This window comes from Vicia villosa, linkage group LG4 (genome assembly GCF_029867415.1).
Source record: "Vicia villosa cultivar HV-30 ecotype Madison, WI linkage group LG4, Vvil1.0, whole genome shotgun sequence".
Classification (NCBI taxonomy): Eukaryota; Viridiplantae; Streptophyta; class Magnoliopsida; order Fabales; family Fabaceae; genus Vicia; species Vicia villosa.
Window position 1 is genome coordinate 130,141,267 of NC_081183.1, and position 72,089 is coordinate 130,213,355.

The 72,089-nt window shown below is 36.4% G+C and overlaps 2 protein-coding genes across 2 annotated transcripts; one reads left to right on the top strand and one right to left on the bottom strand.

The window, feature by feature from the left end:
• Positions 1-8,547: 8,547 nt before the first annotated feature.
• LOC131599670 (RING-H2 finger protein ATL2-like) lies at positions 8,548-9,883 on the top strand. Its single transcript, XM_058871952.1, has one exon. It carries the CDS (start codon positions 8,753-8,755, stop codon positions 9,644-9,646), a length of 894 nt encoding a protein of 297 aa, XP_058727935.1. The 5' UTR covers positions 8,548-8,752; the 3' UTR covers positions 9,647-9,883.
• Positions 9,884-16,581: 6,698 nt separating this feature from the next.
• LOC131595217 (condensin-2 complex subunit H2) lies at positions 16,582-22,781 on the bottom strand. The gene is made up of 11 exons (XM_058867515.1): positions 22,252-22,781; positions 22,047-22,146; positions 19,634-19,746; positions 19,143-19,285; positions 18,640-19,063; positions 18,375-18,553; positions 18,137-18,295; positions 17,951-18,049; positions 17,606-17,707; positions 17,362-17,520; positions 16,582-17,246 (listed from the first exon to the last, which is right to left on the bottom strand). The coding sequence occupies exons 1-11, from the start codon at positions 22,430-22,432 to the stop codon at positions 16,860-16,862; spliced, it is 2,046 nt and encodes a 681-aa protein (XP_058723498.1). The 5' UTR covers positions 22,433-22,781; the 3' UTR covers positions 16,582-16,859.
• Positions 22,782-72,089: the final 49,308 nt, after the last annotated feature.

Below are 72,089 nucleotides of genomic sequence, written 5' to 3' on the forward strand. Positions count from 1 at the left end.
TGCAAAATAAACAACTGCTCATCAGGAAAGTCATCCTTAATAGGAAAAGGATCTTCATCTCTCTCTATCCTGCTCAAGTGGTCAGCCACTAAGTTCTCAGCTCCACTTTTGTCTTTAATCTCAACATTAAACTCTTGGAGCAGCAACATCCACCGAATCAATCTCGGTTTTGCATCCGGCTTCTTCAGCAAGTACTTTAAAGCTGCATGGTCAGTAAAAACAACAACCTTGGAACCTAGCAAATAAGATCTGAATTTGTCAAGAGCAAAAACAATAGCTAGCAGTTCTTTTTCAGTGGTAGTGTAATTAGACTGTGCAGAATCTAAAGTCCTAGAAGCATAGTAAATAACATGGGCAGCCTTGTCAACTCTTTGTGCAAGGACAGCCCCAACTGCATAATTGGAAGCATCACACATAAGCTCAAAAGGAAGTGTCCAATCAGGGGGCTGAATGATGGGAGCGGAGGTCAATGCTTTCTTCAAGAAGTCAAACGCTTGTTTGCATTTGTCATCAAAATCAAAAGTGACGTCATTCTTCAACAAGTTCGACAGCGGAAGAGCTATCTTGCTGAAATCCTTGATGAAACGCCTGTAAAAACCTGCATGACCAAGAAAAGAACGAATCTCGCGAATGCAAGAAGGGTAAGGCAATGTAGAAATCACATCAATCTTAGCAGGGTCAACAGAAATTCCTTTTTCAGAAATAATATGACCAAGAACAATTCCCTGCTCAACCATAAAATGACACTTTTCATAATTCAACACAAGGTTAGTCTCGATGCATCTTTCTAAAATCAAGCTTAAACTGTTCAAGCATGCATCAAAAGAAGAACCATAAACAGTAAAGTCATCCATAAACACTTCCATGCAATTTTCAATAAAATCAGAGAAAATACTCATCATGCATCGTTGGAAAGTGCCAGGAGCATTGCAAAGGCCAAAAGGCATCTTCCTGTAAGCAAATGTACCGAATGGACACGTGAAAGTGGTCTTTTCTTGATCTTCAGGTGTAATATGAATCTGAAAGTAACCTGAAAAACCATCAAGAAAACAATAATGTGATTTACCAGCTAGCCGTTCAAGCATCTGGTCAATGAACGGCAAAGGAAAGTGATCCTTTCTAGTAGCCTGGTTCAGTCTCCTGTAATCAATACAAACTCTCCAGCTGTTCTGGACTCTAGTGGGAACAAGTTCATTCTTTTCATTTTTTACCACTGTGAGTCCAGATTTCTTAGGAACAACCTGCACTGGACTTACCCACTTACTGTCAGAGATAGGATAAATGATACCTGCTTGCAAGAGTTTGGTTACCTCTTTCTTTACAACATCAAGAATCAAAGGATTAAGCCTCCTTTGGGGCTGCCTTACTGTTTTCGCTCCATCCTCAAGTAAAATCCTGTGCATGCACATCGAAGGACTAATACCTGGAAGGTCGGCTAATGTCCACCCGATTGCTTTCTTGTGCTTCTTCAATACCTGCAAAAGTCTGTCCTCTTGATTGAAATCAAGGTTAGAAGAGATAATAACAGGAAGTTTTTCATTATGCTCCAAGTAAGCATATTTCAGGTTCCCAGGGAGCTCTTTTAGCTCTAAGGACGGGGGCTGAATGATGGATGGAAGGCTTGGGGCAGCCGGGATGTCAAGAGCATCGACGGCAAAAACAGCCTCATCGATAACAACTTCACCTGTAGGAAATGTATCAGGCTGCAAGGAAGCATCAATCTCAGCACAAAGGACACAAACGTTAGTGTCAGTGCAGTCAGGACATGAATAATCATCATCAAAATCAGAGAGAGATGGAAAATCAAGTGCAAATAATTCAGAATAACTCTCATCAACTAGTTCAGAAATCAACTCAATGTTAAAAACCGAATGCTCCTCCACAGGGTGTTTCATGGCATCGAAGATATTAAATTTTGCGACGATGTCACCAAATTCCATGGACATGGTTCCATCATCAACATCAACTTTTGTCTTCGCCGTTTTCATGAACGGTCTGCCTAAGATGATGGGAGCTCTGCTTGTCTTAGTTTCTCCTTCCATGTCCAGAATATAAAAATCTGCAGGAAAAATTAAATCGTTAACTTGAACGAGGACGTCTTCCACTATGCCGGTGGGACGTGCATTGCTCCTGTTCGCCAGTTGAACGATTAAACCTGTATGCTGCATGGGACCAAGGCAAAGGTTATTATAAATAGAAGTAGGCATAACATTAATGCCCGCTCCTAAATCAAGCAAACAATTATCAAATTTCTTATCCCCGATGGTACAAGGAATAGTAAAAGTTCCCGGGTCCTTGCACTTTTGTGGCAAGACCTGAGAGATGGCCGAAACACTTTGTTCGGGCTGAATAAAAGCAGAGATGCTTCTTCCCAAGTTGACTCTGTCACTTCCTTTTACTTTTCTCTTGTTTGTACACAGATCCTTCAGAAACTTTGCATACCTTGGAACTTGCTTAATCACATCATCAAGAAGCGGAATGTTTACCGCTACTTTCCTAAACATATCCAGAATTTCTTTTTCTTTGTCTCCCTCCTCAATTCTTTTATTTTTCAGAACTCTATGTGGGAAAGGAACTGGTGGCACATACTCCTTTTCTTTAATTTTTTCAGATTCGACCATAACAGAAGAATGAGAAGAAAGCTCAGCTGGAGAAGGTTCAGATGGAGAAAGTTCAGAAGTTACCTCAATGAATTTTTTATTCTTTTCAGGGGCTGTTTCTATAACTTTTCTGGATCGCAAAGAAATAGCGCTCACATTAGCATTACCATTCGGATTGACAACAGTTTGTGCTGGAAGTTGGTTCGAAACTTGAGCTTGCATATTATTTATTTGAGTAGCAAGTTGTCCCATCTGTGTGGTCAAGGTCTGAATGCTAGTGTCGGTTCTTTGTTGAAACTGAAGGTTGTTCACGGCCATTTGCTTAACAAGATCTTCCAAGGATGGTCCGAAAGTAGTAGCTGGAGGGGTGTGATGTGGCTGGGGTAATGGAACGGTGAGCTGTTGTTGGGAAGGCTGCTGATTTCCATATCGGAGGTTGGGATGATTCCTCCAATTGGGGTGATATTTGTTGGTAGACAAGGCAGGGGTGTTGTTGTACCTGTTCTGGTTGTAAAGGTTGGCTGCATAAGCTTGAGGCAACTCGTAACAGTATCATCTTTCAGAAGAGGACAAGTATCAGTGGGGTGATCATGAGCTGTACAAATGCCACATACAGTTGCTGTTTGAGGTTTCGCTACTGCAAGTTGTTTAACTAAAGCGGTCAGCTCATCAAGTCTGGTTTCTAAAGCTCTGTTCGAGGAACCTTGAATTTGATGTACACCCTTGGTTTGGACAAAATTGGTTCGAGTGGTGAACTGCTGGGAATTTAAGGACATATTTTCAATGAGGGCCCTGGCAGCAGCTGGAGTTTTGTCAACAAGTGCTCCACCACTAGCAGCATCAAGAATGTTTCTATCCAGAGGTAACAACCCCTCATAAAAGTACTGAATGAGAAGTTGTTCGGTAATCTGATGTTGAGGACAGCTTGAAACTAACTTCTTGAACCTATCCCAGTACTCAGCCAATGACTCGTTATCTTGTCTAATACCACAAATCTCTTTTCGGATTGAAGCAGCTCTAGATGCAGGAAAATATCGCTCCAAGAACACTCTCTTCAGAGCATTCCAGCTTGTGATTGAATTCGGTTCGAGATCATATATCCAGTCCTTCGCTGCACCCTGCAAAGAAAAAGGAAAAGCACGAAGTTTGATATGATCTTCAGTGATACCTTAGGGCTTCAATGGTGTAGAGCACACCACCTGGAATTCCTTCAAATGTTTGTGTGGATCCTCACCTGCAAGACCATTAAACTTTGGCAACAAGTGTATTAAACCCGATTTTAATTCAAAAGGAACAGCAACAGCATCATATTCAATACACAAGCCATTATAATTAACATCAGGGGTTGCAAGTTGCCTTAGAGTTCTATTTTCAGCCATTTCAAAAGCAAATTCAGAATCAGAATCAAACAAGTTATGCAAATAGTCAGACTCAGAATCAGACTCAGCTATGGTCGGTGAAGGTGAACTATTGCTAGCCTGGCCTGCTCTACGAAGTGTGTGCAAGGTTCTCTCTACCTCAGGATCAAAAACAACAAGTTCAGGACAGGAAGACCTAGTAGCCAGGACTAGTGCACAGCAATGCAGCAACAATCGTGAAAATGCCAACTATGTCCCTAAAACAACACAATGAAGCAAATCGATTAAAAATAATTCAAAAAAATAAACTGACACCGAAAATAATCTAATGACGTAAAAATAAAATTTTGATATTTTTTTCGGAATTTTTCGACTCTATGAAAACAGAAAATAAATCATTAAAAATAGTAAAAAGGCTTTTTTCGCGATTTGAAAAGTTTGTCACACCTAACTGTCGGGACAGATTTTCGAAACGGTGAAATTTTCCCAAAAACCGATTTTTTCGACTCTAGAGGCGTTATGGCCGAAACCGCGAGGAACCTATGGCCAAAACGCACAAACACTACACCTAAGACTCTAATATCAGTTAATATTCACAAGAATCCCCGGCAACGGCGCCAATTTGATCCGCTGTCGCGCGCGGGTCAAATTCGAGTATTTTCAAAAACGTAGTATAGCGACAATGGCTCGAGTCGTATCGCAAGGATTCTTGATTTTATTAACTAAAAGCAAAGTAGAATTTGGGGGGGGGGGGTTGGTTCGATTTTAAGAAAAGTGCTTAAACTAAGTGATTCTGAAATAAGCTGTTTTGAAAATAAGTGATTGTGGAGTTAAGCTAATCTGCTGTTTCGGTTCCTATCTATCATCGATTACTACAATATCACTGTCCTAAGCGGAATCTATTCATATTTGATCATAACAACAATCCACAAGCGAGATAGAAATTATAAGAATTATGTTTCTCTTTTCACCGAATTAAGCAAACGGTTAATAAAATCAGCGGATTAACGGATTAAGCAAACGATAATACGCATTCGATTGTAGGAAAACATAAATCAATCAAATTAACAAAACTATATATGATGATTTGAATTAAGCAAACAAACAACATAAACAGAATTGATATGAATAGAAAATGAATTGCGAAATTGTATAAACCTCAAGTTTGGAATCCGAATTACAGCAGATTAACTCAGCAGGGATTAGTTCGCCATGGATCAATTCGTACAACCTTGATTTTTCTTGAAATAGTAGATTGAATGAACAGTGTCGCGGCTGCTACCCTAAGGGGAGAGAGAACGACCCGTTTTACAATCCAACTGGGTCAAAAATACGACCCAGGCCCAAAACTAATTGACCCGAAACTTAACTAAAACTAGTGCTGCAACTTCAACAAATATTTTGGCCCTTCTACAGTCCGATTCTGACTTCGACTCCAACATAAGAATTATAGCTCTTTCTCTTAGCTTTCCGGCGATTATTAGAACGCCTCAATCGGACTCCTGGAACTCCAGATATGATCGTTTCCGTGCAGACTGTTAACGCTGAAAAATTAATACGAAAAACAAATAAGTGCAAAAATAAAATAAAATATAAAAACATATTAAAACATAAAAATAAATAAAACAAACCGAAGAAATGCTTGAGTACAAACATGGAAGAACGTGCATTAAAATGCACTGATCAGTTTACATGGTATTCCTTCGAGTATCGTGTCGGATAGAGATCCAAGGTTTACATCGAGATTCTGGGAAGGTTTGCAGAAGGAGTTGGGTACTAAGTTGAGATTGAGTTCTGCTTATCATTTGCAGACTGATGGTCAGACGGAGAGAACGATTCAATCATTGGAAGATTTGTTGCGTCCTTGTGTGTTGGAAAAAGGTGGTGCGTGGGATAGTTATTTACTGTTGATCGAATTTACCTACAATAATAGTTATCATTCCAACATTGGTATGGCTCTGTTTGAAGCTTTGTATGGTAGAAGATATAGGACACCATTAGGTTGGTATGAATCCGGTGAGAGTGCGGTAATTGGACCCGAGATTGTTCAAGTGAAGATAGAAAATATTAAAATGATTCAAGAGAAGATGAAAGCTTTTCAGATTCGTCAGAAGAGCTATCACGATAAGAGGCGGAGAACACTGGAATTTCAAGAAGGATATCATGTGTTTTTGAGAGTGACTCCTACGACGGGTGTTGGTCGAGCACTGAAGTCAAAGAAGTTGACATCGTGTTTTATTGGTCCGTTTCAGATTACGGAAAGAGTAAGAGAAGTGGCCTATCGTATTGCTTTACCACCGACGCTTGCAAATTTGCATGATGTATTTCATGTGTCTCAGTTGAGGAAATACATTGCAGATCTGTCTCATGTGATCCAAGTGGATGATGTGCAAGTGAAGGATAATTTGACAATTGAGGCATTTCCTATGAGAATCAAAGGCCGGAAGTTAAAGCAGTTGTGTGGTAAAGAAATAGCATTGGTCAGAGTAGCTTGGGGAGGAAGAGCAGATGGGAATGTTACATGGGAGTTGGAGAGTCAGATGAATGACTTTTATCCTGAGCTGTTCACTTGAGGTATGTTTTCGAGGACGAAAACTCTTTTAGTGGGGAAGAGTTGTAACACTACATAATTTTATAAATTAATTTAATTGGAATTTAAATTAATTTGGAATTAATTAATTAAATTGAATTATTGAAAAATGGTGACAGAATGTTAATGGGTCAAGCGTCGTGTCTAAAGGGGTGTTATACGTTACGCCTTTTACTAAATTTATTCTCTATTTTTCATAAAACAAGGAATTTTGGGAAATAGAGTAAAAAGAGCTAAAGTGGAAAAAAGCTGAATACGTGAAAGAACAAAGAAAGGAGAAGAAGAGGAAGAGAGATTTCAAGACATTGAATCAAGGTAAGGGGACTTTTCCTGTTAGTATCTCTTATGTGATCATAGGTGATAGATTGATTGATATATGGATTGATTCAATTAGATATATTGGGATTGTTAGGTTTAGGAATGTCATAGTTTATGGTAATTGATGAAATTGCATGAACTATTGATTGAAGACCTGTTTTTGTGGATGTTTGATGATGTGTGATGAAGTATTTGATGATTATATACCTTAAATTGATGTTTAGAAGTGATTTTGGATGAAGGATGTGTGAAATCGCATGTCTGTCACAGAGGTGAGAATCTGCAGAATCGCGCGTCCGCTAAGCGGCCCTTGGCTCGCTAAGCGGATGTTGTTCGTTTTTCAAAAAAATAAAAGGACTCACTAAGCGGACCTAGCCCGCTAAGCGGAGGTCCCAACGTGGTTCGCTTCTGCCATACGCTGCTTGAAGCAGGGTTATTGAATTTCAGATGCAGAAGCGCGCTTAGTGTTTACATCATATAGACGTTTATATTAACTGACTTCTTAGTCGTTAAATCTTAAATTTGTCACATGGATACACTCATCAGATCCTTCCTTTTTCTTAAAATCAACATCCATTTTTAAAGATAACATGTGAGCTAATGTATTAACAACTTAATAATTATGCATGTCATACAATTGTTTTTTATTTCAAACTTTTCCAATAACACATGTATTAAATAGTTATATAAAGAACGTTACAATTATAATTCAATTTGTACATATAATAATTTAGAATACAATTCAATCAACATAGTCCTAAGAGAATAGTGTTGTTTTAATAGTTAAAGTTATTTTAATTCTAAGTAAAAAATAAAAAGTTTTAACAAAAAGCCCACGACCAAAATCCGTCCCACCCCATTTTTTTAAGCGGGTTAGGCGAGGCGGACCAACATAAGGTATCGAGTCGAAAACCTCAGCCCAGTCCCCCCAAAATGGCAGGTCAAACGGGTCGATCCGACGGACCTGACCCATTTTGCCACCCCTAATACTGATGCATCTCCAAATTAAATTTTGACATAATTAGGGTGTCTCTTCAATTTGGTTTGAGGAATGTCTAAAATAAGTGTGTGAATGTCTAAGTTTAGGAAAAATATAATACTTCTAAGTGTATTGTTGTGTGTGAATTTGTATGTCTAGGAAGAACATAATACTTTTATATGTTTGGTTCCACTTCTATAAACTCATAATTAATTCTAGAGAATATAATTGATTCTCATTGATTTTGAAGTGGTTGGTTTTTTAAAAGTATAATTGATTCTGCGTTTATAATTGATTTCGATTCTAATTGATTTTGAGGTGTTTGATTTTTTAAAAGTAGAATTAATTCTGTCTCTATAAATGATTCTACTTTAAAGTTATAATTTGTAGCTTCTACCTTTAAAATTGATTCTAAATTATTTTTATATTGAAATTTTTTTATTAATTTATTTTTACATATATTTATTAAAATTAATTGCTAACCAAAAATAATTTTCATATTAGGAAATTGTGGACCAATATGATTTTTCTTTTATTACATATGCATGGCTAACAATTAAATTAATATAAGATGTACAATTATTTTTTCTTTTTAAAAGAACACATAGAAAGAAACCGCGTCAACATTAGTGTTCTTTTGTTCCACCTCAGACAAGAGTGCAGGTGTGAAGAAGAGTAAGAAATTAAAAATACACATTTCCCCATAATAGAAAACCCTTCATCATTCCTATCTTATGAATGTGTCAGCTAAGAAACCCTCAAGAACCTTCCTCACTCTTTCTTCCACATTTCATTCTCTTACTTAAACCTCTCTTTCTCTCCCTCCATAATTATTCTTCATTTTCCTTTCTTCTTTTTCCTCACACCTCTCTTTTACTCACTCACCCTCTCCCTCTCTCTTTCACAAATGGATAAAAACGATGATCCCACCATACCCAACTTCAACAATGAAAGTCCCAACATTCCCAACAACTTCGATTCAAAAAGCTACAACCTCAGTGGCAAAATCATGCTCTGCGCCATAGTTCTTCTCTTCTTCGTCATCGTTCTAATGCTATGTCTCCATCTCTACGCTCGCTGGTACCTTGTCCAGTCTCGCCGCCGCCGCAACCGTCTCCGTCGCCGCAGTCAGCTAGTTTTCTTCACCGACAATCCAACAACGACCATCTCCGTCACCACATCCCGCGGCCTCGACGGCTCTGTCATCGCGAAACTACCCTTATTCTTATACGATCCGGAGACTCACCCTCACCCGGAAAACGCCATGGAATGTGCGGTTTGTTTGTCGGAGTTTGAACCCGGTGAAACGGGTCGGGTTTTACCGAAATGTAACCATAGTTTTCACACGGAATGTATTGACATGTGGTTTCATTCTCACTCCACGTGTCCACTTTGTCGCGCACCGGTTGAGACAACATTCGAACCGCAACCCGAGGTTGTTATAACGGTTAGTGAAGCAGAATCCGGTTCGGGTTCTGGTTCGAGTCACGGTTCGGTTTTGGAAGACGAGAATTTGAACCGGACCGGGAAAGAGATTTGTTCGAGTTCGGTTGGGTTAAGAAGAAAACCGTCTTTTACGGGAGTGACTATTGAGGTGCCTACGAGGAATGAAGAGTCGTGTGACTCGCCGTCGTCGTTTCGGTCGCCGATGAGTCGCATGTTGTCGTTTAAGAGGATGCTTAGTAGGGAATGGAAAGGGAGCGTTGTTTCTCCGTCGTCTTGTGGTGGTGGTGGTGGTTGTAGCTCGGTGGGTGAGGTGAACTCGAAGGTGGAACACGGTGGACAAGGTGAGACTCAGTGAGTTGAGTTGAGTTGACTCGAGGGTGCTGACGTGGCGCATTTTTTTGAAAACAAGAAACGTGTTTAAAGCGGTGGGTGGCGCGTGAGTGTGAATATGAGAAGTAGTTGAAATTTCAAAGAATGTATGTTGTATGTAACAGTCAACGTAGATATTAGAAAATTAGTTCATTTAATATTTGTTTATTGTTTATGTTTCAATTTTCAAAGATGGAATAATGGGACAACACGAGAAAATGAACTGTCGTTGTTATTGTTGGACTAGGTGGTGTGAATAATTGAGATAAGTCAAGGAGGAAGACAAGATGATGTTTTAAAACTTGAGAGTTAAGACTTTTCTCAACAAAAAAACTTAAGAGTTAAGAGACTTGTTCAGCAAATCTCATTTTGTGAATGAAAAAAAACCAATATTTTTGTAACTGTTTTAGTCTGCATCTAAAAGAAAATGGTTTTTTGATTTGTGTGTTCATTTTGGGATTATGTTGAAAATGCAAATGTGTCCTTAGTGGCAATCACTCATTTATGTTATGGTATTTTTGTTTGGGTCTTATTTTTCATATATGAGGATTTATGTTATGGTATTTTTGTTTGGGTCTTATTTCTCTTATATGAGGATTATATGAGGAGTGCCAGGATTATATGAGGATTCTATAATGGTATTAAAAAAAATGATAAAAAGAAGAAGACGGAGAAAATATTAGAGAGAGATATAGAGAAAAGTGTAAAGGAGATAATTAGAGACAATAAATTGAAGGAGAGGATCCAAATCCGAGGAGTGCTAAGAACAAGAACATTTTTTTCTCATTATTCTTAAACTTTTATTTTTTTATTGGTTGAATGGTTGAAACAGGCTTTGGCTAATATGCATAAGGATTTTACTTATGCACCATGCATAAGCCTACATAAGTCGATGGATCATGTTTTTAATCCAGTATTGAGTATTGAGTATTGAGTGGTGAGTATTAAGTATTGAGTAATAACAATTGATGTTTAGAATTTGATTCAATGATCCAAGGGTCCATAATAATCTATGCATGGTGCATAGATTTTTATCTATGCACGGTAACTGCACCTGTTGAAACATGTGTAAGTCTTTCATTTTATAAATAGATTTTATAATATGGTAGAATTTACACATGTTTCAATTAATAAGAGAGTGTTCATAGATTTTTTTTATCTTCTAATATTCACTCATCAGCAAAATCTTGATTTGGGGTATTTATTGTGTTAACACAAATTTACTATAGTCTAATTTCAAATGAACGGCATAGATAATTTAGAACATATTTTAAGTATTAACAATTGAAATCTCCAAAATCACTTATAATGAAAATAACAATTGATATTCTCCACCCAAAAAAATAACAATTGTAATTGTCCTCATTAACAATGTGTGCCTACAAAAAAATACTCATAATAGAGATAAAGTTTTGCAAAATGAATATGTATACGGATAATAGGATATAGGCATGAATCCATAATATCAACTTCGTCTCATATTTATTTATTTTAAAAGAAAAAATCACATTAAACTATATAAATTTCTATTTTTTTTTATAATTCTATAATAAAAAAGTTTAATTTTCATTAATTTTGTTAAAAACTAAAAATTATGATATTTTTTTAATTGATAGATTTTCTTAAGAAACTCTTAATTCATCTCTTGGGCTTCTTATTCTCCATGCGCGTTGTCAAAAATGCCCTCTGTTTTCGTAGATGGATCTCCGAAAGCGCATTTTTGTCAAAGTTCATTTGTTTCGTAGATGCATTTACGGAATTCTTCCAGTTATGCATCTACAGAAGCATTTGATTTTATATTCGCGTCAGACTGCTTCTCCTCCCTCATTCTCACACTTTTCATCTTCTACCTTCTTAATCTCTCTCAACCTCAAACATCAAACTTCTACCAAACTTCATTGTTTTCTCTCGAGTTCGGTGGTGAACGTCAACATCAACGATCAACACATTCCAATAACAGATGATCAAGCCACCAAAATGAGGTTTGTTAAGTGGCTGAAACAGTGACAGACGCCATTGTTGCTTTTTGAAGTGTCAGAACGCTCTGTAGGTACATCTACGGAACAAATGAAACGTTAGGTAGTTCCGTAGATGCAGCTACGGAACAAAACCAGTTTTTTAAAATGTTGGATGCTTCCGTAGATGTATCTAATAAACATTTCCATGTTTGCACCTACGAAATTAAAATTAATTTGTTTTCCTTTTGTTTTTATAAGTTAATTGTATTTAATCCAACTTTATTTGTAATACAATGCAGACGCTATGGCCGACCTGTCATACCGACTTATACGTGGGAAGGTTGTACAACATGTCTCCGTGCAACGTGCACTGATGCATGTAGTCTCACAGGTGACAGGTGGATCCTCCGTTCTAGTAGAGGTGACAGATGGGGCCACGACGCAGACTCACCCGGAGCATAGTGGACGGGGGCCTTCCACATCTACTTCTTCATCCCAGAGGCGTCGGGATGATGGTGGGCGTTCCTCACAGACGCCCTCCACCCGCAGACGTCTCTGTGGTACTTCTGTTACTCTTGTGCCACCTCCGACCGATGATGGATCTCCCGTACCACCTCCTGATGGTGTTGACATATTGCACGATGAGGCTGATTGCTTCCGTAGATGTATCTAAGAAACATTTCCAAGTTTGTGTCTACTGAATTAATTTTTTTTCTTTTGTTTTTATAAGTTAATTGTATCTAATCCGATTTTATTTGTAAAACAATGTAGAAGTTATGGCCGACGTGTCAAACCGACTTATACGTGGAAGGGTTGCACATCATGCCTTTGTGCGACGTGCACAAGTACAGGTAGTCTCACAGGTGACAGATAGATCCTCCATTCCAACAGATGTACCTGACACCTCCGTTTCAGCAGAGGTGACAGATGGGGCCACGGACGCCCTCCACCAGCAGACGTCTCTGTGGTACTTCTGTTACTCCTGTGCCACCTCTGATCGATGCTGGATCTCTCGTGCCACCTCCTGATGGTGTTGACCTGTTGCACGAGGAGGTTCATGCGCCTGAGGCGCCTGTGGGTTACCCAGAGGGTCCTTCAGATTTATTCTTGTTGACAGGGTACGCAGATCTTACAGTCAGACATGTCTGGAACGGAGAGGTAAAATTTCATAAACTTATTACTTTTTTGTCATCAGTGGAAATTTACTATTTCTAACTTTACTTGTTACAAACAATGTGTTCTTTTGAAATTTTCAGGATAGGGATTCCCAGAAGCTCTACAACCACAGGCGAAAAATTGCCTCTCTGCAGCAGCCTACGGAGTCTTGGTTCCAAGACGTCCTTACAGTAGTGATACCTATGATTTTATTGATATTTGTATTTTGATTATATTTATGTACTTTATTTTGATTATGTATATGATACTATTTGAATAATTTATACGACGTATTTTGTTGGTGTATTATATTTCATTGCCTTTAAATTGCACTATTTTGATGTATTATAATTTGATGTTCATTTTTTGTTATAAAAATTAAGTTTTGGGGTGAAATGTAGTTGATTTAAAATATAACAGAATGTTCCATGGGTACATCTACGGAACACTCTGTTCTTAACACCTTCCGTAGATATATCTACGGAAGATTTCCTGAACTGAATTAATTTGAATTTTTTCAACGTTCACTATGTTTTTTATGCTTTCGTAGATTCACCTCCGGAAAAAAAAAAAACGAATTTTATTTTAAAAAAAGGTACTTCCTAATGTGTATTTACGGAATCAAATAATATAATTGAAATTTTATCATGTAGCTAAAAATAGGATGGATTGAAATATTGCGTTTTCTTTTTACTATAAGTGCATGTATAAAGGTTGGTACCTAAGTTGATATAGATTCAGAGATATAGAGACGGTACCACCCATTAGTATCCCTAATTTTAAGAGATGTCAATACTTATTTCATTCTCGTCTTGCCACTACAAAATTTAAGTCACTTTTGAGATAATTTTATTTTATGTTATATGAAAGTTTAAAAAATTAAATTTATTTTGAGTTTCAAAATTTTTAAATAATTGAAATAAATTTCAAATTAAGAAGCTTAAGAAAAAATAACTGTATTAAAAATAAACATAAAAATATTGTAGTTATAGAGTTTAAAGGTAGTGCACTGGCAGTATAAACTAATTTTACACATACAACCAATCAAAATCCTTATATTTATTATGTCATATTAAATTTTTAAATTAAAATTGTACTTTAATTGAATACATGATTGTGATTGTTTAACAGTGTAAAATCAATGCATATCTCTTTTTCTCTATATTATATTTAATTCAAAAATCCATACTATTAAATGTACTTCATATAATTTTAAAAAAATTAAAAAATTAAATTTTATAACACAAACAAATTTTAATTTTAAACTTATTTTTCAAAATCAAAAACCAAAAGCTCACTTCCACTCTAAAAGAACTCTAAGATGAATATAGACCCACTTTAGAAAACGTATATAAATTCATATTGCTATTGGAAATCCTAAAATGTCACATCATTATTATCATTATTGTATAATGTCACACTCTTGAAAATTAAAAATGTCTTTCCCTCATTCGAATCGAAGATGTATTTTCTAGATCACCCAAATCACAACCAAATGCGCTATTCGGAGTTCTGTCACACGTTAAACAAATTATAGTCCGAAGAAGTATCTCCGTAAGGTATTTGGGTGCATACAGAGATGCATCTCCGAATTGTACGTTGAAAAATTTCTAAAGCGTGATAAATACAAATAGGAAATTATTTCGGAGATGCATCTCGAAAACTCTCCCTGAATCACATCAGAACAACACTATTGTCCAAACATTCAATTTTCATAAGACTAAAATTCATACATTAACTTATATTAACTTAATGTAAAATCAAAGTAAATTTAAAGGTAAGGAAGGATAAACATTCATACATTAATCAAAAAAATAGTCAGGATAATTCATACATAAAAAGACTCCAAAAATATATTCGAAAACAGCAAAAACATAATGCATTCCAATGTAAATTTCTCGATATGTCTGATCCCTGCCACCTGCGCCACATGTACCATACAATATGCCGTAATTCGGCAACCATGGTTTGGACGAGGACCAACTGGGGAGAAACATTCTCAAAGAGTCTTACCTTTATGCCTTCTATATTCATCTCTGCAATACGCCGACATACCGTTGTCATGCTCTATGCGTGCTCATCCCGAACCTCAATTACCTCCATGTTGGTTAGCCTAGGTGGTTCTCTTGAATCGTCTACTGTCACGCTCCTTGCCTGCTCATCCTGAACCAAATTACTTTTGAATAAGTCGTGTTTACGGAGATGCATCTTTTAATGCACTTTTTACACATACGGAGATGCATCTCCGAATTTATTTTTTATAATAAAGGCGCATTTTAACTTGGTATGAGAAATGGTGAAAATAGGTGTGTCCGGAGATGCATCTCCGAACGTTAGAGACAATATGGACTTTTCGCAGTGATGTGAGAGCATTATAAAGATGGAAAGAGCATTTCCCATCGATCTTTCACCAAAATTTCAAAAATCATATCGATCTTTATAGCCCAAAATAGAGTATTAAAAACAAAAACCACAAGGAAATATGTCTCAATGTTTATAAGTGTCATACACGATTCATAAATATCACCTTAAAATAGAAGCATTAAAAGAAACGTATCCTTGCTTTCTAATGTTCAAAAAGGGCATCCTTGATTTTGAAAGAATGGGCAACCTATTTTTTTTTAAGAACTAACTTGCCACTCCCTAAGTTGAACCTCACACTTCCCATATTTTGATAATTTTCAAACTGACTATGAATAAATTTGAGTTAAAAAATACAAACGAAATTTTCGATAGTATACATTTCGAAAGTTTTGGTAAAAAATACAAGCGTTTTTATCGGAAATTTTGTAATTTCCTATAAAAACGCTCACATTTCAGAATAGTTGGTAAAATCATGACTTTTTATTGAAAATTTTAAAACTTCTGATAAAAACACATACATCTCGAAATTGCTGATAAAAATTTTATGAGTTTTTATCGAAAATTTCTGACATTTTTTTCAAAATTACCGATAAAAAAACTCAAGTAAATTGTGATTTTTTGTCAGAAATTTTGAAATTTTCAATATAGTTTTGAAATTTCAGATAAAAATTCATACTTTTTTAAAATTGATATAAAATTGATAGGTTTATGCAAGGATATAATGATAAAAACATGTAATATGGAAGGAGCAAGATATAAGTGAGAGGGATGACAAGTTAATTCCTTCTATTTTTTAGTGCAGAAATTGAAGCAATAAGACTCCCAACTCATTGCAATTGAGCGTATTTTAATAAAGAAAATTGTATTTTGAGGAAGAGAATGTTAAGTGTTAGGAGATATATTTTGAGACTATCATTCAATTACACATACACTTAGTATATAGTGTTTACTGGTATATCAACACTTAAACAGTTACTTGAGTAACAAGCTAACCAAGTTATTTACAATTCTCATGTCATATAGTACAGGGTTTCTTGCTAGGTTTATTGCAAATTGTCAATTTGCAAGATGATGGGCTTCTTCACTTCAACCTTCATTTCCTTGAGTACAGATCCAATCCATATTGCTTGATAAGCAGCATATCACCATGCTATGTACTCAGCTTCACATCACAAGATCAGTACATTGCTTCTTTGAGCATTCTAAAATTATGCTCCAAAGAACTTGAAAAAATATATCTAGTGATGCTCATTCTATCCATTGTCTCTGCACCAAACATCAGGAAAGCAAGCAATCACTACATCTGGCTTTGTAAAATGACATAGCCTAGCATGCCTTCATGTATCTCAATATTCTCCTTGTTGCATTTATGGTAAATATGACAATTATTATAAGAATGTATGGTTTTACATGATATCATTACATCAATTATTTAAAATTACAATAAAACCAAAAATCAACACTCTTTTTTAAACATTAATTATGAGACAGAAAGAGTGTGTTAAGAATGTGGTGTTACATGGAGATAATGTTACATCAATAAATTACTTCTTTTCCGCAATTGCAATAATATTACAGACCAAAACATAAAGAATACTATTTAGTGACAACTAGGACTAATGACTACACAAACATAACTACGGGTAAGGGTTAGACATCCAGCAAATGTCTTAAACTAAACCATTCCGGGATGAGTGGAATAAGCTGCTGTAACAGTAAGTGTCACCCTGCTGAATGTAGGTTAACTGGCTCGACAAACGGAGATCTACGCCGTCTCTTGGATGGAGGAGAGAATTTCATAGCACTGACCTTTCCAAGGTTTACAGAAAACTTACAATTGGTAGGTGATGCTAACTCTGTTAATCCATGTTTCCTAGAAGATGAACTGATAGGAGACTTTTCTCTCCTGATTTTTTTCTTTTTCTCATCTTTTGTCAACGGATTTTTTGTTGGAGACTTTGCTCGTTTTTTGGCCATACCAAACTGTTTCGCAACCTCCTTTTTCTTGTCATGCTTTAGGAGCTTAACATGAAAAGGATTAACACCTGTGTAGCAAAGAGATTCCCCGGGAACATCATGTCTTTGTAGTTCGACTTCTCCATTGTTCACCTGAAAATTTGCGTAACTCGCATTAAAAATTCATTGATCATTCAATTAATATGACACTTAAATTCATCAACATCATAATATAATATGAAGTAAAGATTGCTTATAAGGGACTTACCAATTGAAGGAGTGAAGAGAAACTTCGAGAGATGTCATACTTTTCTTGTCCCTTAACCAAATCAGAAAAGGGCAAGACACTGCCACTGCTTTCTTCAAGGGATAGTTTTTCAAGAAGTCTTTCACCGTAGTCTCGGAATTCAAACGGTGGGTGTGAATCCTATCGCATAAAATCAATTTGTTCAATTTAAAGATCTAAAAAAAATATTAAGAAAGTTTATACCACGTCTAAAAGATGAATTCACCTGTTCTTCTAAGTTTTGCTCAATTCTTTGCTTCCATGTTGAAACTCTCGCAGCCATTTCTGTTTGTTTCTCAGATTCAGCTATGTTAGCTAGGAGAGCATTCTATATGAGGAACAGTGGTTACCAATCATATAACAATAAAAAAGGACTTGAGCAATTTAGCATTTGTCTCAGTTTCGAAACAAACTTTATAACTTTACAGGATTTCTTTTTCTCGGTGAAAATTTTTAGAATGATAAAATGTGAACACAGAACGATGATAACAGAAGCCAATATAGCATATTTCTACAATTTATAAGCAACCACTTACTTATACCCAAAAATAAGAAGGATGGGGCTTTTTACCAGATGAGAGCGGCAGAGATCTTCCAAACTTGTCTGAGAATCTGGAAATTCGGTATCTACAGCTTCACCAGCATTAGCATGAGCATCATCACCTCCATGCTGTTAATTCAAATATATAAATCGATAAATATATTCGAAGATGCCAAGAAGCAATTTTAAATGTATAAACTACCAAGTTATCCCAACCTCTTTATTGAAAGGGTGTTGGTCTTCATCCATGAAGTCGTTGCCAGGCATATCAAAATCAGGATATCCATTATCAAATTCATTATCATCATTGTCATCTTCAGTGTTAAGAAATGGTACACCGGTTTCATTTCCCTCCTTGGTAAGAGATTCTCTCAGCTGCAATTAACATAACACATTATTAACACTGAAGAGTTATATACTAATATTGGTGAACAGAGCATCCATCAAAAAGTACCGTCTCATATAATGGAAGAGTAGATTGAGAATCCTTTTGCCGTTGTTGGGCACATTGTCGCATCTCCCACATTTCCGTGAGCTCTGGACTGATAGGACCATGCAATTTGGCCGGTGGAAATAAGGTGCTCATAGATACTCGATGTCTCACATTGATTCTAGTTTTTCTTGTAGTTTTCACTGCAGGTACATCAAAAAGAAGGAACATAGGTAAGTTATACAATGACATGAAGGCAGATTGATGATAAAAAGGGAGTAAGAGTAACCTTTGCGAAAGGGCTTTACTCGCAAGTTTCCTGTTTCATGAGGATTCAATGGCTGCCATGGATCTTCATCATCTTCATCAGAATTGTCTGCATCCCTTGGTGCATCAAATCCATCATCCATATTAGGTCCAAAGTTAGTGTTATCAAAACCAGCAGAGGCCGGAGGACTGAGCCGAGCTTCTTTGTCTTCAAAACTAATATTTTTAGGAGAGAATACGGTATTAGTACGCTGACTCTTCGCAGCTGATTTATGAGCACTTCCACCAGAACGTCTAGGAGAGAGAAAGCCTTTACGAGTTGAGGTTGCTCTGTTAGTACCATTATATGCCGTACCAGCTTTTCCCGTCTTCATATACTCATTAACTGCAACAGCATCAGATGTGTCCAATAAAATAAAATCCTGGTACAAGTCTGTGGTGGACAGCTGCAATAATTCATCATACCATTAGTAATCAAAATTAAACAAACACCATTATATTAACAGCTCCAAGTAATTAAGATACCAGATAAGACTCCAATTCCCCTCCATCACCACCAGTATCTAAGCAGTCACCTTCAAGAACAACTAGATTTGCAGGGGGTTTTACGAAGAGATCCAAGTTCACTTCTTTGCCTGTTGAACTATCCAGGGAATTCTTTTCTTCAACTGCAATACAGAAAAAGTTTAGGTAATCTGGCAATTGCAACTATATATATATAGTGAAGCAAAGCATTAACTATGTAAAGGATATTTTAAAGCACTTGGTGAAAGATTGATAGGAGGAAGAGTAGACAGAATGTATGAGACAGCCAAATAAGCCCAAACAACCAATTTATGATAAACAACTTTGATGGAAATTGTTGTATCAATAATTCAAAACCAAATAAGTCTAAATAACAATGCTAGTAATAGATTATAAATTTCCTAAATAAAACTAATCACGATGATAAAAAAAACCTTGTGTCATGGTTCTGGTTTGATGATTTAGTCAAATAAATTTCATTGGATAGGTACCTGGGATGTCATCCAAGCCCCAGAATTGATCATTTTCTTCGTCAGCAACAGTAGTGGAGGGACCAGCTTCATTATCAGGTTGGATGGATTCTCCTTCTACCTGATCTGGCTGTCTGCCCAAGAAACATTAACCAAAATTAATGGTTCTGTCTGTAAGGTTTGCATAAACTCAAATACATTGTCATCTAGAACAGATTATTACATCTTAGGTTATGTATTATGGTTTGAATTTGTAGTTATATCTACCAAGTGTCTGCAAAAAACACTTGCAAAAACTTTAACTGTTAGGTGAAGACAACCAACCCACCTATACAATGGAGATGAAAACATTGAACTCTTGACAACTTGATCCTACAGGCCCTAATACTCTAATACCATGTCAAAGATGAAGTTCCAAAATCTTAAACTGATAAGTAAAGAAACATTATTAGTTTAAAATCTCTAACACATTAACAGGTTCTATCAAAGGGATTATTTACAATTACAGTCTCCCTTCTAAGGTAAATCTTTTAAGGCAAACCAGCAACATTGCTAGAGAGCAAGCGAAATTGAAAACAAGCAGTAGAGTAAGCAGCACAAAATATCAATATACTGCACTACTACCTCTGTTATTAAACTTGGCCGCTCCGGCCGTTATTTTGGCACGGAACAGCAAAATCAAGAAACCCACGTCAGGCCGTTCCGTTCCGTCACATTTGGGTGACTCGGCTGGAATGAGCGCAATAATGGGATTGGATTCAAAACAACGCCGATTCAAAGCGGCCGCTCTGCCCGCGTCAGTTGTAAATGATATTACCCTTAAATTTATAAAGGTTATTTTAATGAATTTTAATGGCCTTTGCAAATATGTTTTGCTCAAGACTCCAGACTTTTATTTCTAAATATGAATACTCCATAAATTTTGATGAATTTATTTTAGTTTTTGACAATTATGTGTTTACTAATATCAACTATATTAGTATCCGCGTCACTTAAATATCGGCCGTTATGCTTTCCATTCCATTCCATTTCTAGAGATGGCCGCGTTGAGCCGCTATCCGAGATTGATAACATAGACTACTACAGTGTGAGTGTATTCTAAAAACTGAACTATAACGAGTCTACACTTGACACTCTTACATTATGATAATAATGACGATTCTAACAAAAAATAATCTTGCATTTAGACAACATGTGCCAAGAAATGTACCAGCTAACAAAAGAGTAATCTTTGGCATATACAGTCATTGCCTCCTTAAAACAAGCTTCAGTACAGGTGAATCTTCATATGTAACATCTACATCCCAGACCATTGCCTATTAGTTTAAAGACCATACTAGATAGTGTACATGAAATTGCAACTATGTTTACTATATATTTTATATCAGCCGTTATTGTTTGCATCGGGGGTTGTATGTCAATTCTCTCATTCTTAATCAATGTTATGATTCAGAAATAAGAGGGAAAGACATAGGAATTTAACAATTTTCCAAATGAAAAACTTAATAACATCAGCAAGGTTTTGAAAATTTGCTTTTATCATTTGATTCCAACAATATCTTCAGAAAGATCTCAACAAAATTGCTGGTGAGTTGGTGAACTTACAATGGCAATCCATGCAACTACGAAAAGTTCTAAACACCGTAACACTTGAAGGCTTATATTTTCATGCCTCATATGCCTCATTGATTTAATTAATACAAAAAGAAAAATACTTATCTATAGAGCCTAAAGGCCCCGTTCAGCCGGTTCTTCACCTAACTAATCCTAAATGGCATCTTTTAAATCAATTAGAAACATATCGTTGGAATACTCTTTTTTTTTTGGCAATTTTGTAGATACCGGATGAAAAATGCCTAAGGCACTGTCGGTGAGTATTTTTTTTAAATAAATATGTTTCCTCATATTACCAGCGAGGTATTAATTGAATTTCAACCCACATAGTGAGTAGGGGCAAGGTTGCAGGTATTTTGTATTTTGATCTGATTCAGATCGAATCTAATACACCAACCAACATGAAAACTGCAATCACGTAGAAAAAGGAAATATGTAACAACTCTGAACACCCTTCAAGAACACTATATGACTTAATTATATTTCTTTGCCACCATCAATAACAAATTTTTAGCTTGTACACAACCCCCTCTCCATATTTTTTTTAAAGCTCGGTATCCGATCTTGCGACCGAGTAATCCAAGGGAACCAATCCCATCGTCCACTTGCGGGGCCCATTTAAATTCACAACAAAGCTCGGTATGGACTAGCCCAACACATGAATTGTTAGCATCTAGCGGGATTCGAATCTGAGAGTTTGAAACGAGCACCCTCTCAGGACCCAAGCCTTCACTAATAGACCAACCCCTGGGGTTTCACTCTCCATATTATTAAAACAGATTGGAAAACAAATGCTGAAACATTAACTCAAAAACCAAACCTTTTCTGAGAAAGGAACTCCAAAGCACGCAATACCAAGTTGTAGAGATATTCAACTTTTCGACTATACACCTGTATTGAACCCTGAAGCAGTAGAGCAGCTACAATTACCCAGAAACAGCTTATTCAGTCTAACACACTACTTTTACACAAATCAAACAATTGCAAGTAAATAAAATTGGGAACTTTTAAAAGAAGAACCAAACCTTCAGCAAAATTGACATGAATGTTTCCTTCTTCTTCGCCAGTGATTTCACCAGAGCATATTTTTATCAAATACTCCTCAAGTTTCTTGGCTAAGTCGACTTCCCAATTGGATTGCAAGTCACGCTCCGCATGAACCGCGTGGAATGCTCCTCCACTCGGTTCCGATGTGTCTTTAGTCATCTTCAATAGACAAAATTACAACGCAAATCATAGTAATTTCATCAAATTCGAGTCCCTGAGAAAAGGGGGAAAATCTAGGGTTTCAACGTTCTGGCGAAGGGTTAAAGATATCTGTAAATAAAAAAACTAGGGTTTTGAAATTCGACGAGAAACGCAAAATGGGGTGGTTACAAGTTAGGAGCTTGTGTCAGTGAAGCGCAGAGAGAAGAGAGAAGGAGTAGCTATGGCAAACAGCGAGAGAGAGAAAGAGAGGAGAGAGAGGATTGAGAGGAGAGAGAAAATGAAGAGAGTATTCGAAAAGTTTTGGATATGTTTTTCCCGCTCCTCAAACAAAAGTGAGTTTGGGCTAAACCCTAGGCCTTGATCCCACTTATGTTCTGTTCTTCAATCTTGTTTTTCATGTTTTTTTAAGTTTTTGCTTTTAAAAATAAAATTTATTAGAGGAATGGGTTAGAATTAGATTTTTAATTTAATTCAATCATTTAAAAATATGTTTAATAATTTGAAAAATATATTTAATAATTTTTATTTTGTTTTAATCGTGTCACTTACTAAATCTTATTAACTAACTTTGTGGATTATTGGTAAAAAAAAAAGTTATTGTTGACTGGTATTTCGGCTACCTACGACTACTATTTGATTTTTTAAAGGTTTTTTCTTTACCCACCTCTCTATGGGGGTCATCCCAGCGAAAACCTCACTTTACCCCTACTTCGGAAATACATTTTCGAAGCATGATTTTTTTCTAAATTTTCTCAGACTTCAGAAGTGCACTTCCGAAAACACCAAATGGAGGGTGTTTTCAGATATGCACTTCCGAAAACACCTTTTTTTCATATTTCAATGTAATTCGGAAGTGCATTTCCGAATTATGCAGAAGTATTTATTTTTTGTATGGTTTTTCTAATAGTCTCGTACGAATGATATACAAAACGTATAATGTATACAAAACGGAAAAACCGAACAAAACAAATGACATATCAACGTAAAATACGAATATAATAAATAAAATTCAAATAATATATACAGACCGAGTCATAATGTGCGAAATATATAATCCGAATACAAAAAAAATAAATCCGGACCCCTACTTGGTATGCCTAACCCTCTCTCCATGTGACCTCATCTGCCGCTTGTATGCCGCCGCACGGCCCGCATCAGTGACGATCCTCTCCATCACGGCGACTGCCTCTGGACCGCCATGATCAACGATACCTCGATCCAACGCGTTCCGCCCAAGCATCTATATCCGCTGGCAGATCGGTAGGAGATCAATGGCGTGGTCATCCTCGACCTGCTGGTTCTCCAGGATCTCCTCGTGTGCTGGCCTAGGAGCGTCGGGTCTCATCAGAGGATGTAACACAATAGAACCATGTGACATAGCCCTCCACACTGTGCCAGTCCTGGGTGACCCGAATGCGACGATACTCCTTCGGGACCACATGATGCTCCCAATCCTCAAACATGCCAGTGAGCTGCACTCGGGTCAGTGTGTCGGGAGCAGCCTCAATAGGTGACTTGGGTATCATCTGCACATATCCAAAATGCCGTATGCACCGCTCAGAGAGATACCACACCATGGTGTTGGTCCCGCATGCCAACCAGCCAGAATATAACGATATGCCGTCAAAGGGGACAACATCAGTGTAGTCGCTGAATGGCCTCCAACAGACGTCATCGTGCATCGTGCGGTCGAGGTACCCACGGTATGGTCCCGCTGCATTGTTCCCCCTCTGGAAAACGTATCAGACGGCCCTGGGCATGGTGTCCTGGTACTCTGGATCAACGTGGAAGTCGTGGATGCGGGGGAAGTAGAAGATGATCCAGCTATGAAACACAAACATGATAATCAGCTAAAAATAAATACAAACCATAAATAAATGTGAAACAATTAAAACGAAACGTACCGTAAGTAGTGTGCAGGATCCGGTCAACTGCCTGGTCCTCTAGTTGGAGGCGTCATTCAGCTTCTGGTATAGGTATGCCAGAACAGCTGACCCCCAGTTTCACTGGTGAATGGTAGTCAAGTCCATGAAATAGCGGAGGTAGGTCACGTCGACGTACCTTGCACTCTTGTCCACAAAGAGGGTGGCACCTACCACAAACATGTACCAGCACCGAAGAGCGCAGGCACGATGATACTCCACAAATAGGCTGTTATCCGCCTCCTCGGATTCGGCCGCCGCCACCAGGTGGTGCTCGAAATACGCGCTTAGTGTGGTGAACCGGATATGAGGCCCATTTGTTATCATGCACTCAAAGTCATCAACTTCGGGCTCCATACCCAAAAAGAGCGCCATCCACTCACTGGCTTCGATCATCTGGATTCGGGAGTGGTCCAACAGCGTCCCCCTGATCGGCAAGTGGAGAAGACACTGCACATCATGCAAGGTGATCGTCATCTCCCCAACCGATAAGTGGAAAGAAGACGTCTCCCTGTGCCACCTCTCCACAAAGGCACCCTGCATGTCGTGGAGCTCTCACCGCGTCGTTAAACCACTCAACATTCGGTTTAAACAGACTGAAAACTTTCCGGGAGTGGTTCACCATTTTCAAAGTCTCTTTCTCCTGTTACAACAAAAACAAATAAAAAAGTATGTTAATTAGACCGTTATAAAAATATTGAATAAACAGCTAAATTATAAACAGTTAAATTATAAACGGTTAAATAATATAGTCGAAAAAATTATAAAAAATACCTCTCCCTCACAGATACGCCGAGCGACATGCTCGTGGTAGGTAATCAGCAAGGTAGTGTCACTGGGCCCTCCCGGGTAGCCCTCCTCCTGCTCCTCCTCCTCTCCGTGTGGAGGATCAACATCCGGTACCTCCTCAACCTCGTGGTATGTCACTGCCTCCTCCTCCACCTCCTCCTCCTCCTCTCGCTGGCGGGAAGAAGATACCCGAGCCAGTCGACTCCTAGATCCAGATGCAGAGGTACCCCTCGTCCATCTGAACGGGAACTCGCCCCCGTTCCCGGCCTTGTCCCCGTCCCTGCATCGACGGCAGTTGCGCCGCCCGCTCGCGTATAGCCGATGCAGTCCAGGTCTCTCTACCCTGTCTGATGCGTGCTGGGTTGCCTGCCATGTTCCTGAAAACAATTGAATTCAATAAGAATGCGAACCAATTGAAAAAACAAAAAAAAAATCTGGCCACTTCAGAAGTTCATTTCCGAAATTGGGAATGGAGGTGTTTTCGGAAATGAACTTCCGAAACACCCCTGCGAAGCTCACTTCTGCAACTTCCATGGCTGACCCCAAAATCCAACATTAAAACAACTTATAATGCTTCTAAACAACCTAAATACTACTAACAACCTACCCCTATATCATTTTTGCAATTTCTAACAACCCTAATGTAACACCCTTCTAAACCCCGCGGCAGTTTTAAAAATTAATCAGAGTAAAAACATATGCACAAGGGTGCCACAATTATTTAAAATAAATAAATCAACTAAGGTCAAAGTCATGCTTCATTAGGAAACGGTTCACCAAAACATAGTCATGTTTATCACAGCGGAATACTAAACATCCTCAAATACAACCAAAAGGAATCATATCTCAACATCAAATAAAATGGATAATTTCATAAAAACTTCTATAACTATCGTTCCCCAGTGTTACAGATCAGAGCATGACCGACACGACCCAACATAAACGGATAAACTCTATGAGTCATTCTCACCAAGCACTAATGCCGCTACTCCTCAATCTGAAAATGACAACATGTAAGGGTGAGTCTCATTCTCAATTAGTAAATATTATGCAATTCATAAGCAACAAGCATCATAATATATCGTTCACCCAATTATACATATTCAGATTCACATCCATTATTAATTCACACAATAATATATCACATCACATACTACAGAAATCCATACAATCATATTATGACAAAATGCATATGACACAACTGACACTATGCATGTGGTACCAATAAACCGTGGAATCAATCCACCTAACCAATCTACGCCTCATCGAGATACGACCCACCGACACAATTTCCACACAATGGGAAATATGTCCACCAACGATCCAAACCTCACAGGGATCCAACATCAATGCATATGAATGAATGAAACACATATAACATACTTAAAACACACTAAATCACGATGAGCAACTCATCTCAAGACCACATCACCGAATAAGTATGTACATGTTTTCAACATCATTCAAATAGTCATGCATCCATCACAATCATAATAACAAATCATATCAATTCATCATCACATCAAACACATTGTCACACCTATTTCATATGCACACAATGTTCAATTCTCATCAAGTAATTAAATCGAGTTTTAAAGAAATAAGGTCGGATAATACCAATATTCATCGTTCATCATATAAAACATTTAATTACTTGCACAACGCCCAAAACGGCACTAAGAAATGATACACGGATCACAAGATACATTATTTTGAAGTTTGGAAAAATTCACACACAGCAAGGTTCGCTCAGCGGAGCAAGGCAGAAGCGAAACCCTTCAGACCCCCGCTCAGCGGACCTCAAGCGACGTCAAACAGAAGCAACCCATGTTGTGACCTCCGCTCGGCGGACCCCCCTCCGCTCAGCGGACCTGCGATTTCAGCAAACCCCAAGTCTGCGACAGACCCTGCGATTTCACTCCCCTTTCACCCAAAAACGATTCCAGACATCACATACAGGCATACAATCATCATATATTCAATTATACACTATAAAACATCATCCAAACTCATTATTAACCAACTATTTCACACAATTATCATCAATTCAATCCAATTAGAATACCCTAACCTAGCAATCCCAATATCTAATTGAACCAAACCATACATCAATCTACCTATCACCTAAGACCACATAAGAGATACTAAAAGGAAGAGTCCCCCCTTACCTCGATGAATCTCTTGAATGCTCTCCTTCCGGTTTCACGTTCTTGCCTCTTTCTCTCCTCTTGCTCTTTTCACGTGTTCTTCCTTTTCTCCCCAAATGGTTCCCTTTTCTTATTTTATGAAAAATAAAATAAAATAGATTAACCACAACTTAGTAAAAGACCTAACTAGTTAGCACCCCCCTTTTACTATCACCACACCATAAGCCCAATATCTCATATTCCATTATTTTCCAATTAAATCCAATTTAAAATTCCAAAATTCCAATTATTTAATTTAAATCCAAATTAAATTAATAAACTGAAATTATGGGTGTTACACCTAACATGCATTTGAATTATGGACCTAAGGATTATAAAACTTACAAATTGAAGTGATTGAGAAGCTTTTGAATGTAGTAGAGCAAGTAGATGGAGCCTTTGATGTATCCTTGGAAGTGGTTTGCAAAAAATCTCTTTGGGGTTGAGTTTGAAGTTGATTTAGGGTAAATGAATTAGGGGGAGGGGGTTGTTTTGCTAAATTTGCAAAACGCGCAGTATTTCGGAAATGCACTTCCGAAATACTATTTTCGGAAATGCATTTCCGAAATAAGACAAATTTTGAAGAAAAAAAAGGCGTTTTCGGAGATGCATCTCCGAAAACACCATTTTCTTGCATTTCGAAAATGCATTTCGGAACACGTGGTTTTTTGGGAAATTCATCAGAGGTGACCAAGAAAGTTGGGAGGTGGGTAAAGAAAATATCTTTTTTAAATAGAATACAAATTATTGATTTTGGTGGTTGTCTCAAATGAGCTTAATTACATTGTCCTTGCTAGTATTTTAGGCTGGTACATTAAGTATAAAGATCCAAATACAAATATCATGTTAATGGTGTGTTTGGGTTGTCGATAAACATAATTGATTCTAGCATAATTGAGTTTGGTAGAATTGATTTTTAACAGAATTGAGTTTAGCATAATTGGGTTTAGCATAATTAATTTATGATTGGATACATTTATGTAAAAGTGAGTTGAACAATAAATTTCAGTGTAAAAATCACCCATAATCAATTCTGGAGGTAGAAGCTACAAATTATAGCTTCAAGTAGAATCAATTCTAGAGGCATAATCAATTTTACTTTTGATAAACAAACATCTCAAAAATCATCCAGAATCAATTCTACACCTCTAGAATTGATTATGGGTCTTTCAAAAGTCAATCCAAACATGCTATAAATGGCTTTTTTTAATGTTATGGGTATTGAAGTTCTCTACTCTATTGACACAATGGATTGATCCACCTTTAGGTCCATCAGGGTTTGGCTAATGTTGGAGACAATCCAACCATTATAGTACCTGTCTTTTGGGGTGTCGCTACTATTAATTCCAAGCACCCCTACAACTCAAACCCTCTTCGCCCCCACCTTCTTAACTTTTCCTTTCGTTATCTATAATATAAGAATACAAATGTACTTGAAAATCTCGAATTTGCCTTTTTCTCTGCTTCTGCCACATCACCAAAATAATGGTTTTTTGGTCTTTAAACACTAAAATATTGACTTTTATTATTAAAATAATATAGCCATTATTAATTAATATAACCAAGTTATAAAATCACACTTCATTTTCTCTTTTTCTTTTTCATTTGTTTCCTCTATTATTTCCATAGTTTTAAAACCCAGACCGGACCGGACGGTCCGACTGGTTCAACCGCAGACCAGTAGCTAAAGTGGTTCGGTTATGTTATTGTACCAGATATGCAGTTTACCCGATATGACATCATCAAACCAGTACTGAACCGGTGAAAATCGGACAAACCAATGACCCGGTTTTGCTTTAAAATTGGAAGATAATCATATAATATGCAAAATGCAACTATGTTAAAGTTAGCAAAATCATTATAATGATTATATTTCAAAAGTTTATATATATTACAAAAGTTTATATTATATTTAAAAGTTTATATTATATGTAATTTGATGTTAAAGGAATTGTAATTTGATAAACATATGATTTTTAAATATTATATTATATCATATGTTTTAATAAGGACCGAATTAATAGTCATGCGGTTCGACCAGTGATCCACTGGTTCGACCAGCAGCCCATTAATCTCGTACTATGATCGGGTTAATTACCAGTCCGGGTTTTAAATTATTGATTCTTTCTACCATTGTTCTCTCTCCTCACCCTTTGTCTTCATTTTTATGAGACCATGTAAATTTTAAGCCTCTGTTCTCAACCTTTAAGATTTTTGTTCCATCAAAAACATGTAAGAAGAAAACCTTTCGGCTCTTTTTCCATTTCATTAATATTTATTTTTTGACTTTAATGTTTTTTTTTTCATGTTGTGTTACTGTGATCTCGAACGGTTTCCGTCGGATCTGAAACTGAAACCATCGGAACATCAGATCTGAAATCGAAACCATTGGAATACAATCATCATATATCACATACAGGCATACAATCATCATATATTCAATTATACACTATAAAACATCATCCAAACTCATTATTAACCAACTATTTCACACAATTATCATCAATTCAATCCAATTAGAATACCCTAACCTAGCAATCCCAATATCTAATTGAACCAAACCATACATCAATCTACCTATCACCTAAGACCACATAAGAGATACTAAAAGGAAGAGTCCCCCCTTACCTCGATGAATCTCTTGAATGCTCTCCTTCCGGTTTCACGTTCTTGCCTCTTTCTCTCCTCTTGCTCTTTTCACGTGTTCTTCCCTTTCTCCCCAAATGGTTCCCTTTTCTTATTTTATGAAAAATAAAATAAAATAGATTAACCACAACTTAGTAAAAGGCCTAACTAGTTAGCACCCCCCTTTTACTATCACCACACCATAAGCCCAATATCTCATATTCCATTATTTTCCAATTAAATCCAATTTAAAATTCCAAAATTCCAATTATTTAATTTAAATCCAAATTAAATTAATAAACTGAAATTATGGGTGTTACACCTAACATGCATTTGAATTATGGACCTAAGGATTATAAAACTTACAAATTGAAGTGATTGAGAAGCTTTTGAATGTAGTAGAGCAAGTAGATGGAGCCTTTGATGTATCCTTGGAAGTGGTTTGCAAAAAATCTCTTTGGGGTTGAGTTTGAAGTTGATTTAGGGTAAATGAATTGGGGGGAGGGGGTTGTTTTGCTAAATTTGCAAATCGCGCAGTATTTCGGAAATGCACTTCCGAAATACTATTTTCGGAAATGCATTTCCGAAATAAGACAAATTTTGAAGAAAAAAAAGGCGTTTTCGGAGATGCATCTCCGAAAACACCATTTTCTTGCATTTTGAAAATGCATTTCGGAACACGTGGTTTTTTGGGAAATTCATCAGAGGTGACCAAGAAAGTTGGGAGGTGGGTAAAGAAAATATCTTTTTTAAATAGAATACAAATTATTGATTTTGGTGGTTGTCTCAAATGAGCTTAATTACATTGTCCTTGCTAGTATTTTAGGCTGGTACATTAAGTATAAAGATCCAAATACAAATATCATGTTAATGGTGTGTTTGGGTTGTCGATAAACATAATTGATTCTAGCATAATTGAGTTTGGTAGAATTGATTTTTAATAGAATTGAGTTTAGCATAATTGGGTTTAGCATAATTAATTTATGATTGGATACATTTATGTAAAAGTGAGTTGAACAATAAATTTCAGTGTAAAAATCACCCATAATCAATTCTGGAGGTAGAAGCTACAAATTATAGCTTCAAGTAGAATCAATTCTAGAGGCATAACCAATTTTGCTTTTGATAAACAAACATCTCAAAAATCATCCAGAATAAATTCTACACCTCTAGAATTGATTATGGGTCTTTCAAAAGTCAATCCAAACATGCTATAAATGGCTTTTTTTAATGTTATGGGTATTGAAGTTCTCTACTCTATTGACACAGTGGATTGATCCACCTTTAGGTCCATCAGGGTTTGGCTAATGTTGGAGACAATCCAACCATTATAGTACCTGTCTTTTGGGGTGTCGCTACTATTAATTCCAAGCACCCCTACAACTCAAACCCTCTTCGCCCCCACCTTCTTAACTTTTCCTTTCGTTATCTATAATATAAGAAAACAAATGTACTTGAAAATCTCGAATTTGCCTTTTTCTCTGCTTCTGCCACATCACCAAAATGATGGTTTTTTGGTCTTTAAACACTAAAATATTGACTTTTATTATTAAAATAATATAGCCATTATTAATTAATATAACCAAGTTATAAAATCACACTTCATTTTCTCTTTTTCTTTTTCATTTGTTTCCTCTATTATTTCCATAGTTTTAAAACCCATACCGGACCGGACGGTCCGACTGGTTCAACCGCAGACCAGTAGCTAAAGTGGTTCGGTTATGTTATTGTACCAGATATGCAGTTTATCCGATATGACATCATCAAACCAGTACTGAACCGGTGAAAATCGGACAAACCAATGACCCGGTTTTGCTTTAAAATTGGAAGATAATCATATAATATGCAAAATGCAACTATGTTAAAGTTAGCAAAATCATTATAATGATTATATTTCAAAAGTTTATATATATTACAAAAGTTTATATTATATTTAAAAGTTTATATTATATGTAATTTGATGTTAAAGGAATTGTAATTTGATAAACATATGATTTTTAAATATTATATTATATCATATGTTTTAATAAGGACCGAATTAATAGTCATGCGGTTCGACCAGTGATCCACTGGTTCGACCAGCAGCCCATTAACCTCGTACTATGATCGGGTTAATTACCCGTCCGGGTTTTAAATTATTGATTCTTTCTACCATTGTTCTCTCTCCTCACCCTTTGTCTTCATTTTTATGAGACCATGTAAATTTTAAGCCTCTGTTCTCAACCTTTAAGATTTTTGTTCCATCAAAAACATGTAAGAAGAAAACCTTTCGGCTCTTTTTCCATTTCATTAATATTTATTTTTTGACTTTAATGTTTTTTTTTTTTCATGTTGTGTTACTGTGATCTCGAACGGTTTCCGTCGGATCTGAAACTGAAACCATCGGAACATCAGATCTGAAATCGAAACCATTGGAATACAATCATCATATATATCACATACAGGCATACAATCATCATATATTCAATTATACACTATAAAACATCATCCAAACTCATTATTAACCAACTATTTCACACAATTATCATCAATTCAATCCAATTAGAATACCCTAACCTAGCAATCCCAATATCTAATTGAACCAAACCATACATCAATCTACCTATCACCTAAGACCACATAAGAGATACTAAAAGGAAGAGTCCCCCCTTACCTCGATGAATCTCTTGAATGCTCTCCTTCCGGTTTCACGTTCTTGCCTCTTTCTCTCCTCTTGCTCTTTTCACGTGTTCTTCCCTTTCTCCCCAAATGGTTCCCTTTTCTTATTTTATGAAAAATAAAATAAAATAGATTAACCACAACTTAGTAAAAGGCCTAACTAGTTAGCACCCCCCTTTTACTATCACCACACCATAAGCCCAATATCTCATATTCCATTATTTTCCAATTAAATCCAATTTAAAATTCCAAAATTCCAATTATTTAATTTAAATCCAAATTAAATTAATAAACTGAAATTATGGGTGTTACACCTAACATGCATTTGAATTATGGACCTAAGGATTATAAAACTTACAAATTGAAGTGATTGAGAAGCTTTTGAATGTAGTAGAGCAAGTAGATGGAGCCTTTGATGTATCCTTGGAAGTGGTTTGCAAAAAATCTCTTTGGGGTTGAGTTTGAAGTTGATTTAGGGTAAATGAATTGGGGGGAGGGGGTTGTTTTGCTAAATTTGCAAAACGCGCAGTATTTCGGAAATGCACTTCCGAAATACTATTTTCGGAAATGCATTTCCGAAATAAGACAAATTTTGAAGAAAAAAAGGCGTTTTCGGAGATGCATCTCCGAAAACACCATTTTCTTGCATTTCGAAAATGCATTTCGGAACACGTGGTTTTTTGGGAAATTCATCAGAGGTGACCAAGAAAGTTGGGAGGTGGGTAAAGAAAATATCTTTTTTAAATAGAATACAAATTATTGATTTTGGTGGTTGTCTCAAATGAGCTTAATTACATTGTCCTTGCTAGTATTTTAGGCTGGTACATTAAGTATAAAGATCCAAATACAAATATCATGTTAATGGTGTGTTTGGGTTGTCGATAAACATAATTGATTCTAGCATAATTGAGTTTGGTAGAATTGATTTTTAACAGAATTGAGTTTAGCATAATTGGGTTTAGCATAATTAATTTATGATTGGATACATTTATGTAAAAGTGAGTTGAACAATAAATTTCAGTGTAAAAATCACCCATAATCAATTCTGGAGGTAGAAGCTACAAATTATAGCTTCAAGTAGAATCAATTCTAGAGGCATAATCAATTTTACTTTTGATAAACAAACATCTCAAAAATCATCCAGAATCAATTCTACACCTCTAGAATTGATTATGGGTCTTTCAAAAGTCAATCCAAACATGCTATAAATGGCTTTTTTTAATGTTATGGGTATTGAAGTTCTCTACTCTATTGACACAGTGGATTGATCCACCTTTAGGTCCATCAGGGTTTGGCTAATGTTGGAGACAATCCAACCATTATAGTACCTGTCTTTTGGGGTGTCGCTACTATTAATTCCAAGCACCCCTACAACTCAAACCCTCTTCGCCCCCACCTTCTTAACTTTTCCTTTCGTTATCTATAATATAAGAAAACAAATGTACTTGAAAATCTCGAATTTGCCTTTTTCTCTGCTTCTGCCACATCACCAAAATGATGGTTTTTTGGTCTTTAAAGTCTAAAATATTGACTTTTATTATTAAAATAATATAGCCATTATTAATTAATATAACCAAGTTATAAAATCACACTTCATTTTCTCTTTTTCTTTTTCATTTGTTTCCTCTATTATTTCCATAGTTTTAAAACCCAGACCGGACCGGACGGTCCGACTGGTTCAACCGCAGACCAGTAGCTAACGTGGTTCGGTTATGTTATTGTACCAGATATGCAGTTTACCCGATATGACATCATCAAACCAGTACTGAACCGGTGAAAATCGGACAAACCAATGACCCGGTTTTGCTTTAAAATTGGAAGATAATCATATAATATGCAAAATGCAACTATGTTAAAGTTAGCAAAATCATTATAATGATTATATTTCAAAAGTTTATATATATTACAAAAGTTTATATTATATTTAAAAGTTTATATTATATGTAATTTGATGTTAAAGGAATTGTAATTTGATAAACATATGATTTTTAAATATTATATTATATCATATGTTTTAATAAGGACCGAATTAATAGTCATGCGGTTCGACCAGTGATCCACTGGTTCGACCAGCAGCCCATTAATCTCGTACTATGATCGGGTTAATTACCAGTCCGGGTTTTAAATTATTGATTCTTTCTACCATTGTTCTCTCTCCTCACCCTTTGTCTTCATTTTTATGAGACCATGTAAATTTTAAGCCTCTGTTCTCAACCTTTAAGATTTTTGTTCCATCAAAAACATGTAAGAAGAAAACCTTTCGGCTCTTTTTCCATTTCATTAATATTTATTTTTTGACTTTAATGTTTTTTTTTTCATGTTGTGTTACTGTGATCTCGAACGGTTTCCGTCGGATCTGAAACTGAAACCATCGGAACATCAGATCTGAAATCGAAACCATTGGAATACAATCATCATATATCACATACAGGCATACAATCATCATATATTCAATTATACACTATAAAACATCATCCAAACTCACTATTAACCAACTATTTCACACAATTATCATCAATTCATTCCAATTAGAATACCCTAACCTAGCAATCCCAATATCTAATTGAACCAAACCATACATCAATCTACCTATCACCTAAGACCACGTAAGAGATACTAAAAGGAAGAGTCCCCCCTTACCTCGATGAATCTCTTGAATGCTCTCCTTCCGGTTTCACGTTCTTGCCTCTTTCTCTCCTCTTGCTCTTTTCACGTGTTCTTCCTTTTCTCCCCAAATGGTTCCCTTTTCTTATTTTATGAAAAATAAAATAAAATAGATTAACCACAACTTAGTAAAAGGCCTAACTAGTTAGCACCCCCCTTTTACTATCACCACACCATAAGCCCAATATCTCATATTCCATCATTTTTCAATTAAATCCAATTTAAAATTCCAAAATTCCAATTATTTAATTTAAATCCAAATTAAATTAATAAACTGAAATTATGGGTGTTACAACTCTCCCCCACTAAAAGAGTTTTCGTCCTCGAAAACATACCTTAGACGAAAAGTTCCGGGTATGAGTCCTTCATCTGGCTCTCTAACTCCCATGTAACATTTCCACCGGCTGGTCCTCCCCAAACCACCTTCACCGTTGCTATATCCTTACCTCGCAACTGCTTCACTTTACGATCTTCAATCCTCATAGGTAACGTCTCTACAATCATATTATCTCGCACCTGTATATCATCTACCTGAATCTCATGAGACGGATCCGCAATGTATTTCCTCAACTGGGATACATGGAACACATCATGCAAATTAGCGAGTGCAGGAGGTAAAGCAATCTGATAAGCAACCTTCCCAATCTTCTTAGTAATCTGAAATGGACCAATGAAACGCGGAGTTAACTTCTTCGACTTCAAGGCTCTCCCAATACCAGTCATCGGAGTAACTCGCATGAATACATGATCTCCTTCCTTAAATTCAATATCCTTCCTTCTCTTGTCATGGTAACTCTTCTGACGACTCTGAGAAGCTCTCATCTTTTCCTGAATCATCTTGATCTTTTCCGTAGTTTGTTGCACAATCTCCGGTCCAACCACCGTATTTTCTCCAGATTCGTACCAACACAAAGGCGTTCTACATCCCCTACCATACAATGCTTCAAACGGAGCCATACCAATACTCGAATGATAACTATTGTTGTAGGTAAACTCAACCAAAGGTAAATAACTATCCCAAGCACCACCTTTCTCTAATACACAAGCTCGTAGCAAATCCTCTAATGATTGAATCGTCCTCTCCGTCTGACCATCTGTCTGCGGATGATAAGCAGAACTCAACCTCAACTTAGTACCTAAGGCTTCCTGCAATCTTGTCCAGAACTTAGAAGTAAATCTCGGATCTCTATCCGACACAATACTAGCCGGAACACCATGCAAACTCACTATCTTCTCAACATACAACTGAGCCAACTTCTCCATCGGATAATCCATTCTTATTGGAATAAAGTGAGCAGATTTCGTCAACCGGTTTACAATAACCCAAATAGAATCACAACTCTTGCTCGTTCTAGGTAAACCAGATACAAAGTCCATAGAAATTCCACCCCACTTCCAATCCGGAACAAATAACGGTTCCATCAATCCAGACGATTTCTGATGCTCAATTTTCGACTTCTGACAAATTAAGCAAGCATAAACAAACTCAGCAATTTCCTTCTTCATTCCAGGCCACCAAAATAATTTCTTCAAATCATGATACATCTTAGTAGCACCAGGATGAATGCTCAATCCACTCCGGTGTCCTTCTTCCAGAATACTCTTTCTGATCTCAGCAACATCGGCTACACACACCCGGTCTCCAAACCTTATGACACCATTCTCGTTAATTCGGAATTCACCTCCTCGACCTTGGTTAATCAATGTCAGCTTATCTACCAATCCAACGTCAGATTTCTGTCCGTTTCTAATTTCTCCAAGGATACTATTAGTTAACTTTAACATTCCCAACTTAACGCTATTAGAAGCATACTAAACTCAAATCTCGGAATTGTTTAATTAAATCTAATTCTCGCACCATTAACATAGACATATGCAATGACTTCCTGCTCAATGCATCAGCAACAACATTTGCTTTACCAGGATGGTAATTCAACCCGAAATCATAATCTTTCAGAAATTCCAACCATCTTCTCTGCCTCATATTGAGTTCTTTCTGATCGAAGAGATACTTCAGACTCTTATGATCGCTGAATACCTCAAATCGAGAACCATAGAGATAATGTCTCCACAGCTTCAGTACAAACACAACAGCCGCCAATTCCAAATCATGAGTTGGATAATTCTTTTCATGAATTTTCAACTGTCTTGAAGCATAGGCCACTACCTGCTTATCTTGCATCAAAACACCACCTAAACCCATCAGTGAAGCATCACAGTACACATTAAAAGACTTCGCTGGATTAGGCAAAATTAAGATCGGAGCACTTGTCAATCTTTTCTTCAATTCTTGGAAACCTTTTTCACATTCTGAATCCCATACAAATACTTGTCCTTTTCTTGTTAACTTAGTCATTGGTAATGCCAACTTTGAAAATCCTTCAATGAACTTTCTATAGTAACCCGCCAGACCAAGAAAACTACGAATCTCTGAAGCATTCTTCGGCGTCTCCCACTGAGATACTGCTTCTACCTTCATAGGATCCAGTGCGATACCGTTCTTTGAAATTACATGGCCAAGAAAACTTACTTCCTTCAACCAGAATTCACATTTAGACAATTTCGCATACAACTTCTTCTCTTTCAATAACTCTAACGCCACTCTTAGATGCTCTGCATGTTCTTCATCACTCTTCGAGTAAATTAGAATGTCGCCAATGAACACTACCACGAATTTGTCAAGATACGGGTGAAATATCCTGTTCATATACTCCATGAAAACACCAGGTGCATTAGTAACACCAAATGGCATAACAGCATATTCATAATGTCCATACCTCGTTCGGAATGCCGTCTTCTGGACATCTTCCGCCTTCACACGAATTTGATGATATCCAGACCTCAAATCAACCTTGCTAAATACACAAGCTCCAACCAACTGGTCCATCAAATCATCAATCCTCGGCAAAGGATATCGATTCTTGATTGTCACTTTGTTCAGTTGTCTATAATCAACACACAGTCTCATTGAACCTTCTTTCTTCTTAACCAACAGTACCGGCGCACCCCACGGTGACACACTAGGACGAATAAACTTCTTTTCCAACAATTCCTCTAACTGTTTCTTCAGTTCAGCCAATTCCGATGCCGATATGCGATACGGTGCCATCGACACAGGACTAGTACCAGGAATCAATTCTATAGCAAACTCCACTTCTCTTTCAGGTGGCAACTCACTAACATCTTCGGGAAACACCTCCGGATACTCATTCACAACCCGTAGCTCACCAGTGTTATCGCCCCTTTTTACTTCCATTGAAGAGCATAACATAAATACCACCGCTCCATCATTGACGGCCAAATTCATCTGTTTGACTGACATAGTCAAATCTCCAACACTAACCTCTTCAGGAAAGATAATCGTCTTCGTAAAACAATTGATATGAACCCGATTAAATTGCAACCATTTCATTCCCAATATGACGTCAAGTCCTTCAAGAGGAAGGCACACTAAGTCCATTCCAAACTTTCTACCAAATATGTCAACAGGACAGTTCAAACAAGCAGAAGAAGTAGTTACTGAACCCGACGCAGGAGTGTCAATAACCATACTTCCATGAATAACAGATATTTCTAATCCCAATCGTTTAGCACAATCCAATGAAATGAACGAGTGAGTCGCTCCAGTATCTATAATAGCAACTAAAGGTGTGTCATGGATGAAACACGTACCTTTAATTAGACGATCTTCTGGAGTAGTCTCTGACCCAGACAAGGCAAAAACTTTTCCACCAACCTGATCCTTCTTCGGCTTAGTGCAATGTGGACTGATGTGACCCTCTTCGCCGCAATTATAGCAAGTTACAATCTTCATCCTACAGTCTGAAGCAATATGACCCGCCTTACCACACTTGAAGCATTTCTTCTCTCCACTCTTGCACTCATTCCTTCTATGCCCAGTCTCACCACAGTTGTAGCACCTAACGGGAGCACCAGAATCTCCCCCACTAGGCCTCTTCCAATCTCCAGCTCTAGGATTTCCTCTACCATATGGCTTACCTCTATCCATAAGTTTCTTACCTTTCTTGTCAACCAACTCGCGAGAGTGAGATAACTTCAGCTTAAGGTTATCCTCTTCGAAGATCCTACTACAGTCCACCAAATCGACAAATCGCCGAATTCTCTGGTACCTGATCCCTTGCTTGATCTCATCACGAAGACCATTCTCAAACTTGATGCACTTTGAGAATTCACTCGCCTCGTCATTGTTGTAGTGAACGTAGTACTTCGCCAACTCGACAAATTTCGAAGCATACTCTGGTACCGTCATATTACCCTGAGTCAGCTCCAAAAATTCAATCTCTTTCCTGCCTCGAACGTCTTCCGGAAAGTACCTCCTCAGAAACTCTCTCTTGAACACAGCCCAGGAAACAGCTACACCATCAGCATCCAATTCAGCCCTGGTAGCCATCCACCAGTCATCAGCTTCTTCGGACAACATATGAGTACCGTACCTCACTTTTAGGTTCTCAGCACAATCGATGACTCTGAAAATCCTCTCGATCTCCTTAAGCCATTTCTGAGCACCTTCAGGATCATGTGTGCCCTTGAACAACGGAGGATTGTCCCGCTGAAAGCTGTTCAGCTGCCTGTCAGCACCAATACCAGCTCCATTGACATTCCCTCCCAGTACACCAGCAATCATGCCCAGAGCCTCAGCAATTGCATCGTCGTTTCTTCCTCCTCTCCCAGCCATTGTTCTGCTAAATATAAAACAATATTCATTAGAACAAGATGTATCGATAATGTCAACCTTACACTATTCGTATACGAGGGATTAACTGACACTAAGACTCTGACTCAAACGACCGACTATGCTCTGATACCACTATTGTAACACCCTTCTAAACCCCGCGGCAGTTTTAAAAATTAATCAGAGTAAAAACATATGCACAAGGGTGCCACAATTATTTAAAATAAATAAATCAACTAAGGTCAAAGTCATGCTTCATTAGGAAACGGTTCACCAAAACATAGTCATGTTTATCACAGCGGAATACTAAACATCCTCAAATACAACCAAAAGGAATCATATCTCAACATCAAATAAAATGGATAATTTCATAAAAACTTCTATAACTATCGTTCCCCAGTGTTACAGATCAGAGCATGACCGACACGACCCAACATAAACGGATAAACTCTATGAGTCATCCTCACCAAGCACTAATGTCGCTACTCCTCAATCTGAATATGACAACATGTAAGGGTGAGTCTCATTCTCAATTAGTAAATATTATGCAATTGATAAGCAACAAGCATCATAATATATCGTTCACCCAATTATACATATTCAGATTCACATCCATTATTAATTCACACAATAATAGATCACATCACATACTACAGAAATCCATACAATCATATTATGACAAAATGCATATGACACAACTGACACTATGCATGTGGTACCAATAAACCATGGAATCAATCCACCTAACCGATCTACGCCTCATCGAGATACGGCCCACCGACACAATTTCCACACAATGAGAAATATGTCCACCAACGATCCAAACCTCACCGGGATCCAACATCATTGCATATGAATGAATGAAACACATATAACATACTTAAAACACACTAAATCACGATGAGCAACTCATCTCAACACCACATCACCGAATAAGTATGTACATGTTTTCAACATCATTCAAATAGTCATGCATCCATCACAATCATAATAACAAATCATACCAATTCATCATCACATCAAACACATTGTCACACCTATTTCATATGCACACAATGTTCAATTCTCATCAAGTAATTAAATCGAGTTTTAAAGAAATAAGGTCGGATAATACCAATATTCATCGTTCATCATATAAAACATTTAATTACTTGCACAACGCCCAAAACGGCACTAAGAAATGATACACGGATCAAAAGATACATTATTTTGAAGTTTGGAAAAATTCACACACAGCAAGGTTCGCTCAGCGGAGCAAGGCAGAAGCGAAACCCTTCAGACCCCCGCTCAGCGGACCTCAAGCGACGTCAAACAGAAGCAACCCATGTTGTGACCTCCGCTCGGTGGACCCCCTCCGCTCAGTGGACCTGCGATTTCAGCAAACCCCAAGTCTGCGACAGACCCTGCGATTTCACTCCCCTTTCACCCAAAAACGATTCCAGACATCACATACAGGCATACAATCATCATATATTCAATTATACACTATAAAACATCATCCAAACTCATTATTAACCAACTATTTCACACAATTATCATCAATTCAATCCAATTAGAATACCCTAACCTAGCAATCCCAATATCTAATTGAACCAAACCATACATCAATCTACCTATCACCTAAGACCACATAAGAGATACTAAAAAGAAGAGTCCCCCCTTACCTCGATGAATCTCTTGAATGCTCTCCTTCCGGTTTCACGTTCTTGCCTCTTTCTCTCCTCTTGCTCTTTTCACGTGTTCTTCCTTTTCTCCCCAAATGGTTCCCTTTTCTTATTTTATGAAAAATAAAATAAAATAGATTAACCACAACTTAGTAAAAGGCCTAACTAGTTAGCACCCCCCTTTTACTATCACCACACCATAAGCCCAATATCTCATATTCCATCATTTTCCAATTAAATCCAATTTAAAATTCCAAAATTCCAATTATTTAATTTAAATCCAAATTAAATTAATAAACTGAAATTATGGGTGTTACACCTAACATGCATTTGAATTATGGACCTAAGGATTATAAAACTTACAAATTGAAGTGATTGAGAAGCTTTTGAATGTAGTAGAGCAAGTAGATGGAGCCTTTGATGTATCCTTGGAAGTGGTTTGCAAAAAATCTCTTTGGGGTTGAGTTTGAAGTTGATTTAGGGTAAATGAATTGGGGGGAGGGGGTTGTTTTGCTAAATTTGCAAAACGCGCAGTATTTCGGAAATGCACTTCCGAAATACTATTTTCGGAAATGCATTTCCGAAATAAGACAAATTTTGAAGAAAAAAAGGCGTTTTCGGAGATGCATCTCCGAAAACACCATTTTCTTGCATTTCGAAAATGCATTTCGGAACACGTGGTTTTTTGGGAAATTCATCAGAGGTGACCAAGAAAGTTGGGAGGTGGGTAAAGAAAATATCTTTTTTAAATAGAATACAAATTATTGATTTTGGTGGTTGTCTCAAATGAGCTTAATTACATTGTCCTTGCTAGTATTTTAGGCTGGTACATTAAGTACAAAGATCCAAATACAAATATCATGTTAATGGTGTGTTTAGGTTGTCGATAAACATAATTGATTCTAGCATAATTGAGTTTGGTAGAATTGATTTTTAACAAAATTGAGTTTAGCATAATTGGGTTTAGCATAATTAATTTATGATTGGATACATTTATGTAAAAGTGAGCTGAACAATAAATTTCAGTGTAAAAATCACCCATAATCAATTCTGGAGGTAGAAGCTACAAATTATAGCTTCAAGTAGAATCAATTCTAGAGGCATAATCAATTCTACTTTTGATAAACAAATATCTCAAAAATCATCCAGAATTAATTCTACACCTCTAGAATTAATTATGGGTCTTCCAAAAGTCAATCCAAACATGCTATAAATGGCTTTTTTTTTTAATGTTATGGGTATTGAAGTTCTCTACTCTATTGACACAGTGGATTGATCCACTTTTAGGTCCATTAGGGTTTGGCTAATGTTGGAGACAATCCAACCATTATAGTACCTGTCTTTTGGGGTGTCGCTACTATTAATTCCAAGCACCCCTACAACTCAAACCCTCTTCGCCCCCACCTTCTTAACTTTTCCTTTCGTTATCTATAATATAAGAAAACAAATGTACTTGAAAATCTCGAATTTGCCTTTTTCTCTGCTTCTGCCACATCACCAAAATGATGGTTTTTTGGCCTTTAAACACTAAAATATTGACTTTTATTATTAAAATAATATAGCCATTATTAATTAATATAACCAAGTTATAAAATCACACTTCATTTTCTCTTTTTCTTTTTCATTTGTTTCCTCTATTATTTCCATAGTTTTAAAACCCAGACCGGACCGGATGGTCCGACTGGTTCAACCGCAGACCAGTAGCTAAAGTGGTTCGGTTACGTTATTGTACCAGATATGCAGTTTACCTGATATGACATCATCAAACCAGTACTGAACCGGTGAAAATCGGACAAACCAATGACCCGATTTTGCTTTAAAATTGGAAGATAATCATATAATATGCAAAATGCAACTATGTTAAAGTTAGCAAAATCATTATAATGATTATATTTCAAAAGTTTATATATATTACAAAAGTTAATATTATATTTAAAAGTTTATATTATATGTAATTTGATGTTAAAGGAATTGTAATTTGATAAACATGTGATTTTTAAATATTATATTATATCATATGTTTTAATAAGGACCGAATTAATAGTCATGCGGTTCGACCAGTGATCCACTGGTTCGACCAACAGCCCATTAATCTCGTACTATGATCGGGTTAATTACCAGTCCGGGTTTTAAATTATTGATTCTTTCTACCATTGTTCTCTCTCCTCACCCTTTGTCTTCATTTTTATGAGACCATGTAAATTTTAAGCCTCTGTTCTCAACCTTTAAGATTTTTGTTCCATCAAAAACATGTAAGAAGAAAACCGTTCGGCTCTTTTTCCATTTCATTAATATTTATTTGTTGACTTTAATGTTTTTTTTTTTCATGTTGTGTTACTGTGATCTGGAACGGTTTCCGTCGGATCTGAAACTGAAACCATCGGAACATCAGATCTTAAATCGAAACCATTGGATCTGATATCAAAACCACCATATCTGGAATTAACAGCCATCTTCTTCATACTTACAAGTTTTGTCTATTGTTGTTTTCCACGTTTTATTTTGTTACGAGGTTATGCTGTCTACGCTCGATTTTGTCGTGTTCAAGGTCAAGATTTAACTGGTGATTTCATTTTATTGAATGTCTAGAAAAAAAAGTAAACCGAGAGAAAAGATATATGAACAAGAGAAGATCTGAAATTTTTATTTCTAACTTTATTTCCATTTTCATATATCTTCTTTTCCTGATCATTCTTTGTGTGTGCAGAAAAGATTAATTTTTTACATCCAAGAACTACCAAACATACAAATCTAAGTTTTACTTCCTTTTTTTTCACAGGTGAAAAAATTTCTCACTTTTAAAAAAAAATAAATGTCTTCACTTTTCTGTCGTTCTTCAATAGTATTTCTTTTTTTTTTTTTTTGTATATTTTTCAAATTTATTTGTCTTTAATATTCAATGTTGGGAATTTTTTATGTTTTTCCCCTATATATTTAGTGCAGTTCAATGTCTTATTTGATCTATTTGTTTGTGACTTTTACAGTTGTGTGAAAATTCAACTAAAGAGGAGAATTTTGGAGGTGCTATCTGAACTTGCCTATTGAGAAGATCATGTATTTGTCGGTTCTCAAATCCATAAAGGAATTGTAATTTTTATATGATTTGTTATGCATCTCCAAAATTAATTGATTTTCTTGTGTGATGAATTAAAATTAATGTGATATTGTAAATCTAAATGTAGAGTATTTATTTATAAATTTATTTTGGCTTAATTATAATAATATTTGACATTTTAAATGTTAATATTATTAATATATTTTATGTTTGTATTTTATTTATCTTTAGAAATTTATTTAAGTATAAATTAGGAAATCTAATATCATTTTATTAGTATTTTATTGGTGCGTTTCTTCTCTGTCCACGGATACCGGTTGAATTAGTTCAATTCAAATTCTCCACTCCCACGTGAAGTCTTTGGATTTGACACTCCTTTATTCCAGCATCACAGCTCTGGGTCAGGTTGGTTTAATCCTCCATATATAGGTCCATCATCCACTTCAAGGGACCATACAATATGAACACTCCTTGTTCAAATAATCTTCTACCTTTACCACAACCATAACATATCCCTCATGGATCTCATCCAGAAATAGACAAGATGCTTGCTCTGATACCAATTGAAATTCTGGTATATGCTAGACTTCAAATGTCATATACGATGTCGTGACATCTGATCCGACATTGTAAAACAGACAAGGTAGGCAAAATAAAACAGTTCAGAAAAATAATAAAAACACAACAAAATTGTTCCCCCAGTTTGGTTCAATCAACCTACTCTGAGGGCTACTGAGCCAGGGATGAAATCAACTATTAGCAGTATCAATTCAAAGCTAAACTCCCCCGTTTACAACTTCTTACTTAATCACTACCCAATGACCCTTCTACCTAGGTCCTCCCTAGATATAGAATATCTCCATTCCACTCCCAATCATAGCAATGATGTCTAGCAGTCAACACCTCAGCCACTGCATCAAAAACCCTTCACCAACATTCTGAGCACATATACAAAGTTAACTTGAAGTTGCTTATAAACTTTCTCCAAGAAAAAAACTTCACTCATTGCTTCACAACTTCTGAGTGAGTAAAACAAACCGCTTGCCTACAGGCTACGAGGCACAAATCAGTGACCATCCCATAAATCGGGTGGTTCACTTACATGGCTAACCCCAAAAACTACATCTTGTCAATACTCACATAGCTTGCTAAAACAAGGTTACAACTGCTTATTTATAACCTATTACCCAACTGGATTTGGGCCTTCAATCACAGTTTTATTTGCTGTTACAAGTCAGTAGAATTCTTCTGCTAAAAGAAAGGTCTTTAATCATAAGTTTCCTAAATTGTCTCCATAATTAGAAACTATACGATCTTTAATATTTTGTCTTGATTCTTTTGACCTTTAAATCGTAACAAACTGACATAACAAACTGTTGCTAAAATTTCTCCACAATATAAGCTCCAAGATATACTCCACAAATATCTCCATAAAATATGCTCCAAGTAACAACAATAAGTTGTTACACTTTTGCAAAAGATTCTCCTATAAAATATTTCAACATTTAGTTTCCTAAATGGTCTCCTTGAACTCCTTAGATATAGCTCCACATAGGATCCAGTGATTTAGGAATATTTTGTTTCTGTTATAACAGAATCCAAATTGTCAGCTCAAATAGGATGTCACGACATCTTCTTCGACATGTTGTTCCAGATGTTGAAACATTTCAACACAATATATTTTCCATTAAATAGAACTTCAACCTGCTTTCTCTTACAAGTTATAATTCTATTTATCCTATTGCTGCTAAATTAGTTTTACCACACATAAAGCCAATCCTCGAAAGCACTAACAATCTCCCCCTTTTGCTTATTTTGGCTAAAAATAATTTACATAACCGTTGTATTACAGAAGTATAAAAAAATACAAGGGTTTACACATTACAATTTAGTAGCAGCAATTTAGAAGTCTTCAGTAGTCACTGTTTATGATATTTCAAACTTTACAAGTGTCAGTCTTCGGTCTTCTTTTATGATGTTGAAACATCATACTAGGACATCTTTCTGGCAGGTCCAACTCCAATGTTCTCTCTCTCTTTTACGGATCCCACAGATCACACAAAGTTTCTCTACCTTAAAAGTTGCTCTTCAGAGATGACATAACATAACCAGTTCTCCCCCTTTTAGCCATAATAAGACAGAGGCTTTGTTGAAGGAGAACTCACTATAGCAAAGGAAATATAACATCACAGATATCATCTTCATAGAGAAGGAGAAAAACTAAGGCCACGATGCACATGAGGAAGAAAATACTAAATGTTCCCCCTCAAACTGAGAACTACACTACGACGCAAATTGACACAACATCCTCTTTTAGAGCATAAGAGGATACTTACTAACAGAAAATTTAAAACACTTGGATTATCCATTTACAGACATAGAGAACCAGACCTCTATATTGGATAATTCAAAACACAAGAAACAATTTGAGTTCATGACTCGAAACAAGACTCTAAATAGAAGACAGACAAACTTAGAATAGAAAACCTATTCAATATTTTTGTAAAAACAACTGCAAAGAAGGAACTCATACTTAAAAATGTTTGAACACTGCCCTTATTCCCTATGTTTGTCATAAGTTAACAAACATAACCTAAATAGACTCTAATTTTACCCATATCCGAAAGAAGGACATGAGAGACTCAAACAAGACTAAAAAAAATGAAAAGGAAAAGACTCTAAAAACTTGAGCAATTTAAATAACATACCTATAATTTAACAAATTTCTTGATCAAGAGATGTTATTTGAGAAAGAACTGCATCAGGTGGACTTGTGCAATGGTTGGAACATGCACTATATCAGAACAAGTGATATACACCATCAATACATGTTTTTAGATGATAATACAAAGAATGATCCTTGCTGGTCTTCAAGGATAAAACATGTCTTGAGTTATGTTCTGACATCTTGTATGACATTGTTCTTCTGGCTTAAATATTAGTCTTTGAGAGACTTTCCATTTGATTAGAAGCATAATAACATTGTACTTGCTGATCTTCATACTCTCTTACTCCCCATGAGATATACAAATTTAGGACATCTCTGATGTTCTTCCTTGAAGCACTCTTCATTTGGAATTTGTCACAGTTTCCAAATTTAGAATCTTCAGTTTGCTTGCTACACAAGATTCAAATTGTCACACTCTGCAACTTGAAGTAGAAGAAACTATAATTGTATAACCATAAATTAATCTTCAGCTGATAAGTTTGAACCTCATCTTTCTGGTGTCTTCAACAGTAGTGATGATGTATTTTCATGTAGAGCTTTTTCTTCATCACATACTTCTTCTCTTCATACAGTTATTGCAAATATCCAGCTCCCATCAAGATATTTAACAGTATCAGTATGCTTCACCAGATACCATTGCCAAACTTCCTAAGCTTGTGAAGATAACAGTGAACATTAACATTTAGTTCACACTAGACTATGAATTCTTCATACAAATACCCAGCTCCCGACAGAGTATAAGAGTCTTACATTCAGGCTGCACATCTAATAAGTATTAAGTCTCCTGTCAAAGTACCTATCAGTTAGTCACTTAGAATTGACTACTCACACTAAATCATTCTGACTGATTACCTCTTCACACTTATATACTTTTCTCTTGGCAATTTAAAATACTTTCAAATAACTGAAGACCTTGAGATGATATTGTAACAACTGTTATGACATCATCCTTCATGGTTCTTGGTTAACATCTCTAACATCTAATTCATAGCACTTGGGGTGGAAACAATAAAGTGTAATTATCAGCAACATCCAGACATATCAAGGAATATAATAGCCAACACCTCAATAAGCTTTTCTTTAGACTTTCATTGTGATTTTGAGATGATGGATGCCATAGTCTGTACCTATAGAGGAGATTCCCTCATTTAGGTTTCTGGAACTGACTCAGTTATGGCATAACACTGAATTATTCAGATTCTTCTAAGCCATCTGACTTCCTTGATTCCCAATAATACTACCCTTTCTGGATAACAACTAGGGCAGTCAACATTCGTGACCATATTTCACTATGGTTGAGACACAATATTCAGCTTCAACAACTACTCTATGGTCATGAATGAAAATCCACATATTTGGTTCCTTTGATCAGAGGAAAATACCATATGTAGGCTCATCTTGATTTAAACATAAAGGATAAAAAAATGAATACCTTCATGAGTTTCCTTTGGCACTGAGCTTTTACTTCTAAACTCCCATAAATTAAGATTTGGAGTAGAAGTACATGTTGATCGTGTCCTAATCAACTTATAATCAGATGTTTCCTCTTCTAGATCAAGAGTATGTTCCAAACCAATGTACTCACACTGAATTAGTTTGGCCCCAAAACATATGTTCTTCAACTGGTAGCTGCATACCAGTACTAATGTCCCAACATCCAGTAGGAACACTTCCAGCCTTGAAACTCTTCAAGGTTCACACTTGCAGATGATTATGAATATCATTGATCAGTTGACATTCATTAGCTCTAATAAACCATGCCATTATGAGTGAACTCGAGAGATTACTCAAGTATCTTTGACACTTTAATTAACTGTAAGATTCTGCCATACATTCTATTGAATATAAATAACCCTAGAATCTTTCTTGTATAATAGAGGTTGCACAGAGACTATGCAGCAGAAAATAGTCATACTTCAACAAAATTCACACGATGCTTACTCCATATATTATTTGTAAGCATGACAACTACGGAGTGACTGCAACTCAACCTTGCACAATGCTTGTTTATGCATCAAGCAACAGACTAGACCAAACCAACATCCTGACCTGATAAACTCACATAGGTTCAGAGGTTACCTTATCAATATCTTCACTCCCACATGAAGGTTTTGATGCAGTTCTTCTTTATCCATAGATACCGGTTGAATTAGTTCAATTCAAATTCTCCACTCCCGCGTGAAGTCTTTGGATTTAGCACTCTCTTATTCCAGCATCACAGCTCTGGGCCAAGTTGGTCTAATCCTCTACATATAGGTTCATCCTCTACTTCAAGGGACCATATAATATGAACATTCCTTGTTCAAATAATCTTCTACCTTTACCACAACCTGGATGTATCCCTCATGGATCTCATCCAGAAACAGACAGCATGCCTGCTCTGATATCAATTGAAATTATGGTATGTGCCAAACTTCAGATGTCATATACGATGTCGTGACATCTGATCTGACATTGTAAAATAGACAAGGAAGGAAAAATAAAACAGTGTAGAAAAACAATAAAAACACAACAAAATTGTTCACCCAGTTTGGTTCAATCAACCTACTCTGGGGGCTACAAAGCAAAGGATGAAGTCCACTATTAGCAGTATCAATTCAAAGCTAAACTCTCCCGTTTACAACTTCTCACTTAATCACTACCCAATGACCCTTCTACCTAGGTCCTCCCTAAATATGGAATATCTCAATTCCATTCCCAATCATAGCAATGATGTCTAGCAGTCAACACCTCAGCCACTGCATCAACAACCTTTCACCAACATTCTGAGCACATATACAAAGTTAACTTGAAGTTCCTTACAAGCTTTCTCCAAGAACAAAACTTCACTCATTGCTTCACAGCTTCTGAGTGAGTAAAACAAACCTCTTCCCTACAGGCTTCGAGGCACAAATTAGTGACCATCCCACAAACCGGGCGGTTCACTTACATGGCTAACCCTAAAAACTACATTTTATCAATACTCGGCTAGCTTGCTAAAACTAAGTTACAACTGCTTATTTATAACCTATTACCCAACTGGATTTGGACCTTCAATCACAACTTTATTTGCTATTACGAGTCAGCAAAATTCTTCTGCAAAAAGAAAGGTCTTTAATCATAAGTTTCCAAAATTGTCTCCATAATTAGAAACTATATGATCTTCAATATTCTGTCTTGATTCTTTTGACCTTTAAATCGTAACAAACTGACATAACAAACTGTTGCTAAAATTGCTCCACAATATTAGCTCCAAGATATTCTCCACAAATATATCCATAAAATATGCTCCAAGTAACAACAATAAGTTGTTACACTTTTGCAAACGATTCTCCTATAAAATCTTTCAACATTTAGTTTCCTAAATGTTCTCTTTGAACTCCTTAGATATAGCTTCACATAGGATCCAGTGATTTAGGAATATTCTGTTTCTGTTATAACAGAATCCAAATTGTCAACTAAAATATGATGTCACGACATCTTCTTCGACATGTTGTCCCAGATGTTGAAACATTTCAACACAACATGTTTTTCCATTAAATATAACTTCAACCTGCTTTCTCTTACAAGTTATAATTCTATTTATCCTATTGCTGCTATATTAGTTTCACCACACATAAAGCCAATCCTCAAAAGCACTAACAAATAATATTTACAATATTAATATTTTTCAAAATTTTATTAGTCTGTCAATAGGCGTTTTCAAAATAGGGTTAAATATACAAAATCCCTTGCAATATTAGTTATATTTGATTTTAGTCCCCCTGGTAAAGTTTTTTTGTAATCTCCCCTTGCAATTTCCATATTCATTCAAATACCCCCTGACTATCACATTATGGCAAAGATTCTCTCTTACTGCCTACATAGTATTTTCTTTTAATTTTTAAATCCATGTGGAATTTTTTTAAATTAAAAAAAATTAACTTTTTTTTATAATTTATTACTATTTTTATTATGAGGGTGATAATCAAAATTGACTAACATTACAGGGGATGAAATACTTCTTTTTTATTTTGGATATATAAACAATTATTTGTTTGAATTTTTTAATTAAATTATATTTTTGGATATCAAATAGTGTCCTTGTTTTGAATTTTTGCGTTTGCACTTCTTGCTGCCACTCTCTATTCTTGGTTGTCTTATTTAGCCTCCTAATATTCCATGGAATTATCATTTATTCAGTAAGGGATCATTTGAAGGGTCATCCCAAATGCCCAAGGAGCCAAATTCATTACCATGAGTGATTGAAGAAGATGATGTTGAATCAGAGATGCGATTGTAAGAAACCTCAATGATAATGTATGTCATTAGGGATTTTTATGGTCATGAATGATGTGAAGAATTATATGCTCAAATATTGGAATTTCGTCCAAATTCCTGCTATGTACTACAACGAGGAAGAATATTTCATCATCAAATTCAATACGATGCAAGATATGGATGCAGTGATGATGAATGGCCTTTATATGGATCAAACCACCACAATTGCCTTTCCATTAGTGGGGAGCTAGAAGCTTGGGAAAGATAGGGAGTGCTATTGATAACCCTATACTCACATATGAGTGTACAACGAATAAACTTATAGTAACTTATGCCTGAATCTTGGTTGAAGTGGATGTGACACAGGAGTTGTATGAAACGATCACCATCAAGGACATTGAGAGAAGGAAATTAAGCAAAAGGTTGAGTTTGAATGAAGGCCTCAATATTATGATAAATGTCAAAAGGTAGGTCATAAGTGCCATAAATAAGACAATCAAGAATAGAGAGTGACGGCAAACAATGCAAACGCATAAATTCAAAACAAGGACAATATTTTATATCCAAAAATATAATTTAATTAAAAAATTCTAATAAATAATTTTTTATATCAAAAAATATAATTTAATTAAAAGATTCAAATAAATAATTGTTTTTATATCAAGGAATATTATGGGGCTAAATAAGACAACCAAGAATAAAGAGTGGCAGTAGGCAGTGCAAACACAAAAATTTAAAACAAGGATATTATTTTATATCCAAAAATATAATTTAATAAAAAATTCAAATAAATAATTATTTTTATATCCAAAACAAAAAAAAAGTAATTTACCTCTGTAATGTTAGCGAATTTTGTGTTACCTCTTAATAATAAAAACAATAATAAAACAAAAAAAAATTCAAAAAAAAATGTTTAAAATATAGTTTAAAAAAGTTTAAAAAATTAAAAAAAGTTATCCATGTGGATTTTAAAAAATAAATAAATAATCCAATAATCAAATTTGAAGATTCCATGTCACTTTGTCACTTGAGGGACTAAAGACATGAAATCTTAACCTTACCAGGGGGATTCAATTTTTTTTACATGAACTAAAATCAAAACTCGCTAACATTTCAAGGGGTTTTGTATATTTAACCCCTCAAAATATTAGTTTAAAATCTAATATTTAGAAAATAGAGTTTTTTTTTAAAAGAAATTAATTGACAAATAATTGACATTTATTGATGGAATAAATTTGTTTACACTAATAATGCAACCAATTTAACTTTTTAAAAATAATTAAGCATTTCATTTTTAATATAGTAATTTCTATTAAATCTTAATAAAAAAATTAAATTGTATTTAATTGTCAATTATATTATAGTTAAGAAAAAGTGATTATTAGTAAATAATATAAATATATAATAATTGAAAGATAAAATTTTTGTTGTTCGAGTAATTGAAAATTAAATATTCATAAGAATTCATATATGATATAAAATCAATAATTAGTACAATAGTTATGGTCTATAAGAATAATAAGAATAATAATATTAATAATAATAATCATAATAATAATAATAACAGACTTTTAAATTCTATTTATAGTTAATGATAAAAATAGTAAAATATTTTCAATATTTAAAGACATACAACTTCTTTTTTTTACTTAAAGTTGATATGTTTTAGTTAGTATAATAAAGTTAAAACATTTCTTTTTAAGTTTTCATTATATATATTAAATTGTAAAAAATATATATTATATTCAAAATATATTTATAATAGAATTAAAAGTGAAATAGTAATAGTAACTAATATATCATTTTAAGGAAAGCAATGAGTCGAGGACGAGGATGACCGAAGAAATCGGTGTCAGCGTCGCCGCGAAATCGTACTGGAGAGCAAGTGCAGACGGTGGAGGTGGTCCACAATGATGGTGAGGAGATAGACGGTAAATCTTCTACTGGATCTTCCAAAGGGAAGAAGAGTGATGAAGGTGTAGAAAACTCAAATGCTAGCAACATTGAAACCCTAATCAAGGAGAAAAAGGAAGGGAAGAAGAATGAGAAACAAAAATTATGGGTGGATGTGCTAAGTGATAACCGGAATCCTGCTAAGGGGCTAACTATGGAGTTTGTAGCACCTAAGACGGTGGATGGTGAAATTGAGATTGAAGAGAAAGACATTGAATCAGAATTGCTCTTTTGGGATTCAACATTGATTCTATACGTACTTGATGGCGATATTAGCATGAATATGCTGAAGCACTATATGGAGCGGGTGTGGAACTTTGTGCAACTCCCAAAAATGGTGTATCATGAAGAAGGATACTTCATCTTGAAGTTCATAACTCATAGTGACAAGGAAGATGTGATGATGAAAGGCATGTACACTCTGCAAAATATGCCTATCTTACTTAGGGATTGGAAGCCAGGATTTAGCTTGAAAGAGGATATGTTACGCACCTTGCCGGTATGGGTGAAGCTACCACTTCTGCATTTACATCTATGGGGACTGAGGAGCTTAAACAAGATAGGTAGTGCTTTGGGGAATCCTTTGGTAATTGATGAATGCACTGCTAGCAAAGCCTGTGTCTCTTATGCGCGCATATTAGTGGAGGTGGATGTTACACATGAATTGAAGAACACTGTCACCATAAAGGATGCTGAACGGAGGAAACTAAAGCAGCCGATTGAATATGAATGGAAACCACTCTTCTGTGGAAAGTGCTAGAAGTTTGGTAACAACTGTAAGGAGAAACATGTTAAATAATGGTAGCCAAAGATCCCACCACCCGAATGGAAACAAAAGTCTTTACCTGTAGTAGAAGTAAGCTCTAAGTCTGCACCTGATGTGGTGGGTACTGAAGATATCAGAACTAGAGACGTTAGGCTTGAAGATTCAGGGAAAGAATGGGAAACTGTTTTAAATGGAAGGGATAGAGGCAAAAGGAATATTCAGGAACATGTTGTCACCACATGTTTGAATAGTTTTGTTGCATTAGGGGACTGGAATAATCTCTTAGTGTATCAGGACTATGCATCAAGATAGTTGCTTGGAATGTACGGGGGATAAATAAAGTTGGTAAGCTAAGAGAGGTTAGCTCCTTCCTCAAAGATATCAATCTTAGAATCACGATTCTGCTAGAAACCAAAGTCAAGGAGAATAAGGCAAAGGGGATTAGGCAACAACTTCTTCAAGGAGGTATGTTTATTGATAACTATGCTAATCACTATAATGGTAGGATTTGGATCAATTGGGATAATAATAGAATTAATGTGCAAGTTAGGCATAGTACTAGCCAATTACTTCATTGTGCTTTGTACAATCTCAATGGGGGTTCCTCTTTCGGATTACTGCCATATATACTGCCAACAATATAGAAGAGAGACGTAGATTATGGAAAGATATTGAGTCTATACACAGGAATCAAACAGGCCCTTGGGTTGTACTTGGGGATTTCAATAATGTTGCTAAGCTCCATGATAGAATTGGGGGAAAGAAAGTGACCCAAGCTGAGAACCAGGATTTCATATATATGATGGATAGTAGTGAGTTGAGTGAGATGGATAATATGGGACAATACTTCACATGGTCCAATAGGCAACCTGAGAACATTATTTACTCTAGGATTAATAGAGTGATAGCAAATATTGACTGGTTTCAGCTTCATTTGGATACAACTTTATACACTATGCATCTTGGAGTGTCTGATCATGCTTTGCTTTGGCTAAAAAATCAGGACAATGCCCCTAAACCTAAGCCTCATTTCAAATTCATCAACTGTGTTGTGGACATGGAGGGGTATGAGAAGATAGTGAGAGACAACTGGTACCTGCTAATTAATGGTAGAGCTATGTATATGGTGTGGGGAAAATTGAAGAGATTGCAACCTCTTATGAGAAAACTGAATAAGCCATTGACAACCCTGAAGCAGGACATAGTTAAAGCCAGAGAGGAGTTAAATTGTGCCCATTAAGATTTGAATGTTGATCCCATGGATAAGAGTAAAGTCTAGAAGGTGCAGAAGTGTACTGAAAAGGTGATAACCTTGAGTGAGCTTGAAGAGAAAATTCTGAAACAAAGATCCAAAATTGACTGGCTTAAGTTAGGAGATGGGAATAATTCCTACTTTCATGCTGCTATTAAAGCCAAACATGTTGCCAAAGGTATGAATATTTTATACAAGGAGGATGGGACTGTTATCACAACTCAGGGTGAAATTGAGCAGATTATTGTTGACTTCTATAAGGATCTTATGGGCACTGTTGCTAGAGATATCATCCAAGTGGATATCAATGCAATAAGAGAGGGGGGCACAACTAACATTTGAACAAGCAGACTTTAATATGTCCTGTTAGTGAGGCAGAGGTGGAGCATGCTTTGAAGGGTATAAGGGACCTTAAAGCACCAAGGATTGATGGCTATGGGGCCAAAAAATTTAAAGCAAGATGGCAGATAATTAAACATGATGTGATGAATGCTACACCATATTTCTTTGAAAAAGGAGAGTTATACAAAGTAGTGAATTGTACTATTGTTACTTTGATACCAAAGACTACTGAAGCAAGGACAATAAAGGACTATAGACCCATAGTTGGTTGTACAACTTTGTATAAGATAATTTCAAGGATTCCCACTAGTAGATTGGCTAAAGTGATTGGAAGTGTCATTAGTCACAATCAGGTAGCTTTTGTACCTGGGCAACAAATACACAACCACATTATCCTTACCTATTGTTAGAATCCCAATTGTGTATATTCTGTATATAAGTTTTGTGGTATTTCTTAAACTCTTGTGCCAAATTTGATTACCTTTTGATATATTAGTATGTAAATAAATAATTTTGTGTTTATTTTCTAAATTAAGTTAGTTTATTAACTCTTGTAATGTTTTCTTTAGGTTTTAACAATTTTTGGGCAAGATGGAATGAAAAGAATGATCAAAACAAGCTTGCAATGAGGATGGAAGACCAAAAGAGGGAGTTTTGTGCAAGAAGGTCCGCTCAGCGGAGTCCAAGCGGACCTAGGCGTAGATTTTTGCAACAGCAAGTCCGCTCAGCGGAGTTGAAACGGACCTAGGCAGAGATTTTTTCAAAGGCATGCTCCGCTCAGCGGACCTTGAAGGCAAATCAGATATTTTGCCTGCTCCGCTCAGCGGACCTAGCCCGCTCACCGGACCTAGCCCGCTCAGCGGACCTACTTTTTCAACTTTTGTTCCTAGCCACATAAAATTGATGATTAAGGGTAATTAGAGTAGTAGTTATCATAACACACACTAGGAAGAAAAGCGAGGGCAAGAGAAGAAGAGAAAAACCATTTTCCTTAAGAGAAAATCAAGATTTCAAAACATCTTTCTTCAATCTTCTTGAGTTTGATGTTACTAAATCTTGGTTTGTTGCTTGTTGTTGAAGCTTCCATGGATATGGAGGGCTAAGTTTCATCTTGTGTCAATATTAGAGGTAGTTAGTTTGTAAATATGTACTTTATTTGATCTATTATGTATGAACTTGGTTAATGATCAATACATGGTGAATATCTTGTTATTTATGTTTCATTTGTTGTTTTGAATCACTATTGAGAGATATGTTTCAAAGCTAGACCTAAAAGATATTCATCTATCAATAAACAAACTCTAGAGATATATTTGTGAGTTGATAATCACATGTATCAAGCTTTTAAGATTATCATGTTGATTGTCGGCATGAGAGATCATATGACGGTGAATATGATAATAATCACGATATTGCTTTAGAGATAAACGGTATCGAGAGGATACGTGATTGTATTAATCATTAATAGGTTCATATATATGATCATTAGAGTACATATGAAGCAAACCAATGAACACTAATCTTGACACATTTTTATCAAAACTTAACTCAAAATACACTAAGCTGTAGAACGGCGATAATATCGCATCAATCCCGGAGGAGACGATATTAGAAATACTTATCATATACTTTCTAACAAAATGGCGTCGTTGCCGGGGATTGGTGTTAGGATATTATAAGCATAGCAATAGTTTATGTGTGTTTTGAGTATACTTATTATTAATATTATCTAGGCTTGCCTCACTTTTTGGTTAGTGTTTCAGCTCTGGTTTATGCGTGGGAGTGTACCAGCAGATCAACTTCTTTTTGGTCTAGAAATTGAAAGAACCGCAAGGAGACTGAACAGTAAAACCAGGAGAAGAAGGAAACTAGCCAAAGAACGGAGATTAGCCCAAGAAGCAACTACTTCGTCAGCACCACAAGTTATAGAAGAAGAGATGGCAGGGCATGGAGAACAAGATCCACCACCACCGCCTAGACCACCATGTGCTAACAGTCTTAGAAGAGCAGCCCAGTTTGCATGAAATGACAACAATGCAAGAAATTCTGAAATGAAGACTGGCATTCTTCAGCTACTTTATGCTAGTCCTTTTGCAGGACTTAATCATGAGGACCCATATACACACTTGACAAAGTTTTATGAAATTGCCGGAGCAGTCGGAGCCCTTGAAAGAGAGGAAGAGAAGGTGTTTAAGAGATTATTCCCTCACTCATTGATTGGCAAAGCAAAGGATTGGTATCTAGACCAACCCACTCAAACCATGACAAATTGGAATGAGTTAGAAGAAAATTTTATTGATAGGTTCTTCCCTCAGTCACGGTTGCTTGAAGCAAAAACAGCAATTTCAGTGTTCTCTCAAGGTGTGAATGAAACTCTCAATGAGGCATGGGAAAGGTACAAGTCAATGTTGAGAAAGTGTCCTAGTCATGGATTTGATGAACTTACTCAGATTCACATTTTTCATAATGGCTTACAACCACAACCTAAGCTTCTGTTAGATGCTACTACTGGAGGTTCCTTGATGGCTAAGACAGCAGAGGAGGCAATAGAGATAATTGAGAAAATGGCCAGAAATGATCATCAGGTGCAACATAACCGAGGAGTTGTTCAAAAGAAACCCGGGCTTATTGAATTAGGAACCAATGGTGTTATTCTTGCTCAGAATAAGCTTCTTCCTCAACAAGTGGAGGAGCTTACAAAACAAATGGGAAGGTTACCTCAACAACTCAAAGAGCTACAAGATCCTAACAAGAATAAACAAATTGCTTTGTGTGAGCTTTGTAGTGGAGACCACCCTACCGGTTATTGTCCACCGGTAAATGAAGTGAATTATATGGCGAATCAAAATCAAGGAGGCTATCAACAAAGACAAGCTCCTTACCAAAATCAAGGTGGATACCAACAAAGGCCTAATGCACCACAATATGGCTAAGGGTGGAGACAAGACAATTATCAACAAAGACAAAGTCCTTATCAACAACAACCACCTTCTCGAGACAAGCATTCAAAGTTGGAGGAGACTCTAAATCAATTTATGCAAGCATCAATGGCGAATCAAAAGAGTAATGAAGCGGCAATAAAGAATTTAGAGACTTAAGTCGGCCAACTTGCGAAACAACTAGCCGAGAAGCAAACCGGACCATCATTCACGGCAAACACTCAAACCAATCCTAAGGAGCACTGCAAAGTGGTTGTAACTAGGAGTGGGAGAGTGCTTGAAAGTGAAGTGGAGAAGGAGGTTAAGGAGGAGGAAGTTAGGATAGAAAAGGGGAAAAAGGTAGAAAGTGAAGTAGAACCAAAGAAAGATGAGGGAGTTTTAGTTGAAAATGAGAGTGAAGAAAAAAGTGAGGTAGAAAAAGAAAAAAATAGAGAGAAAAAGAGAAAGATTCAAGAGGGAAAGAAGAAAGTTATAAGTCCTCCCGTTCGTAATCTACCTTATCCTCATGCTCCCTCTAATCAGTGCATTTTGATGCACATTCCTCTATGGTTGTACTTATACATTTCCATGGTTTGCTTGTCTTATTTTTGTATTTTATAATGTTTTTATATTTTAATTTATTTTTATTGTTATTTGATTTTCGTATTTGATTTTCAGTTTTAGTAGTATGCACGGAAACAATCATAATTGGAGTTCCAGAAGTCCGATTGAGGCGTTCTAATAATCGACGGAAAGCTAAGAGAAAGAGCTACAACTTTCGTGTTGGAGTCAAAGTCAGATTCGGAGCGCATAGTTTCCAGAATTTCGTTTGAATCTGCAGCATTAGTTTTATTTAGTTTTGGATCATTAGTTTTGGGCCTGGGTTATGTTTGTTTGACCCAGTTGGGTTATGACCCGAATTTCCTTTTGTCTTCTCTTTAGTCTAGGTCTAGCCGTACAGAGGAATATCACTTTTTACTTTTCACCAAATAATTTTGAAAGCTTTGTACGAATGATGAGGAACTAATCCCCGAAGGCAATTTCTGCTGGTTACGGTTTCCAATACTTTAAGGTTTTTAATCTTTAATCCCATTTCTTTTCCCTTTCGATATTAATCTATATGTCTTGTTTGCTTAATTCGAGTTATATAGAATATTATTGATTTATACCGATTGATTTATGTTCCTTGACTTTTATCGTACTTTATCGTTGCTTAATCGTTAAAGTGTGTATGTTAGAATCACGTTTGCTTAATTCGTGATTGTGCTTAATCCGTTTGCTTTATTCGGAAAATAGGAATGAAATCTTATAATGTCAATTTCGCTTGTTAATTGATGTTGTAATCGGTAGGGGAATAGAATCCGCTTAGGGGATTGAAGTTTATTGAACCAATGATAAGTCGGTAACCGAATCAGTAGAATTGTCGTTTTAGCTTATTTACATAATCACTTATTTTAATCACTTTTTCACTATGTTATTATTAAATCAATCCTAAACCCCCATTTAATTCAATTTACCGTCAGTTAGTAATAACTAAGAATCCTTGTGAGACGATATCCGAGTTGTCGTTACCGTTACTACAGTTTTTACAAATTAACTCGTTTTTGATCCGCGCGCGACAGCGGATCAAATTGGCGCCGTTGCCGGGGATTCTTGTTGTTATTAAATAATATTAGGCATAGTGTTATTGCTAGGATTTTTTGTGTGTTGTGTTTGTTGATTTTCAGGGTTGCAATTCTGGTTGGTGTACAGTGATAAGTTTTCCAGGCTATCAGGTAAGTTTGAAAGCTACTGTTTCGAATCCTTCTGAATTTTTTCCACAAAGGCAGAAATAAATCGACGAACAGTACTCCTTTAGAATAGAATTCTAAAAGAATTTGACCCTCAAAATCGCAAATTCGTTGTTTTTCTATTTTTTATGAATTATTTACTGTTTTCATAGTGTCAAAAAATTCCAAAAAAATTCCCAAAATTCTTATTTGTCTTAATTAGATTAAATTTAGTGGTTTTATATTTTTATGAATTTATTTTAACCGTTTTTCTTCTTTCTATTTGTTTCTGCCTGTTTGGGACATAGTTGGCATTTCTGTGTTTGTTGATAACATGGCTGAACAAAGAACCTTAAGGCAGTTGGCTGCCCCTGATGCGAACTTATGCATTGAGTATCCTGATGTTGATGTACCTTTTGAATTGAAATCTGGATTAATACATTTGTTGCCTAGGTTTAATGGTTTTGCAGGTGAGGATCCGCATAAGCATCTGAATGAATTTGAGGTTATGTGTTGTGCACCTTCTGAACCTTCACTAGAGGATATTGTCAAAGAAATGGCTGCAAATAATCTTCAGTATCAACAACAAATAGATTATACTCTCCAGACTTTGCAAACACAGATTGGACAACTTGCCACTTTGATGAATGCCATGCAGCAAGCTCAAGAATCAAAACAACATGCCTTGGAAGAGCATTATGTTTTTCAAATAGAGTTGCTTTCTGAAACTGTTGATGATACTTATACTGATTTGTTTGCAGATGATTTTCCATCATTGTCTGATTTTGATGATGTTTACTCTTGTGATGTTTGTACTGACACTAAAATTTGCTCTGTTTGTGCTGAAATTGAGGTTGCCTTGCAAGTTGATATTCTTACTACAGATGAGGTTGCAAATGAAGTTGTTCATGTAGATGAAACTCTTGACACCCCGGCTGCCCGGAACAAACCATCCATTGAACAACCACCTTCCCGGGAGCTGAAACCAATTCCTCAAAATCTTAAATATGCTTATTTAGAGATGAATGAAAAACTTCCGGTTATAATTTCTTCTAAACTTTATTTTGATCAAGAAAGTAAGTTTTTGCAGGTTTTGAAGAAGCATACCAAAGGAATTGGATGGACCTTGGATGACATTTATGATATTAGTTCGTCCATGTGTGTGCATAAGATCTCACTTGAAGATGCAGCAAAAGTAGTGAGGCAGCCCCATAACCTTTGGTTCCTTGATGTTGTGAAAGATGAAAGCACCTTCACGTGCCCATTTGACACTTTTACTTTTAGAAGAACATTCTTTGATCCTGGAATAAAAGGAGAAGGAGCTAAACCACTTTTTAAGGACGATGAGCATTACCGAAAGCTACTCCATGAGAGCTCCACTTTGGAAGAAGAGAATATAGAAGACCTCTCTTTGGGAAAGGCAGCTTATGTGATCACTTATCCCCCTTGACTACTCGGGTGTGTTCTTTCCTTTCTCTCACTCTTATTTTATATTAATGTTCTTTCATTGAGGACAATGTATGTCTTAAGTGTGGGGGAGAGAATCATTTATTTATTTTGTTTTCTTTCAATTTTTTTTTGTTTTTGTTTTAATTTCAACCAATAAAAAATGCATCTTCTTGAAAGTTTTAGACTATAGACTGATTTGAGTCGAGTTTGCGGAGACGTGGGAAAAATTCACAAGATCGGTATCGTTCTAACACCGTAAGTCTCCTGCATATAGAAATCGATTTGAATTTTTTATTATGTTTTAGCCTTAAATTCTCATTCTCTGACAGCTCTTGAGTAGTTTATTTCAGCAGTCGGCACCATCTCTCACACACTTTACGCAGGAAGCCGATGAATATAAGTGAATGTTCCGAAAAGAAAAGAAAAAAAGAGAAAAGAAAAAGGTAATACACCTTCTAAGTTTGGTGATCCTCACCCGGTCACTTAACCCAACGGTTGTGTAATCTTCAAAAAAAAAAGTTTTCAAAACTCTTTGTTAGTTGGTTCAGCGGTTTCTGGTGCTGAACTTGGTAGGGAGGATTACGGTCCGATCCCCCGCAACTACAACTGAGTAAAAAAAGGGTTATGCCACGCAAGTACCGGAACCCCGTGCAAAAGGATCAGAGTCACTAACCGGTCGTCCTGCTATAAGTGTGTGGAGATAACGGGCTTAATGTGATTGCGCCTGAATGAAAAAGAGCAAAAAGGATGAGTAAGTTAGGCTATTGTATAATAATATGATTTGAATTGGTTTGTGTATTTAGGAGGCTTATGTTTGCATATCTGTGGTTAGTGTTCTTACGATGTCCTTAGTGTGCAAGATTAGTACCTGTCGATGCAAACTTACACGAAGAAGATTTGTAGCCTAGGATGAGTAACTGTTGATGTATTTGTGCTTTCTTTGTTTTGTTTTTCATTTTGCTCGGAGTGCAAAAGTTCAAGTGTGGGAGAATTTGATCAGTGCATTTTGATGCACATTCCTCTATGGTTGTACTTATACATTTCCATGGTTTGCTTGTCTTATTTTTGTATTTTATAATGTTTTTATATTTTAATTTATTTTTATTGTTATTTGATTTTCGTATTTGATTTTCAGCTTTAGCAGTATGCACGGAAACGATCATAATTGGAGTTCCAGAAGTCCGATTGAGGCGTTCTAATAATCGACGGAAAGCTAAGAGAAAGAGCTACAACTTTCGTGTTGGAGTCAAAGTCAGATTCGGAGCGCATAGTTTCCAGAATTTCGTTTGAATCTGCAGCATTAGTTTTATTTAGTTTTGGATCATTAGTTTTGGGTCTGGGTTATGTTTGTTTGACCCAGTTGGGTTATGACCCGAATTTCCTTTTGTCTTCTCTTTAGTCTAGGTCTAGTCATACAGCGGAATATCACTTTTTACTTTTCACCAAATAATTTTGAAAGCTTTGTACGAATGATGAGGAACTAATCCCCGAAGGCAATTTCTGCTGGTTACGGTTTCCAATACTTTGAGGTTTTTAATCTTTAATCCCATTTCTTTTCCCTTTCGATATTAATCTATATGTCTTGTTTGCTTAATTCGAGTTATATAGAATATTATTGATTTATACCGATTGATTTATGTTCCTTGACTTTTATCGTACTTTATCGTTGCTTAATCGTTAAAGTGTGTATGTTAGAATCACGTTTGCTTAATTCGTGATTGTGCTTAATCCGTTTGCTTTATTCGGAAAATAGGAATGAAATCTTATAATGTCAATTTCGCTTGTTAATTGATGTTGTAATCGGTAGGGGAATAGAATCCGCTTAGGGGATTGAAGTTTATTGAACCAATGATAAGTCGGTAACCGAATCAGTAGAATTGTCGTTTTAGCTTATTTACATAATCACTTATTTTAATCACTTTTTCACTATGTTATTATTAAATCAATCCTAAACCCCCCTTTAATTCAATTTACCGTCAGTTAGTAATAACTAAGAATCCTTGTGAGACGATATCCGAGTTGTCGTTACCGTTACTACAGTTTTTACAAATTAACTCGTTTTTGATCCGCGCGCGACAGCGGATCACCCTCAAAGAAAGATAATGAGAGGCAATATGCTCGCTTTCTGGATATATTTTGGCAATTGCAAATTAATATCCCCTTTGGGGAAGCTTTAGAGCAAATGCCAAAATATGCCAAGTTTATGAAGGACATCCTCACAAAGAAAAGAAGTTACACTGAGCCCGAAACGGTTGTCCTAAATGCTAAGTGTAGCGCAATTATTCAAAGTACTTTACCAAGGAAGGAAAGAGATCCGGGAAGAGTCACTTTACCGGTTACTATTGGCGATATTCATATTGGAAGAGGTTTGGTCGATACGGGTTCAAGTATCAATTTGATTCCTTTATCCATGGTCAAGAGGTTAGGCATTGTTGATATGAAAAATATAAGAATGACACTTCAACTAGCCGATAAGTCTACAACTATGCCTTTTGGGATAGCGGAAGACTTGCTTGTGAAAGTTGACAAGTTCTTTTTTCCAGTTGATTTTGTTGTCATTGATATGGAGGAAGATGTGGATACCCCATTGATTCTAGGAAGACCTTTTATGAAGACGGCAAGGATGATGATAGACATTGATAATGGTTTGATGAAGTTGAGGTTCCAAGATGAGGAAGTGTGTTTTTATCTCTCGGAAGCAATGAAACATCCAAATGATAAAAGTGATTGTTTTAGAATTGATGCTATGGAGGAAGTTATCATGCAAGTTGAAAGTCGAGCTCATGTGTTTAATCCTCTTGAGAAAACATTAACCAAAGCTCTTGATGTTCTCAATGAAGAAGAAGAAAAAGAGATTGAAGAGTGTTTGCGAGATCTTGATGTATTTGAAGAAATAAATCCTTTTGAAGCAAAGATGGAAGAGTTGAATGATGAGCCAAAGGTGGAGGAAAACAAGTTAGAATTGAAGATGTTACCATCACATTTGAAATATGTCTTTCTCGAAGAAGGTGGTAAGAAGCCGATGATAATTAGTGGCTCATTGTCAAACAAGGAGGAAGAGAAATTAATTCATGTGTTAGAAAGCTAACAAGGAAGCAATAGGATGGGTTCTTTCCGATTTAAAAGGGATTAGTCTGGCCTATTGTATGCATAAAATTATGATGGAGGAGGATTTTAAACCGGTCGCTCAACCTCAACGCCGGTTGAATCCTACAATGAAAGAAGTTGTAAGGAAGGAAGTGGTAAAGCTATTGGAAGCCGGAATGATTTATCCTATTTCCGATAGTGCATGGGTGAGTCCAGACCAAGTGGTACCGAAGAAAAGAGGAATGACCGTGATCACTAATGACAAGAATGAATTGATTCCGACAAGGACCGTTACGGGGTGGAGGATGTGCATTGACTACCGAAAGCTTAACCAAGCTACTAGGAAAGATCACTTCCCTTTACCTTTTATGGACCAAATGTTGGAAAGGTTATCGGGTCAAGAGTTCTATTGTTTCTTGGATGGCTACTCCGGGTACAACCAAATTTCGGTCAATCCGGAAGATCAAGAGAAAACGGCGTTAATTACTTGTCCTTTTGGAATTTTTGCTTATAGGCAAATGCCGTTTGGATTGTGTAATGCACCGGCACTTTCCAAAGATGTATGCAAGCTATTTTCCCGGACTTCATAGAAAAGACAATGGAAGTTTTCATGGATGACTTCTCCGTTTTTGGAGCTTCATTTGATCTTTGTTTGAAAAATTTGGATGCCGTGTTGAAAAGATGTGTTGAAACCAACTTGGTCCTCAATTGGGAAAAATGAAATTTCATGGTTACCGAAGGCATAATTCTTGGTCACAAAGTCTCTTCCAAAGGAATTGGAGTTGATCGAGCGAAAGTGGAGGTTATTGAAAAGTTGCCGCCACCAACAAATGTCAAAGGAATTCGAAGCTTCTTAGGCCATGCGGGATTTTATAGAAGGTTCATCATGGACTTCTCAAAGATTGCAAAGCCTTTGAGCAATTTGCTCAACAAAGATAAGCCTTTTATTTTTGATAATGCATGTCTTTTAGCTTTTAATGAATTAAAACAAAGATTGACCACCGCACCCATAATCATAGCGCCCGATTGGAAACTTGATTTTGAACTAATGTGTGACGCTAGTGATTATGCGGTAGGAGCGGTGTTGGGTCAAAGAAAAGGAAATTTTTTTCATGTTATACATTATGCTAGTAAGGTTCTTAATGAAGCACAAGTTAATTATGCAACAACTGAAAAAGAACTACTAGCTATTGTATATGCATTAGAAAAATTTAGGTCCTACTTAATTGGTTCGAAAGTTGTTGTTTACACTGACCATGCAGCGATAAAGTATTTGCTTACCAAGCCGGATTCAAAACAAAGGCTCATTAGGTGGATATTGTTGTTACAAGAATTCCACTTAGAGATTAAAGACAAGAAAGGAGCAGAAAACTTGGTAGCGGATCATTTGTCAAGGTTAGTGAATGAGGAGGTAACAAACAAAGAAGAAGAGGTTTTGGAATCATTCCCTGATGAAAAGTTGTTCGTGGTAGAAGAAAGGCCGTGGTTTGCTGACATGGCTAATCACAAGGCATCGGGATGGATACCGGAAGATTGGAGTAAAAGTGCAAGAAAGAAGTTCCTTCATGATGCCAAATTTTATGTGTGGGATGATCCTTACTTGTTCAAAATTGGTGTGGATGGTGTGTTAAGGAGATGTGTGGCAAGGGAAGAAGCAATGAGAATCTTGTGGCATTGTCATAACTCACCTTATGGTGGACACTATGGTGGACAAAGAACGGCGACAAAAGTTCTCCAATCCGGGTTCTATTGGCCAACGTTATTCAAAGATGCTTACTTGCATGCACAAAGTTGTGACAATTGTCAAAGAAGTGGTGGAGTGAACAAGAGAAATGAGATGCCATTGACAAATATGTTGGAAGTGGAAGTATTTGATTGTTGGGGAATAGACTTTGTAGGACCATTTCCTTCATCTTTTGGTTGTGAGTACATTTTGGTTGCGGTTGATTACGTTTCAAAGTGGGTGGAAGCAATAGCGTGTCTAAAGGCGGATGGAAAGACCGTAATCAAATTCTTGAAGAAAAACATTTTCACAAGGTTTGGAACACCAAGGATTCTCATTAGTGACGGTGGCTCACATTTTTGCAACACTCAACTTGAGAAAGTATTGGAACAATATGGTGTGAAGCACAAAGTAACAACGGCCTACCATCTGCAAGCTAATGGTCAAGCAGAAGTGTCCAACCGAGAAATCAAAAGAATCTTGGAAAAAACAGTTTCTTCATCAAGGAAGGATTGGTCTCACAAGTTGGATGATGCTTTATGGGCTTACCGTACGACATTCAAGGCACCGATTGGTTTGACTCCGTTTCAAATGGTTTACGACAAAAGTTGTCATTTACCCGTGGAATTGGAGCATAAGGCATTTTGGGCCTTGAAGTTGCTTAACTTTTATCCAAAAGCAAGTGGTGAAAAGAGAAAATTACAATTGCTTGAGATGGAAGAATTGCGGTTACAAGCCTACGAATCCAACAAAATATACAAGGAAAAGGTGAAAGGCTATCATGATAAAAAGATTATGGAGAAGGAGTTCAAGGAAGGCCAAATGGTTCTATTGTTCAATTCAAGGTTGAAGTTGTTTCTGGGCAAATTGAAGTCGAAGTGGTCGGGTCCGTTCCGAATCAAGGAAGTAAAAGACTATGGAGCGGTTGTGCTAGAAAATCCGACAACAAATGAAAGTTGGACTATGAATGGTCAAATACTCAAGCCGTATCTTGGTGATGAAGTCGATCGAAGTTCGGAATCCGTTCCGATTTTTGATCCGTAAAGCCGCCTCGGACCGTCGAGCTAATCGATGTTAAACAAAGCGCTAGTTGGGAGGCACCCCAACATTGTAAGTATTTTCTATTTTAAGTGTTTTGGGACATTTGAAAAGTCGGTGGAAAAAGAATCGAGTGGGACAATCTGAGAAAAAACCAGAAAAACTCAGTTTTCTGTCATCCGCTCAGCGGACCCCCCCTCCGTTGAGCGGACCTGCTAAAAACCAGAAAAGTAAAAAAAGGGACCAATGGACCAACCTGGTCCAAAGGCCCATTTAAGACATGAGACTGTGGCTGAGCGGGTTCAGAACCCTAACTCACCACATTTGTGTCTCTCATTTGTTCTCTCCTCCCTCTTCACCATTTTCAAACCTTTAAGCTTCATTTTTTTGTTTACTCAAGTTGCTACACTTTGTTCTCTACCATTTCCAAACAAGGTATGTGGTGTTTGATGTGATAATTTTGTGTTTAATGTATACTAGGGTTTGTATAGATTTGTTCCTTTTAGGAAGTAGGGTGTGATTTAGTAATAGGTTTACTATTAGATTGTGTTTTAGGTTGTGTTTATGTAAGAAATTGTGTAGATTTTAGGATTAGATTTGAGTAGGATTTTGGTTTTAGGGTTTGCTATCTATATCCTTTATCCCCTGTAATGTTTTGTTAATTAAATGTATTTTGGAGTGGGGTTTGAAACCTCATTGTTTTCCTGTTGCAGACCTAAGTTCTGCAGAATTTTTGATTTTCTGCGCAGGTCCGCTGAGCGGACCCCCTTCGTTGAGCGGACCCTGCTGAGTGCAGAATCTCAGTTCTGTTATCTGTGTGTTGTGCAATGGTTTAGGGCCTTGTGCAATGCTATAGATGGATATGCAATATTCTATAAATGTTGTTTTGACAATGTCTGTTCGATGCTGTGTTGTTTTTTTTGTAGATGTCGTCAAGAAGTGATCGGGGAAAGCGAGCTAGGCAATTGACAGGTTCAAGCTCTGGCACTGCTCCACAACCACCATTCGATTCACATAGGTTCCTAGGTCCAGTGCAACAGGCAAGGTTTAAGAAGTTGTGTAGTCGAATGATTTGGCCTGAAAAGGTGTTTGATCTCCCACAAAGAGGTAACTTTAACCAGTTTCTGGAGAACATTGCGAAACGCAAGTGGGAAGCCTTGATATCTCCTGATACTCAAATCAATGCAGATATCGTGTGTGAGTTCTATGCTAATGCGATTCCGGTTGAGGAAATGGTATACACGTACACCTCTTTTGTGAGAGATAGGGCAATTTCTTTTTCAAGGGATGCCGTTAACACTTTTTTGGGAAGACCTTCAACTCTTGCTGCAGGTGAGAAGTGTGCTTATGCAAGGAAAAAGGCTGCAAGATCTTGGAATATGCAGGATATCGCGGATCTATTATCTTTTGAGCACCGAGGGTTCACTCTTAACCCTTCCGGTTATATCCAAAAGATGGACAGGAAGAATATGACCCAAATGGCGCAGCTGTATACAATTTTCCTCCTGAACAACGTCATGCCGAGAAGCCACACTTCTGACCTGACCATTGACATGTCTTGTCTTTTGTTTTGGATTATGACAGGTGGAGAGGTGGATGTGGCTAAAATCATTTCAGAAGAGATTAGGATCGTGGCTTCAAGTGGTACCAAATCAGGAACGAAGCCTTCTGCTCAACTTGGTTTTCCAAGTTCGATAATGGGACTATGCAAGAATGCAGGTGTGGAGTTTCCTGATGTGGCAAGCATGAAATTCACTAGTGTTGTGGACACCGACTATGTGCACAAGCATTGCTCTCCTAAGCTAGGTGTCCAACAACATCCTCAGCCTCAGAACATGGCTCCTCCTGCTGGTGGTAGGTATAATGAGGAGTTAGCTTGCAGGTACAATTGGGCATATTTTGATGCCAACAGAAGATCACATGCTATGATTCATGATTCTCTCTGCAAACTCTATCGCTACCAAGTCAATCCGGCGGGTGTTCCCTCTTTTCCTACTAATGAGGATTATGTGGCTCATTGTGCATGGCCTGCGGAGAGGCCATTTTTCAGAGAGGGGGATGGTGAAGGTGAAGATGAGGAAGGAGATGGCATGGAGCAGGATGATGAGGAGGATTGAGGATATCCAGTGTTGACTTTTGTTGTTGATTATTTAGTTTATGTTTAGTTTTATAATACTTTGATCTTACTTTTTGTTATTGAACTAGTAGCATAATTTTCTATCGCTTTTATTATTGACTAATTTTGTGCCATCCGTATGCGGATGAGGTTTTATGTACTTTGGTGGCCATGGGTGCCACCCGAACATACTTTGTAGGCAATTTATGCCTTTGTTGATTAAGTAATTTGTTCTCGTGTGGGCAATTTATGCCCTTGTTGTTATAATATTGTGTTTTAGTAGTAGAATAATGTACATATATTATATATGTTAAGGTGCACATAATTTTTTTTGTGTTTGTCTTGGAATAGAAGTGATGCTCTAAAGAAGAAAAAAGTGCTAAGGTGTGTCAACATCAAAATTTGGATGGTGATGATAATAGTCTTGATGATGTTCATACCAAGGTAAGTATTTTGTCGCTTTGTAGATTATAATGTGACTATGAATTAAGGGCTTTACACAAATTTTTGTCACATTGCATTTTGGACATCTTGTTTGTGTTTGAATCAAAATTAGGACAAAGCTAGATAAGTGAGTGGACTTCCATTGTGTACAAAAATAAGAGTGTTCTAGTGATTGATGTTAACTCAAATGATTCATGTTTAATCTTGCTTTGTATGAGACATTAGAACTTAGAAGGGATCGAGGCATTTTTTTAGTAGTATGAGAAAAACCACCCTAAACAAGGCTACCCGTGAGTGTGTGATCTTTTGTAACCAATTTTGAGCCTAAATTATTGTTTTGTCAAGTGAATTAAAGAAAAACACAATGAATTTTGAAAAAGAGAAGTAGTGATTCACTTGACAATTTCTTTGGTAAATACTTAACCCAATAGTAATTGAACCTTGAATGGAAAGCATTGATGTCGTTATAGATAGAAATGTTTAAAGTTGGGGAGAGATGTTTATTAAAGATAAAGAAAAGAAATAAAATGGTGGTGCAATGCATTCTTTTAAAAAGGAAAATAAATGAAAAGAATTGAGAAAGAAAGAGCAGAGGATAAAGAGAAAAAGAAAAATTTTAATGATCTAAAGAAAAGAAAAGAATGCATTGTATGGTGATAAACAAAAGGGTAACATATTAGTAGTGTTGTACATAAATAATGCTTTCCATGATCATTCACCCTTTTTGTTTCAATGGCCGTGTACATATAATATCACTTGTTTGGAACCCAGGCCAAGTTACAACCGAATGAAGTCCTCAGTGATCTTTGTCTCTATTGTCTCGTGTGCATAGTACAGATGAATATATGAATTGTTTTGGTTGTGCATCATTGCTAGTGAGTGTGATTTGTCCCTTATGATATCATGGCAATTGTCCTTCAATTATTTTGTGAAGTGAAACCTAGGTGATTCATTCATGAACATTATCTTTTTAATGCAATTGTGTTGAATTGTTTGTGTTGAGAAAGTGGTTCATAGTCATGTTAGAATCTTGTGCAAGCAAGGAAGACTTATCTTGTAGGTATGTAACTCAAGTTTGAACCATTCAATTGATGTTACTAACCTTGTGTGATTTGATGATGTATGTTTTTGAGCTAGCTTTGTTCGAGGACAAACAAAGATCAAAGTTCGGGAGAGTTGTTAGAATCCCAATTGTGTATATTTTGTATATAAGTTTTGTGGTATTTCTTAAACTCTTGTTCCAAATTTGATTACCTTTTGATATATTAGTATGTAAATAAATAACTTTGTGTTTATTTTCTAAATTAAGTTAGTTTATTAACTCTTGTAATGTTTTCTTTAGGTTTTACCAAATTTTGGGCAAGATGGAATGAAAAGAATGATCAAAACAAGCTTGCAATGAGGATGGAAGACCAAAAGAGGGAGTTTTGTGCAAGAAGGTCCGCTCAGCGGAGTCCAAGCGGACCTAAGCAGAGATTTTTGCAACAGCAAGTCCGCTCAGCGGAGTTGAAGCGAACCTAGGCAGAGATTTTTTCAAAGGCATGCTCCGCTCAGCGGACCCCCTCCGCTCAGCG

Coding starts and splice junctions, on each gene's coding strand:
- LOC131595217 (XM_058867515.1), bottom strand. CDS start 22,432: ATGACTAAAGACACATCGGAACCGAGTGGAGGAGCATTCCACGCGGTT. Junction 18,554..18,639: donor AGTAAAGCCCTTTCGCAAAG/GTTACTCTTACT, acceptor ATGTACCTGCAG/TGAAAACTACAAGAAAAACT. Junction 18,296..18,374: donor CTCTTCCATTATATGAGACG/GTACTTTTTGAT, acceptor TGTTAATTGCAG/CTGAGAGAATCTCTTACCAA.
- LOC131599670 (XM_058871952.1), top strand. CDS start 8,753: ATGGATAAAAACGATGATCCCACCATACCCAACTTCAACAATGAAAGT.